A 72,089-nucleotide genomic window follows, 5' to 3' on the forward strand; every position below is an offset into this window, starting at 1 on the left:
TCAACAATTGTGCCTACAACACATGGCTGACATGAGACACTAAGGTTTTTTTGTTTGTTTTGTTGGATTTTTGTTGTTTTGGTTTGGTGGGGTTTGTTTGTTTGGCTTTTTTGTGTGTAGTATAACCTCACCTATGCAGAAAAGCTGGAAACACTTAAAATGACAATTTCTACCCGACTGACACTGTTTCATACCAGATTTTTAAAGCCTATGCACCAAATAGCTCCTAATCTACAGAACCAACCCTGCAAACCCTAAGTAATGGGCACAAATATCTTCAAACAGCAGGAACCCAGTAAGGACTGGTCATCAGAATTAGATTTTGTAACAAGCCAGAGTGTCCTAAAAGGAAGTTGATAAAAATGGATCAGAGGAAAAACATATTCTAAATATGCCTAGAGTTAGAATAGCCTTAACTGGTCATTCGTCATATGTTTGACTTAAAACAGAAAAAAAAAAAAAAAAAAAGTGTTGCAAATTAAAAACAAGACCACCTCTCTGCAAGAGGAACAATTTCTTCCTTCAGATTCTTACAGAACTGATGGTGAATGAAAATATTACCATTCAGTTTACAATGGCCAAGAAATCCACAGTGGTCTTTGATGTCATCCTAATAAAAATAAATTTTAGGAATCATACATTTTTAGGAATATGGACTGTCAGCGTTTCATAGAGGAATCTCTGGCATGCGGTAATTTCCTGACGGAGATAGAATTACACAGATTTGGTGACATCAAAGTGTAAAAGAGCTCACACAAATTGGTTGAGAGGGAGTTCGTTTTTTATTTCTAGAGAGTTCATTATTTCTATTTAAAAATCCAAACAAACAGTGTATGAACAGCCAATTAATAAACATTTTCAGTATAGTAATTTCCGGGAAATGATTCCATGGACAATAATAATCTCAAAATGATACACAATTCCAGCCGAATCTAACAAGTGATCTCACAGCTTTCTGGCGACTAGCACACCAGAAAGCGCATAGAGCACTCAGACACCACCCCCCCCCCCCCTCTAGAGATATGGTTTTGCAGATGAATCTACAATAGAATTTTCTGCATTTTTATTGTAATCATTTGGCAAATATGCAATTTACTGATTATAATGAAAAATCCAGAATTAATAAACTGGAATTTAGAAAGCCATGAAGGAGAAGTTAATCACTACTCAAGAAATACATTTTTTTCAATTCAGCTGAAAATGAGGTAGAACACACTGGCAAAAAAGGAAAACAGCACAAACCCATGTATAATATTATTCCTTGACTTATTTAAAAGCTTGAGTCTTACTTCTAAAATTTTTTATAAATACAATTCTTCAAATATTGTTCAAGAAAATAATACATATGTAAAAGAAATACTGTGCATTGGCTGCATAGCAATATATTTGTCTAATAGATTGAATGATGTTTAAAAGCATTTTAAGATAGTTGTAGCCACATGTTCAAGACAGAACATGCAGAATGACTTACAAATAGCTTATTTTATATACTTTTTTAAAAATTTTAAAGCAAGATTGAGTTACAGGTAAGCTGGGGGGAACAAAAGCTGCCATTTCTGCCTGAAGTATAGAATTTGACTCTTTTTACTCTTATAGTCATGTTTGAGATACTGTATTTAGTTTCTGATTGTGTGGTGCTGTTAATATATCATCAATAGGGCACAACTGAAAAAAAAAAAAGTTTGCAAAAGACCACAGAATACAGTAGCAGAGATTAAAGACACAGTAAAGAAAAGGAGGGGGGAGGGAATAAGCTAGGACTTACACCTGGGCTTGCACCTAGCTGTGCATTTGTGACCAATATTACAGCTTAGGGAAGCCAAAAATTGCAAAATGGACGAAGGTTCCCTGAGTACCTGAAGTAGTAATTTACCTAATGTCTAAAACTGCCAGGAAACAGATTCCCTTTCTGCCTTAGAAGAGCCCATTTATCCATTTCACAGGGGATTTACGCAGTGTAAAGCTCCAGAAAGCCCATGGGCTGACAGAGGGAAATGGCATCCAGCAGCACAGGGCAACCCAGGCAGCCCATCAAGAGCAAAGCCACAAAACAGAGCCAGAGGCAGCTCCAAGGCTGCCAACACAACTGCCTACAAAAGCTGCCAACGAGCCAGAAACTGCTTGTGGGAAAACATCACTTACCCTTAGCATCTGGGTCCCGTGATTACTGTCCAAAGAAACACAGACTGGTAAGATAATGGCAGGATAAATAGCACTTTATTTCTCCCCCTTTGCTCCCACAGATTTTTGATACACACCCCCCCCCCCCCTTGTGTACAATTTTTAAAGAATGTGTGGGTTTCATCTTTGTTTTACTCATGTAGTAAAATAAGTCTTCCTGCTTCATCTCTAAAAATAGCTTTCACACACTTCCCCTGGCTCTCGATGTATGAGACATAGTGGGGCTATTTGTTACTGTTATTAACACGTTTGTGGTGAACTGCAAGCGTGTTTACAGTAGAAATGAAGTCCCTGCTCTCCTGGAGGTAATCCTGGGGTGTCTAAAAGACTCGCGGGAGTCCTTGACATGGATTCTCTAAAACGAATTTCTGTTCCCATATAAATAAATTATCTTGGGGCCAAATATTTATATTTTCCTTCTATTTCAGGAAGGCAGCAGATGCAAAAGTTCCTGATGGTTCTAGCAATAATGCCCTGTGCAAGATCTCTGCTACTAAGGATGAGGAAGAATGGTAGAAAAAAAGGGAACGGAAGGGCTTTGCGCTTACTACTTGCAGTGTAATAGAATGAGAAAAGGGGCTTTTGCGACAAGTAAATAGGGCAAAGTGAGAATTAGTTCCCTCAGGTGATGGGTGCCAAAAATGCTAGAGAACCTAAAGGCCAGAGATGCCTCATGGCTAGTGAATTGGCCCCAAATTATGCCAAAGGTTGCCCAGAAAATTTTACAGTCATTAGCTTCTGGTTGGAATTGATAGATTTCCATTTTCATGCAGTATCTATTTACTGAGGGGGGGAAAATGGTTTCTATTAAAAACATACAGCATTATAATTTTAACAGCATAGCCTGCTTTTTCCTGCAGAAATTCATTAAAGAAGTATACTTAAAGAAGTAAACCAGCATTACAGTTTGTACATTTGCACCATACTGAAACAGACCCAGAGAGCTGCTCATTAAAACTGTCCAGTTATGTATAACATACATGGGATTTTGCAACATGCCAGGTGCTAAGCAAAACATGAGGTGGCATCATTCTGTAGACTGTGCTATAGAAAATACAATCTCCTGGTGGTTTACAGGAAAAAAACCAACACTTTTTGGTGCACTGTATACAAAATGATGGAAGAGTACAAGTTGTTATTCTCTCTGTATTTTGAAATTGGGAAATCTGTGTCTCTGCATGACAAATTCATGTTTATAAGCAGAAGGTCTGCACTAAAGCTTTCATTAAAAATATTCTTTCTAGCAAGGAGTAAGGAGCTTAGTGTAAAATAAACAAAATTTATAGGAATATCTGTGGGCTGCAGATGTATTTAAGTGTATAACAAGCAAGAAAATATCCAAGGGAGGCTAACCAATGACATAGGAGGAAACTGTAAACCAGAGGGCCTGTATAATAAACAGAGCAATATGGATTCAATGCCACAATCTGGTTTTGTTTTTTTTTAAATTCTAACACACAGAAAGGTGTTTGATTCCACCAATGGACTCTTCTGATTGATGGATTATTTGATCGAATGTTGCTGAGAGATTATTATTTCTATTCCTATGTAAACTAGCAAATGCCAAAACTCATTCAGATTTATAGTACTGTTAATACCTTCATTAAACAAATGGCAAACATTATTGCTGAACAGTTCTGGCTCCTCCTTATTCATTGGATGAGGTCTATATTCAAAACCAAATGTATCTCCAGTGTGAGGCTGAGCTATTAGGGGAAGGTACTGTACATATAATTAGCATTAGCAGCCTTGTACTTGGAAACAAGAGGAAAAGTATATGCGAAAATGAATTGCTTTCAGTGAAGAAAAGTACAGAAAACTAACCAAGGTACCTGTGATGTGCTGCGTGATCCTCATTGTCAATACTGGGGGTAGATGAGTACAGTAAACTGCGTTTGATAGCTCTAAGTATGGTCAGAAGAAAGCGTACCTTGGACAACATCACTTGTATGCCAAGAGATGCTAGGCTAACTCTGTTTTACATTAAGCAGAAAAGTTAATAGTTGTATAAAGACATATTAAAAGGTTATAGCTGAAGTCAGACTTTATATACAGGCTTTCTGTGCATTATCTTGCAATATCATAATGCTGTTTTTAAAAAGATTAAAAAAAGTTAAGGAGGCTATTTGTTCCTTTTAATAGGAAGTCGGCACACAGAACATTTTGCTTGCTTTTTCTGTCCACATTCAGTTTGTTTATCGCTTTTTTTCCCCAGCTATCTTAGTGTCTTGAATATTTAGTGGCATACAGATCTTGCTTACATTCAACATTTTCATATTTCATTGTATTTTAATTACTACAAAACCTTACGTGCAAGCTGCATCATAATATTATTTGCTTCCACTCCCCTGAAAATCATGTACGTTTTCTTAAACATGGAAATATTTTTAATTTTTAATATGGAATTGTTTGAGAAGGATCGCAGTTTGAGCAGTTAGGCCCAACGTTCCAAATAAAACATGTCACCTACGTTTCAGGACAAAAAGAGGCATTGTAGTTTACTTATTTTAAAAGAATGCCAGTGACACTTCATCCTTCACAATCTTACAGTTCCTACATTCCCAACAGAAAAATGTTGAAACTGTCACTAGGTAAGGACATTATCACTAGTATTCATCTATGAAAAAACCCCAAACCCAAACCAAAACAACTCTTCTTCCTAAAATACATGGGGTTTTTTCTATGTAAAGACACTTACGCTTTTATAGAGGCAGGAATTTCTTTCAAGACATCAGTTGAAATTACAGAGAACTAGTTAGCTGCACACACACACTCCGTGTTCATCCTGTATTCTTTGGAATAACTGTCCAAATTTTATTAGGGTTTTCTTATAATGATGTTATATGATGTCCTTGTTGTGATACCTGCACATGTAGAGATCTTAATATTGATTTACTGTGTCTTTTGCCCATCCTTGAGCAGTGTAGATAGCAATTACAGCTGTTGGTGGTATCTATTTTGTCTTTTCATAATTGTCATTTCTGGTTCTACTTAAGATTAAAATATGAAAATTGCATCACGTGCACATGAACAGGGCATCAGCTAAGTTATCAGCAATATCATGGCAGAGTCATCATTTTAACCACCATCCTCTCCATCTTGTTTACAAAAACTGCATACTGTGACATAAACTTTTAGAAGGAATGTATCATCACACGAGCTGCCCTGACAAGAAGCCCTCATTTCAGATCATTAATATCTTCCCCCAAAAAATCATCAGGGAGAGAGAAACACCTGTACAGCTGCACCAGATGTTTCTGAATAGTTTTGCTTGGGTTGCTGTCTGAGACTGATCAGTTCAGTGCTGCCTTAGTAGATCTAAAATCACTTACAAGCTCCTTATTGTCAGGGTTTTGCTCAGCTGAAGCTGCAAAGGTGCAATGCACAAGCACTGTCTTAATTGCACAATGGATTTTTACAAAGCAGTTAAAGTAAATACTAGGATGACTAGTAAATGACTGTTCACGCACCCCAGCAACCAAAATAAAACATATTCCAACTGTATACTTGGAAAAGAAGTAGGTAATTTATGCAAAGAAACAGAAAATATTTTAGAACTGCCCAAGTTTCTATTTTTAGAGCAGTGATTTTCTTTAGCACTAGAAAAAGAAATCCTTGTGCAGGGTTGACTTGGTGTTGGTTTCTTTATAATCTGTTCATGTACAACACACAGCTGAGATAATGGAGAGCAAACATTACATGCAACATCCTTGCAAGCATCAACGTTATCTCCCAGTCCTCCCAAGCAGGGTATTCTCTCACTTGTCAATGAACTGAATTGTCTATTAAAAATGAAGTTGAACAAAGGAAAACAATATGAGGAGGTGTTTGGTTTTGGTTTTTGGTTTTGTGCCCTTTTTTTTTTTTAAACATACTCTGGCTGGTATTTTAAAAGATTTTTTGCACACATTTGGATACAGATAAGAACAATTAAATACCCTCTAATAATTAATGTATATGCAATCTATAGCATGCATTCTCCTCTTATTAGAGGCTGTGGGGTTTTTGTTGCAATCTAGCTAATAAAGGCTTTCTTTTCCACAAGAGAATTTTGACAGGGTTGACTCCAGACGGCTTTCCAGCTGAGGTCTGGGGCCTTGCTGAACCTTCAAAATTTTCCCATTTGAGCTGCATCAAAGTGAAGGAAATTCAAGGATCACTAACGTCTCAGATGGTAGCACTTGCCCTAACAACCAAGGTTCAGGAATTCTTTGGAGCAGGCTGAGGTCATTTTTCTCCCCTTTTCTCCTAATGCTTTTCTCTATTAATCAGAGCTCACAGCTCAGATTGGTCTTCAACTTCCTCCCAATCCTTGCTAAGCCTGTCATTTCTAGCTATTATTTACTTTAATGGACTTTGGCTGATCCCTTATGAAGCTTTGGATCTGAGAATAATAAGGCTGGAGAGTAACGGGCACAGACATGGGTGTGGGTTTGCCTGCAGATTAACCGTGGCAGATGGGCTTTATTGCGGTTTCCTGTGTGCCGAGTGTTGATTGAGAGGGTATAATGAGAGAGGTGGTGTCTGCACAATGGCTGCAGCCACTTCATTGCACCTCGCGTCTAAACAACCCCATTTTTCTAAATCTTTGGGTTGTGAAATTTTAGGAAGTCAGAGCACAAGAACAAGTACAAAAACAACTGTAAATAACCATGAATGTTAATCCAACCCTAATTGGTCCCTTCTTTCATTATGGGTACATTTTGCTGAGTTCTCCCCCCACACCCCCCCTGCCCGCCCCTTTTCTTTTAACAAATGAATGATATGGACAGCTATGCATACATTTGACTTTTATAACAGTTTAACACAAATATTCCTTCATATCAACTTATATGATTATTAATATTAATGTCTCATTAGTTTTTGCATTATTAACATCAGCAGCAAAAGCTTACCTTGCAATCATCCTGTTATGCTTTAGGTTTTTGTCATCTCGGGGAAATTTGTTTGAATTAAATTATCTATTGTCTAGAGAATATCAAAAATAACAGCAGGAAAAATGCTTAGTATCTGGCAAAATGTGTCAAAAATATGCTTTTCTAAGTCCAAATGCCATTAACTTTCAACAGCAATCAGATGATAAATTATTTTCAGCTATAGGTACTATCAAAAGATCTTTTACAAATTCCCCATTTTAAGGATTTTACTTAATTCCTCCCTTTCACTGATGGATTAAATCACAACTATTGATTCTTTTCTTCCTTTGGGGCTTTACCCATCTGTCCTAATGCTTTCATCCCAGCACCCCTTGAGCTGAGAGAAGTGTTCTACAAATGAACCAGTGAAAACCTGGAGAAGATTCCAGGTCAAGTTTGTGTACAAGAGTTTAAATTTTTAGTGACAGTCTTCCCTTACCGCAGACGAAAGTTTCCACACAGAGCCGCACAAGCTAGCCCCACCAATTATCCTCCTCCTTTGCAAACCATTATCAACTTTTTCAAACCTTCTTTCATTTCACTGTTGTCACTCGATGAAAAGGAAACTAACCACCATGTCAAGACAACTCAGCTGCCTGGCAACCAAGGGCCACATTTTAATTCTGACTTGCTTCTGGTCTTGACTAATGGAAAGTGACTATGTTAAGCCAGTCAGAAGAGTTGTTTGTCACTTCTGAAATGCAAACAAAACTATATTGTTTCGAAAGTCCTGGGTGTGATTGATGTAAAGATTTACAGTAACATCATTCATTTGCCCTTGTGTTTTAGTGGGATTGATGTCATATCTTTTCATGCTTTATTAAATGCTTTTGGAGAACTCAAATACATGATGCTTTTTGTCCTAAAGAATCTAAAGAGATTTTTCTTATGCAAGAAAACTGGACTTCAACTTGTGAGATTTAATGATTCAACTCAACATGTGTCTGTAATTTAATAAGAAACATCAGCCGAGAAATGTGAATATATATCAAACTGACAAAAAAGAAATAAAAATGCCAATATAGAAAAAAAAAATCAACAGTTTGGGGGAGGGGAAGGAAGGATACAGTGCTAACTTGCTGGCAATAAAGCTTGTTTGGACAAACTTTCCCACAGCTGAGTTAATTTTTTTCACCTCTAACACCAAAAAAAGAAGTTCAAATTCCACTCTCCATCTCTTTAACTGTAAATATATGCTGTCACAAATATAAAACATGTGTCCATTTCTCTAAATTGTAACTGAAAACATTAAAAGCAATATCAACATCAATTATCCTTACTAACTATGACAGATTCAAATAGGTTTAAACAGTTTGTTTCCAAAGTAATCTAAAAAATCCCCTCTAAAAACAATTACATTGCAAATTATTTTTGTAAAGGCCAGGTCGACTTTTCTATTAAATTAAAAACCAGGAGAGGATGAATGAATCTTCAGACAGCTTTCTTCTCTGGAGCAGGGAGACAGACTCACACACTCTCCATGCATAGATATAATTTTTTGTCATTACATATGCAAAATGTGTGTGTGTGTGTGTGTGTATATATATATATATAAACAGAAAGGAAAACATAGCTGTTGTGATAGTTTCTGTTCTATTTCAATAATATAAACCACTCTTCAAATGCCTATTGTTCACTGAGGCAATAATTTAATGAATATTCAGGGTAGTAGGCTTAGGCTTTTGCAAGTATACTTGCAAAAAACAGCTGGAGCTGTTTTCCAAAATCAATACATTTCCTTTTTGCTGCTCTGGCAATACCTGTTAATAAGCAGAACCTTGTCAGTAATTTTTTTTTTTTTTTCAAATAGATATTAAAATTTAAGCACAGCAATAACATACGCTGTAATTACAGTTCCCATCTGGGATTCTTAGGGATGGTCCACAAGGCATCTACCACATCAGTACTGTGGGTAGAAATTTAGAAGTTTTGATGAATGGAAGCTATAGGTGGAGGAAAAGAGAAGCAATTCAGCCTGCTTTGAGTCCTGGTCCTTCTTGGTCCATGGTGGATGGTGATCCTATTTCAAGCCTTCCTACAAATCAAGCTGCCCTATACTCAGCCTGCGCAATACAAGACCCCTGCCAACCATCCTGAGCTAACAAGATGTGGGACATTACCCGCCTTTGTTACCCAACTTTACCAACCAAATGGTCCAAAATACGATGGGTCGGCTCAGCACCAGCAGGGTAAGAGGATAACAGGTATCGATTGCCGGGAGCTGCAAGGAGCTATCGTGTGGATCCCATCCCCAGAGTATGACCGCATCGGTGTCAGTGGTGCAAGCAGCTGCTGAAGCCATGTAAGCCGGCTTTCAGCCAGGGCCCTTGCTGCAAGGCGCCAGGGCACCCAGCAGAGGACAGGCATGGTAGCTTGGTGCCAGCAGTGCTGTTGCTCCTTATGTGTAGCCGGGCCCAGCAGAGGAGGGTGCAGGAGCCATGTTACTGGCACTGGACGTGTCGGCTTGTTGATACAAGGCCATGCCTGAACCCCGCTTCTACAGTGGGAAGCCACCCGCCTCTGAGCTCCTCTGGAACAGGGTAAATCCCATCTTGGAGGCCACGAAGCCACAGCGTTTCCTCATTTGAGTCCAGGCCTCAGCAGGCTTTACCACAGAACTTTGAAGGAATCCTGAATAATTGCACTACATCAAAGCAGCAAGGCCTTGGTGCTTTGCTAACCATGTGAATATCCCTTTGTGCTGATAGTACGAAAAAAAGGTAAATTAGATGTTTAGATTCTTTATATAAAAGAGCTCTGCCGGACAGATAAAGCAGAGAAATAAGGATGAGGGCCTGTCCACCTTCCAGAAAATAATGAAGATCTCTGCCAAGACCTGTTACTTCAGGATCTCTCAATGCACGATTAAGTTGAAGCATTATGACCTCAAGGAAGGAAAAGGAGGAGGAGGATGAGGAAGGGAAGCAGCTGCCCCATCTTTCCACTGAGTGGAAGTCAGGACTGGCTCAGACACAATAACTCCATTGACTCAGGAAAATAAATATGCATTCATTCAGAAGATTATCTAATCAGTCTAGGTCTAGATATTAGGTCAGTGAATTACCTCAGCCTACCACCAGTCTCAGCAAGCCCTGCATCTCCAAGAAGAAACAGTTTAAGAACGTGCACATTCCAGGATCACAGCATTTTTACAGTCCTCATCATAGCCAAAGAGCAAAAGCTGGGTGTAAAACTGTCTCTGTAGCCAAATTACACACAAACCATGTTGTAAATCAGCTTCACCCCAGGGAAGGCAAGCTGTAAACTACCTATCATTTTACCCAGCTACGTATAACCATCATGGCGGAGGAAGCCTGAAAAGGTCAAGAGATTTTTCTATACTAGCTACATCTCCGGAGTAGCTCAAGAAGCCACATAATCTAAAGTCCTCAGAATCTCTATTTGCTGTTTTTTTCCTTATGGAAACAAACATGTAGCTTTCTAACTGCCTTCAGCTTCTGCTGAATTAAACACATTCCAGCGTCTCTAGAGCAGCACTTAGGCAGTTGCACTCCCCCTTGCACTCTCCTGGGTAATTCTTCTGGGGGAAAGAACACATAACGAAGCCCTCAGCTGACAATCTGGGAGGCCTGCCACTGGTTATTGCCATCAGTTATTTTTCAATGGATTCAAAGATAATACAAGAGCTCAAAGCTTGTAGCTACTTCGAGAAAACGGAGTCCAAACAGTTCCACTTAATTCTGGGGATTACCCAAGAGTTTCTAGTAACCTACTTAGACCAACTCAAAATTAAGAAAAAGATTTCTTTTTTGCAGTATTTGAAGGCCCATGTTCCTTCCAAAAAATAAATATGCAAATGAAATTGCAATGCAACTGACTGAAACTTTATACAATTGTTCCAGGTTCATAAACATTTCATGAACTCAGATTAAATTTCAATTACAATACAAGTACTTCCACAAGCGGCAGAATGAAAGACGCCTGTTCTCCCCTGGCTTTGTGCTCATAGTTAAGATTCCCTGGGACCTCAGGAGGTGTAAAGCTCCAGCGGATAGTGCTGCCCCAGGTGGGACATTCTCTGTCCTGCAAGGACTCCTGATACCTAAAGAAGCCTTTCCTGCAGTTGGAATAATAGCACATCCTCCCTTGCTACTAATTTCCACAACACTTATAGGAACTGGCCAGCAGATACACTACCTATAGGGCACAGCCTGGCACAGACATAAAAGATAACGCAGAGATGTGTGATCATATAAAACATATTTACAAACAGGATAAAAACTAGATTCTCTTGGGTCTAGAAAAAATCAATAATAGGGAAAGGCCAAGGCTACATAAGCAAGGATTAATATAAGACTCCATGGTGAAATATTAGTGTCCCTGTCTCTTTGTCACAGAACAGACTTTTTCCTCCAGCTCCTGGCTGAACTGCCCCTCTATAGCACTTGCCTGCCTTTCCATCTGGTTTAGCCAGAACTCTTTCATCTTTTACCTTGTATACTGCTGCTTTCTCTCTTTCAGCCCTGCCTTTCAGCTGCTGCTGAGCTCACCTTCTCCCCACGCTGCAGACACATAGCCCGTTCTGATCCTCTTGCTAATTCTTATCAGCGACTGCATGCACAGCCCATGCCATCACTCCCGGGAGGGTAGGCAGACCCTCCCCAGCCTCTGATTTAAATTCTCGAGGTTGTTCGCAAGCCCTTCTCCTTGCCCCTGGCAGAGTAGGGCTCTTTGGCTGTGCTGACACTGCCCCCTGTCCCAGGACAGGTCTCTTGCCCTTCCAGCTTTCTAAAATCCTTCTCTCTGGGAAGTGGATCCTGACTTCTTGTTACTCCAGATGATGCACCAGTGCCTCACATTGTGCTTGTTTGTCATCTTTTTGTTGTAGGTTCCTTTCAGCAGTGAGTACAGCTTATTTGTGTTGCACACAGTGCCATGCAAATTTAGGGCACTATTTTAATGCATGATAAATAATTACTATAATTAACAGAAAAACAAAATGCCTCCTGGCAATTTGTCAGGACTAGACACCTCTTTCCCTGCCAGATATTTTCATATGTATGACATGTACATATAAGATCCCTCTTGCCTCTGTGCAGGGACATGCATCTCCCATTAGCTGTAATGGGAATTATGTGTGTTCACTGAGGGGAAACTGTATTCTGCCCTGGCTGGTGTGCTATGTTAGTTGTGCTTTATTGGATCATATGGAGCATGCCAAATAAAAAGAGAAAAAACACCTTTCCATCTTCATTGTTCAGAGAGAAATATATAGGAAGCCCCTGTACACAATCATGCTTTTAATTAAGTGCTATTTGCAGGTGCTATTTCTCTCCAATTTCCTATAGCCATTTCCGAAAGAGCAATAACAAAAATTATCTGCAAAATAAAGTGATTAGGGATAAAAATTAGCTAGAGTTACTAGACTGATGAGAAACTTAAAAAAATGAGCAATTTTAATAAACTACATTTTGAAACTATAAACATCCTTGTATTGGTAGATGCTGCACTAGAAAATACTAAACTTCATTTCACTATCAATTTTCTGATTCATCTGAAGAAGTTCATTATCTGTTAAATTGAAGGCAAGCCTCCCACAGAGGAATGCTATCTAAAGATGGATGTGTTTGTGTGTGAAAAGATAGCCTTTCTTAGCTGTTTATCAAAAAAGACATTAATGGACTAGTCACTATACTTCACTACTTTGTAAATATAAAGTACAATACATACATACAATTGTATGACAGTGGTTCATTTTTGTCATCTGGTTGTGACACATTAATACAAATTTAGTCCAAACATCCAAAGTTATGCTGCTAGGAATGTTGCCATCTGGTTTTAATGAATATCTGGGGTCCATTTTTCAGTCAAGCTTTTCTTACTGTGTTTGTGTGTTGCTTTTTCCAAGCTATCTGCATAATTGCTTAAAGATTTTACTGCAAAATTAATATCCTCACTGTGAATGAGGGAGAAGGGCAAAAACCAGGATGACAAAGGCTGAAATGAGGTGAAAGGCAAATTCAATTTTTCCTTGCACCATAGAAACCTCGTCAGGACTAGCTTTATCTGGTAATCCACATTTAAACTTTAACCTGTAGGGGGGCTCTTTGTGTTAGTTAATGTAAGCATAAAAAGAGTCTGAACCACTAATCAGATTAATCATATTTTGTGAGACTCAAAAGCTTCATTAAAAGGACCTCGTTTCCAAGCTACACATTTCAGAAAGGGAAAAAAAGTTGGCTATGAAAAGGAAAGAGTAACACTGAAATTCAAAAAGGCACAGACTGTGTGTCTCCTGGAATTAAACCAAACAGAGTTAAGAACTGGAACAACATCCACCTTCATAAAATACACCTTGACGATGCCAAAATAATTAGGACATTTTACTATTGAAATTACACATTCCCTACATTTACAAAGCTTTATCTTACGCACGAGAGAGAACTATTTATTAGATAAATACAATAAATGTCTTCCCGTTCCTCACATTTATGGAAGTCTCCCTCTCCACTGAAGCAATCATACTTCCTAAGTACTTCAGGTGACCCCTCAGAGACAAGAAAATGTGAACTTCAGAAGAATAAGGACTGGAATCTGTCATCTGTAGTCAGGTTATTTACATTCGCACAAGAAACACCCCAGTTCCCTAAAGAGCATGAAAGTGAAAGAGCAAGCTACTCTCCCAAGCTGGAGCAGCATTGTGCTCTCTTTCAAAAACAACAGAATAACTGTTTTCAACAGACAAATGTCTTGCCACAAATGACGTTTCAGTCAGCTTTTGTTCATGCCTGTGGAGCAAAACATGGTTTATGATCAGAATCTCAACCTCAAGGTTTTAGTCATTAAGTTCAACAGGAACTGTTTTCACTTAGGACAGTGTGAAACCCATTGCAGATCTCAGCTTACCCCTGTATTGTTCTGGATTTAGCAGGCCTCTGAAATCAGGAGATGCTTTGAGGAAAGAATGATGCAAATGAACAACAAAACTGAAAGGCTTATATTTGGAAGATTATTCAATACTGAGCAAATGAAACTCTTTAAAGAAGTTACAATCTCCCTGAAAGGTCTTGTATTTAAGAGGTGGGGAGAGAAATCCAGACATGACATCACTGGGATGATCGTGAAATACAAACTCATCCATTTTCCAACCATGGGACTGGGGACGGGGAGTTAGCCTCACCTGTGTTTTCCAGGTGAGAAGGAGCATCCTCATAATGCATCACAGCCAGACTGTTTGCTCATATTTCATCATTATGTTTCCATTTTTCTTTCTTCATAACTTGCCAAGACCTCTTGCTCCTGCAAGCTGCATGACCCTCTGTGTGACCTGTATTCAGCAGGTAAGTTGACTCCTGGACCATTCAGGTAACCTAAAATACATTTTTCTGCACACATTGAACTCTCCGTTGTATGTGAGGTTATACACAATATCTTTCTAAAGGTCTTTTTACAAGTTTTGTCCGTAATTGTACGGAGACTGTAATTGCTTGGCATGGTTATACCTAAAGGCACTGCTCGTACCCTGGGTAAGGTGACAGACAGCAAGTGAGGAATCTTCTGCAGTAAATGACAAGTCACCAAGGAATTGTCACACTGCAAAGCTCAGAAGGGAAGGACAGATCTTGAGTGGGCTAATTCCCTCTCCCACCTTCAGTCTTTCATAGAGCTTATGTTGTCCAGTTGCTGCATGTGTTACAGAAAACATAATGGCCAAGCTTTCTACACTTCACAGACCTTACACTTCACACAAAGTTCTACCACAAGCTTTCATTGTATGGTTGCATTTCTGAGCATGTGCCATTGTGTGCCATCCTGTGCTCTCAGGTCTTCACTGTTTCTTCATCAAACCAAGCAGCTGTCAAAATGGGCCTTGGCTTCATCCAGCTCACATTCCCCAGCTTTCCTTTCCAAAGAAAAGGAGGGGAGAAAGGCCGGTGAATGCCAAGTTCTTGCTCCAGTGAGGAGCTGGGATATGGCCAAGGACAGGCTCCCAGGTTCCTAGTGTAGATGTAGTCTATGATACCATTGAATTTTTCAGAAAATATTGCACAAAACTAAGTTATTTACGAGCTGACTTCAACACGTTTGCACCAGTGTAAATCTGGAGTAACTGCACCAGCTTCGGCAGAATCCTTCTAAGTCTAAGCCAATGCAATTTAAAGTAGAATCTGGCCCTTTTGTTCAAATAATAAGCAAGAAATACTGCCCTAAAAATACAGACACAAAGAACTTTGCCAGAAAACAAAGAGAACCGTTAATAGGTCTGACCCAAAGCTACGAATTTAAACAATCCAAATTTAACTCCAAATAATGAGGTCTCTGAATTAGGAAAACTAAGGAAATCACTAGGATGCATTAGTACTATTCACCACCATTTTGTATTGGGTCAAGTATCCTCAGCCTTCCTCTTACTGCCTCACCTTGTCTGATGACAAATTCCAGTGGCATCCATCCAAACACTCCCAGAGTGTATTTCCATGCAGCACAAACAGCTATAGTAAAAAATATCCCCTATCAGCCTGTCATCTGAGCTGTGGTACTTCCCAGTCCATAGCACGGCAGAGTCAAAGGGATTAGCTTTCGGCACTGCTGTCAGTCTGCTAAAACTGCTGGAGCTGGTTTCAGCCAGCCTGCTTGCCTTTGCCCTGAGCTGAATTGGGGCTGTTCCCATGCCAGATACACGTTTTAGCTGAGGTTAAAGAATAGCTGAGAGAAAGCAAATTATTGCAGCTGTTCTGGATATGCTCTGGGTACTTTCTTATTTTATAGATTGGGAAACTGAGTCTCAGAGACATAAAAATCACACACCTGTGCCCACAGAGGTTTGTGGTGGTGACCTTCACAGAACCAGAGCCTTTGACCTACGTGTCTGGTGTCCTTCCTCCTGCCTGTATATTGTTTGCACTCCAGCCGTGGTGGTGCAGAGCAGGGGGTGCCAGTTGTCCCTCCAAGCAGTGCTGCTGGGGTGGCAGCATGCTAGGCTCGCTCACTGATTGCCCAGCATGCGGGTGACTCAAGAGGACACGTTCATTTCCTGAGAGATGGAACTACAGCAGCATAGCCACAAACATGTTCAGCAATGGAGTTCAAAGGCTTGAAGGATTCAAATTATACTCAGCAGCTCACATAATATATATTCCATATCCACACACACACCCCCTCCGCATTTTAATTCTAGGCTCAGGTAATGGGATCTCTACTGAAACCACATAAAAAATCAGCCAACTCCGTACAAGCTAAAACATCAGCATTTGTTCAGCCAGAATGATGACAAGTGTCTAGTGAATGCACATTTCATGATAAGTCTTTCAGAAAGACCTTGAGAACCTCTGTGAAAATATGATGATAATCATTTATGAATGTCTGACACTGCCTTGCTTTACATTTGTGGGTCTGTCAAAACCTAAGCAACTGTTGAGATGGTTGTCTAAGTTGGATGACGTCCACATTCCCTGAGCTGCATAATATCGCTTGTCTCTGCTCATTCCAGAATAGGCTGCTTGTTCCAGAATAGATTTTTCCTTTTCTTTAAAAAAACCTACAAAATAACCACCAAAAAAAAAAAAAAATCACCAAACAACCCCCTCCCCCCCTTCCCATGTTTTATTTCTGTAATTGATAGAGAAATTATTTTAAAAAGTAGTACAGACCTTATAAATTCCAAAGAAAAGCAACATTGGAATGCCCACCAGTGATGCCCACAGGAAAGCAGCAGATCCAGAGCTTTTACCACTTCAAATAAAAATTTCTGTTCTGCAAAGAGAAAATCCCCTCTCTTCTGCAGTTCCAGTCTCTACAGATCATTAGGCAGGTAAAGCAAACTTCTGATCTTTTGATCATTCACAGCTCTTTGGAAAGAAGTTTCCCACAAGGCTCATGATGCTCTAAGTCACTTTTGTTTCTGTTCTGCAGCCTCCTTCTCTCCAAGTTAAAACTCATGCAGAACAAAACAGCACTGCTGAGCTCAGCAGCATTGCGAAGGAGGAATCTGTGGCACCCTAAGGCCTGATTGTATAAAAATGTGTAATGCTACCAAGGAAGTGGAGTGGGAAAACATTCCCATGACTGCTTGGTAGGGCTTCACGCCTATGAGGCATGTGTGAAGATACCTTCACACCTATGAATATCGCACAGTCTGACCCTCATCTCTTCTCTGAGATCTTAAATAATGTTCCAGCTGGGGACCCAACTATAAACATTTTTGCACTTAGAGAGCAATAAAAAGAGAACACATGGGATAGGAAACACTTGGTTAAATTTGCAGCTTTTCTCTATGCTATAAATAATGAGGATGCATTTTCCCCTTCCTCCTCCTGTCAGCCACCTTCTGTTCCCTTGTCCCTGCTGCACTACCATCCAAACACTCCTATCTCCCATCTTTTAAGTACCTAGATTAAGTTATAACATCTAGTATACTTTGGAACACAGAATGCCATATGGAAAACTTCTACAGGGGAAGAGTAATATTAGCTTCCTTTTTCGTCTGGGCTGCCCCAAACACAGTGAGGATCCCATCCTTTAGAATTCCTGATATGTGTGACTCTGCACAGGGAACTGCAAAATTCTCCACATCACTCAGTGAGGTTCTACAGAGAAAATCTAAACCTACACACTTGCCTAGATTGGGTTTCACTGCTTGTAATGGACAAAAACATAGGTAGTAATTGTTCCTTGAGCATCAGAAAAGATTTGGAAGGAAAGAGAGAATACAAAAGATCAGAAGAGGTCCCTAAATTGTCTGGCTGCAATACGAGCCAGCCTCCAGTTATTTGGATTTCTGTTCACCCTTGCAAATCAGAGGCGGCATTTCACCACAGAATCTCTTGGTTTGCTATATTTCAGAATGTTATTTCAGCTGGACAAACTATGAGCAGTTTTACAGCTGCAAGCCTGTATGGTGTCTTAAGTTTTTAGTGACAAGGTGGCATTGTATCCTTGAGACATCATATTGCTATGGTATAGAGCTTTATTCAGATGATCAGAGTAATAAAAGAATAGTTTTCTCTTGACTGAATTGCTGTTGAACCAAACAGCTCATTTCTCTATCGCTAAATGAAGAGAAACAAGGTATTTTTCCAGTGTTTGGCACCAACAGAGTATTTTTAGAATGTTTCCAGTTATGGATCCATCTGCATCCTGTTCCACTGTTACTGCACAAAGAGAAGAGAAGTAGAACTGCGCAATAACAGAGGAGGGACAAAGAAATTACTCCTAGTATTTCCCCATCTCTTAACATGAAAACAGATATCTAAATATTATCACCTACCATCTCATTTGAGAGGCTGCACTTCACCAGTGATGAGAGAATTTGCTCTATTGAAATCATAGTATGGGCACATTGCTAACTCATGTTTGCGAGCTAGCATCACCTAAATTACAGTTTTATGACACAGTATTAGAAAAAGAAGGTTATGCACCGTGAAACCTGATTTTAACTGGGAATGTAGTAGTCAATTTAATAGGGAAATTTAGTCACTGAGGGAAAGGTGCTTTTAAAAGCCATATTGTCTACAGGAACAGATACAGCACTGTTTTTCAGACTGTCTTCTCATGGGCCTTAATAATAGTACTTTACAAACAGCTTTTTGTAATGAAATAAGTATTAACCCATGTACATATATTGCATGCAGGCCTCAGCTGCTATAGCACAATCCCACTTTGCTTCTCACTCATGTCAAGTTGCAACTTCCCTGCTTTTAAGTGGTTAAACTTCCCCATAAAAGATTTGCTTGTAGATATCTTAAACACTTTATAATGCCATGCTTCACCTATAGGTTGTATCTTCCACCCACTGCATGTGTGCAGAACTGAGGCCCCAGAAGGCTGAATGAGTTGCCTGTTTATATGGTAAGTTAGCGTGATAACTGAAAAATGAGTTTTATTCCTTTCACTTCTACACTTAGGCTGCAGTTTCTACAATAACATAAACAGAAACTACGCAGAGCTTAGACAATCTGCTGTGTTTGCCTAGCAATTCTTTTTTAAATGGACAGCGATTATTTGCATCTCCTTTCCTAAGGGCACAGTCTGAGATCACCTTAAGAAGGCTCAAACTAGGTGCATAAGATCAGTGACATTTTTAAAAACTTTCCCTAAATCTGTCCTCATGTTCAGTTGGAAGGTAAATACTGGCTTCACTCTGCACCTGGTAAGGCCAAGGCACTGCAATCCCTGATGTTACAGGTGAGCCCCCTCTCCTCCATGTACCACCAGTGCATTTCTCTACCCTTCGGCGAGAGAACCAGTGAAAGCTGTGCTCTGGCCTTCACTCCAGCAGAGGAAGAACTCTTTCTTGTTGGAAAACGTGCCCTTCCAAACTTAACAGGACCCACACAGAGTAAGCCAAAGACATTAGCATCCATACTAGATGGTTATGTGACCTGGGTGAAAACGTGTTTAGTTTAGAACTAAAGATACAAAGTGCTGCCTGAATATCGAATGTTAATTTAATATAAGGGAGAAATACAATGTAGGATGTAATGGATCCTTCTCTTACCCTTCCACCAGTAACTCCTTCAGTTCTGCACATGGATGGATCGTCTGTCTTCTTGAAACAATAATCACGTGGGTGAATTTTCCAGTAGCTTTTCAAGTGATTGCAAAACTACTTTGCAAAGTGATCCTGGGGAAAATGTATAAATGGTGTTCCATGCAGCATAACCTTTAACACCTAGCAGAAGAGAAAATACATTCCAGTGAAAATTAACAATTTTACAGTCAGACAAGAGCATTGATTTGTTTAGCTGGCTGGTGGTGGATCACCCACAAAAGAGTTTGGAGGGTCTCTGTAAGAACGGTGAAGTTAGGATTAGAAATGTGTCTGACTTAAGAGGGAGTTTTAAGCAATTAACTCTGCAAGCACACAAAAGTGAAGCACAAAGAAACACTAATGGGAAGAGATCATTAATGCAATCCATCTACATTCTCCATCTATACGCTCATTACCTGCTGACAACACCAATAGGATTTGCCTATATGAGGAAATGGACCAAAATAGCTATTGCAGAATAAACCATTCTTCAATAGCTTTCTGTTTGTCCCTGTGTGGACACTGTAGGAATAATTAGTGCACTTATTCTGTTCTGGAATAATCAGTGCACTAATTATTCCAGACTAAAGTATCTTTTATTCCAAAACACTTTGTCCACAAGGGGAGCTATTGTGAAATAGCTTGTGCTCCTCTGCTCAATTTCCATGTGTAAAAAGGACGTAATCCGTGCTGCTGGGATAGTTGTACCCCTGGACTCCAAGAACAAATCAAATTATAGACAAGTTCTGATTCTCCCATCATTCAAGCTGGTTTGTTAAAGTAAGTGAATACACAGAGTTGTGAAAACAGCATTCAGCTGTATGGCAATGAATAAGCTCTTCTTTTAGGAGCTTTTTCTTTGCAAAATTATTTTAGTCACATTTGCATCCAAGCTTATTACTGAATTTAATGGTTGTAGTGTACGGAGGCTGACACGGTAGATGAGACTTTACCCACTCTTTTGCAAAGTGTGAAATGCTGAAATTGGATGAGCATAAGTGTAATTAGCTGATTTGATGGGGTAGCTTTATCCAGTCTATGTGTTTAGAAACAGCAGGTTTTTTTGATGCAATGCAGTTAAGCTGGAGACCAATATGCCTAGACAGTGACCCCACAACACTACTGAAAAGTTTTCAAAATGAAGGATGGAAATGGTAGTGTCAGATCTTACTAAACTGGGAGAAGAGTTCCAATACTCTACCTACTTCTCTCCTTTCAGCAGCCCAGCATATCAACTTTGCAGAGTAAATTTCAGAGGCAGGCTCAAATCTTTATTTCTGTTGGCTTAGTTTGTTGTGTTTTTTTTAAAAAATCTTTCCATTTCATCAAGGGAAGTATAATCATACCTGAAGAACCAGCCTCTCCTTTCTACTCAGGGAATGGCAGAATAACACACTGGAACAAGGGAATAAAACCCGTTTTCTCTTGCACCATATGTGATTTGGCCCAATATTTGAGAACTATAGTGCTCAGATAACAAGGCTGTGTAATACCCTACTTTGTGAAACTGGATACAAGATATTTACATGCAATAAATAATACTCTTCCAGTTCAATGTTTCATACAGGTTACACTGTCTCACCATCCACCCTCTGCCTTTGTCTCACGAGGGAAATCAAATGCAATTTGGGATGTATTTCAAAATAAGTGGCATCACTGCTTAGCATGTGTTTTCAATAGCATTTGTAGTGATCACGGGATATAATTTGCTAAGGTTTTATCAGTCTCTCCTGTGTCTGGCTAGAATTTAGGAAGTATGATGTTTCTCAAAAGACATTGTCTTGAAGCATTCAGCCCCTTCTCACAGTATTATTTTTCTATCAATTCCTCAGCCTTTGATATTGAAGTTTATTTAACCCAAGGTATACTCTTAACCAATAAGTGGTCTAAATTTACTAATGAAATTTTCTGCAATATGTTGAAAAAGGACTAAATTACATTAATTTTTATTGTATCATAACCCCATAGCTCTTTACCAAAAGAAAATACTGATATATACAACACATCCGTAGCTCCAAAAAGCTCTGCTGAGGGATTTATTTTCACCTTACCAAATGAATAGAACAAATCTGATTTGTGAAAAATCACATTTGTCTGTTTAAGGCTCATAAGACAGCTTTTTGTGGCTAGTGATTCCCATAGTAAGTTTTTCCTCAGTTAAAGTTTCTGTTCATTTACAAGATGGATGCAATTAGAAATACAAGATGTTCAGTATTCTCAGCTCAGACTCTGTTATTATCTTGCGTTTCTGATGTGCTGCTGTAGCGGTTTTACCCTGAATTGAACTAGATTATGATTACTAGCTAAGAACTGAAAACACTACCACTTCTACTTCTTTCTGTGAGTTACTTTATAAATAAATACTTTAAATTACAAAATTGTTCCCAAAGAAATAGGAATTATGTTGAAAGTACCCCAGTGCTGCTGTAACAGTTTCAGATTTATTGAATCCTTCTCACTGTATTACAATAGCTCCTGCTGTTTTACCTGGACTGCAGCAATGCCAGACTCTGGTCTTGTATTTTGTAATGTTTCAAACCATCTAGGACCAAAAAAACACCCCCAACATTCTTCTATCTTCAAGCTTTTGATTAGAATCACAACGGAAAACTAAGAAGAAATTTTTAAATGTCCCTTTCTCATTTCCAATAGGTTGGGTAAGAGCCACGCAGCTGCATTTCAGTTTTACAGTTATCTCAGATTTTACAGGCAAGGGTCTAATTTTATTTTATTTGAATTTATTAAGGCCAACTCAAGCATAGTGGCACAGGCAATACAGCTGAGTGAGGCAGACGAGAGAAGAAACATGTTTAGCATTAAAACAACGCTGAACTTGGAGAGACACACTTCCCCATCTGCAGCTATCCTACTGCCAGTGCTGTGCTCCTAAAGTCATCCTTATGAGGAAGTTTCATATCAAATTTCTTGATCTTATTGTTATAATCATTGAAGTGAAAATACAGGCTCCAGATACAGGCTTTACCACTATATGAAGGCATGCTGAAAATTCAAATGTTTGGATAATTTCACCATCCTGTTGCTTTAGTACGGGATCATTCTTACTTCTTTTTCAACACAACAGTAATTTCAAAATGAAAGCTATGTGATGATACTGTTCCTTCCTTATATCCATACAGACCTTTGTACTCAAACTTTGTCTCACTGTTTTAGATTGCTTCTTCTTTCCTTTCTGTATACATTGATGTACATTCACCCATTTTAAGTGTACATCAGAACACTCAGATCATAGAAATTACAAGCTATACCTGTTTTACTGACCATTACATCACAAACAGCAAAGACAAAAATACAGATTAGTATAAGTCCCAGAGTGAAGAAAAGCATTGACTTTGGTTTTACACTGTAAATAACTCCAGTGTTCACTTCCAGTGCCCCAGGAGTAAGACACAATATTTTTTAGTTTTACTATTTAATTTTTTTGTTGTTGTTAAGCAGTCCATGTACGTGTGCATGGAAGAGAGGGAAAATCTGCTACTGCTTAGTTCTTACCCATTCCAGCACCTAGTAAACCTAAAGCCAAATACTACCCACCCATTTGAATTGTCTCACTGAGGTCAAAGGATTATTTACTTGTCTAAACTGGTTCTAAATAATAAGAGAACTAAATGATACTTTGAGATTGTTCCAAAACAATATAAACAAAACCAGATCGGCTGTCTCGCCAGTTGCTCACATGGAGATTCCAGAAAAGCTATCCATAACACATCAAATTCTTTCTTTTAATTTTCATTCTTGACAAACTATTCTTTCATGAACACAAGAGCAGGAAAAATCAACTGCCAGATGGTGAGCTAGGGTATCAGCTATTGGATCCAATGGTAGACTGAAAGCAGCCAATATTCTCAAGGAAAGACATTTAATGGAATCTGAAAGAAAAAGCCGTCAGTTTCTGGGGAGAAGTAAAACAGAATCAGCAAAATGGACAACTGCAAAGTGTATTCACAAAGAGGATCACTGTATCAGCTGAGAACAGAAGAAAGTGATCTGGGAGAGCTATTTACACAGTGACTTTTGTTAATAATTACATATACAGAGCAAATCCTGCAAATAACTAGCTTTTGATGTCAGGAGGACGGAGTGTGTGCATATAAAATTTGTGTTTAATTTGTCAAAAGTAGATGACTTCTTTGGCTTTTCTGACATTCTTGTCCCCGTTCTTCACTGGTATTCCCTTCCCAAAATATTACGGAGTGCTTTCTGTGTTCTATCCCTTGCCACCTTTGCAGATGCATTCAGAGTGTTACACATTACTGAAATTAGCCCTCCATGAGATCCTGGCAGTTTAGAACAGCCTCAAGCAGAGAAAGAGATAAACACATATTTGTATAACTATGAAATGCCTCAGTTGAAGGTAAGCAAAGAAATTAGACTTGGAGAGTTCATAAGGGGAATGCAGATCATAAAATCAACAGACTCCCTGAGATAAAAATAATGGCCAAGCACTTTAAGCCTGTAACACACTGAAGATCATACAAAATGAGCTTGGCAAAGCACAATACACAGAACAGTCATTTGCAAACACCATACCATGCTCAGATCAGGGAACCATTCCATATAACCTCACTGATTTCAGGATTTGTTTTATGATAGGCTACATAGTGAATTTCCACATGCACTTTCAAGTCAGGTCCTAATGTAATCTCAATTTACAAGCTGGACTCTTTTCCTTTATGTTTCATACTAAAACCCAGCTCTCTGCCTAAGACTGAAAAGGGCTTTAGATTTCTCTGTTGCAATTAGGGGCTTTTTAATACTTTTTTTCCCCCGCCACTCAAGACTAAGCAGTGCCTTTAGGCACCAGTTTTCCTCCATACCATCACCGTCCAACAAGAGTAACAAGGGACTGCACCAGTGTGACTCCAGACATTCACTAGTTTAACCAAGACAAACATGGGGCCTTTAGAAAATTGGGTGGTTCAAGTCACTCTCTCACTAGCTATTTTGAAATGTTTGTTGAATGTGACAGATGCAACTTGAAGATACTTCTAGTCTGTGACTATAAGAGTACTGAGAAAGATAAAGACTTCATACAGAAATCCCACCTCTGTCTCCTCAGTGTTAGAGAAAAGCATTTTCCGAGGACAGATTATCCTGTAACTATCAGTGGTAGTTATTTTACTTTCTTCTGAAGCATGTGCTTCTGGATCCTCCCAGTGATTGGACTAAATGGGCCACATGTGAAAGAAAAAGGAAATAAAAAGAATGCTTGTATGCACTTCCATTTTCATGTATAGACCTAACAAGAAAATGACCTTGTAAAATTACATTCTTCCAACTGACTTCTAATGCTTTTCACTATTCTTTGCACAGTCCAAATTGAAGACCAGCTGATGTCTAGATGTCCCACAGATTTATTACCATCAGAGAATAGGGAGGCAACAAGGTGCATTGTTACGCCCTTCTACTACTGCACAGAAATGCAGAAGGACAAAAGAGGTGAAGCAGAAGCAGCACCATAGCTGAAATTCACCCAATGTTTTGGCTACTAAAACTAGCTGACTATACTAACAGAAAGATTTTTCATCCCCTGAAGTAGAGCAGCAAAGTGACTTCTTTGGGCTGCCAGGACACCTAGTAGGGTTTCTGCATTTTGAGACATGATTCCTTGAGGCAATATGACTAAGGGGATGTGGCTCCCTCCAGTGCAGAGTTCTGCTTAAATGCAACACTGAGCCCTGGAAAAAGATATTAACTCATTCCTCATTTGAGCTGCCAAACGTACCAGGAATACCTGGCAGCAGCTCCCTGCCATGCTGCCAACCATTCTAGGTACACAGCTGGCTATTTCAGTGATTTCAGAAGAACTCAGAGGATTTGCAGCACAGCAGCAACAGCAGCAGAGGAACAAAACCAACATTCAATTTCTTTGCACAAATGTCTATCCCAGGCTGGAGTTAAATCCATTCAGGCACAAACCTCCAGAATTAACTAATGTTCCGCATGGCCCAAACCCAGGCTCAACTCCGTCTCTAGAAATCAGACAATTAAACAGCCGATACCAAGCAATTGCCTCTCCTCAGAATATTTTATGTTCACGTCATAAGCAATCCTACAAAGCCTTGATAGGTATATTCATTATTTATAGTCTGCCGTAATTATATTGGGTACTTATAGTTTAGCCTGCAGGAGGCAGTGTCACGTGTGGAAAGCAGAACTTATCAATGCTAATGAACATTTGCAGGGAATTTTGAAAAACTATGATTTTGCTTAAAACCAAGAAATGCAAAATGGCAAGTTTAGTAAGAACATCTGGTCTAGGGTAAAACTGAGGAAGGGTGCCATCAGTTCTGAAACACAAGTTTTTACCCTCAACATTTTTCCCTCCACGTAAGAACTGCAGCCCTTCTTTTAGCTTCTGCTTATATAGTGTCCGTGCTCTCAGTTCTTTGCACAAGTGTGTACAGATTACACTGGTATTTCTTAATAGCAAGATATTTAAGTAGAAGCAAGTGCTCACCTTCAGGCTGGAGCTAGCTACCACCTACTGGTAGCATATAAACAGCCTGCTTTTTAATGCTAAAAAAAACCCTGGATGGATATCTCTTTGCATTTTTACTAATGCAATTTTCAGTGAGTAAAAATCAGGAAAGTGGCTGGTATTCATCCAAACAGCATTGTTCCTACTGGCGTATATAGGCCCAGTGACATCTCTAGGATTATACAAAGTAAAGAATGTTAAGGTCCAGCATAGTAAGGAAGCAAGAGGGCTTCAGACAACATGGTACCCTATGGCTATGGTAGAAATGGTGCACATCAAGAAACTGGCTGTACCAGTAAGGTTTCAAATATAAACACTCAGCTTCGAGCTGAATTAGTGAAGAGAGAGATGATAAAACAGACACTTAGCAAAGGCTCTTCACAGAATGCCAAAGTTTCAGCTTTTTTTTTTCTTTTTTTTCAGGTCTGCTAATTTGTGTTTATCAGCACAATGAAAGGTTGGGCATGGAAAGATACTCAGAACTTAAAAGCTAAAACCGGACTGTCTACATTTCATTCTCTTTTTATTAACCATCAGCAAGTATTCTGCACAGACACAACCCATGAAAGTAATAATAGAGAGAAATTAATTAGATGACTGTATTTCAATCATGGGGTTTTCTTGACATTTTATACCAAAGGAATGCAGCTCAAGCAGTTTGTACCTGACAGCAATGCCATGAAATTGCACTACAGCCTTGATAATTATCATCTTCATTATTTTTATAATATATAAAGAGATAAAGTACAACATTCCCCTTTCATTTTATAATAGTATGCAGTATAATGGAAGCAGCTGAAGGAGGATGTTTGTCTTACAGTGCTACAGTTTAAATCTACTGACAAGGGAAGAAGTATCACATTAATGACACACAGAGGAGAGGACTACAAGCAGCCATCCTTTATATAATTATTCTATGCAAACTGTAAACATATAGGATAAATAATATACCCCAAACTTCATTCCTGCCTCTCTTTCCTTAATATTCAAGTAATGCCAATGAAAACTCACTAGAAGGAAAAAACTTATTAATCTCATTGACATAAATTTCCTTCTTTTTTAAAAGCTAGCGTCATCAAAGCTTGTAAAAAGACTGATGACACAGAATGGGTTGGTCATTGCTTTTATACAGCAGTACCAAGCACTTTGTGCTATACAAGCCCAGAAAATTAATAGAAGTGTGAAGAACCCTTTTGGCTCCAATGGAGACACTAAATGAGTAAACTTATCAAGTTGTATTGGGTCTGGCTGAGCCCCATAGCAGCCCCCGTAGTGCTGTGCTTGTGTCGGTAGCTGGGACGGTGGTGGTGACACACCAGGGTCTGGCTGCTGCTGAGCAGCGCTCACACAGCATCAGGGCTGCTCACCAGTAGGCTGGGGGTGGGCAAGGTCTTGGGAGGGGACACAGCCAGGGCAGCTGGCCCAAATTGACCAAGGGGATGTCCCATAGCATATGATCTCTGCTCAGATATAAAAGCTAAGAGAAAGGAGGAGGAAGGGCAGGCATTTGTTATTAATGATGCGACCGCTACCCATATTGAAGCCCTGTTTCCTGGGAAGTGGCTGAACATCACCTGCTGATGAGGAGTAGAGAATAACATCTTCTGTTTTCCTTCACTTCCATGTGTGCAACTTTTGCTATTCCTTCATTAAACTGCCTGTATCTTGACTCACAAGGGGTTTTTTCTGTCTTATTTTCTCCCTCCCTGTTCTGCTGAGGAGAGAAGTGGTAGAGCAGCTTGGTGGGCACCCAGCATCCAGCCAAGGTCAACCCACCACACAAGTATTATGGATAATTTTAATTAGGGAGAGCAGCAGTAAAGCAGTAACAATTCCATAATTTGGCAAACTATTTTAGATATTCACAAAATGTACGTAGGGAATTCTCAGATGGAACATGACAAACGTGTACAAGGAGACGAGAAGTTACCATTTCTCTGTCTACTACAGTGTCAGCTCAACTTGGTATATGAACAACAGAAGTCAGCTCCAGATGGCTACAGAAGAAATCAGTCTGTTGCCTTAGTAAAGCAGAGTCTGAAATCAGGATAACTTCAGGAACAGTGACTTTGCAGGTAGTTTCAGCAGAAGCTGCTAAATTAAGCCTGTAGAGATATGAAGCACTTAAAGCAGCTGTGGAGAGCAGTAATCCACCGTCTCTGAGCATGAAATCAGTGTATTCTTTTGGTGTGACCCCTATAAAAAGTAAAATTTATTTAGTCTAGACAACATCAGCTTCTTAATCTGAATTAACATTCTAATAACATCATGATACAAGCTTCCTTCTATAGACTGCCTGACTCCAGCAGAAGAGCTGGATTTTTAATTTGCCAACATACCTTTAGAATTTCTTTCTTCAGTCATTGTAAGTAACACCCAAAAAGGAAGACGGTTTGTGCATAAACTGAAAGTCCATCAGTAACTTTATCATTTTTTTGTATCACAAGAAGAATGTGGCACAAGAGGAATGTGAAACTCTGATATTGTGAATCTAAATAGGAGTGTTGCAGCCACAGCATGCTGACTTGGATTGTATTTGCTGCAGTATAAGGGCATAAACTTCTGAGTGTCTGACTGAGGCTCATTTTTTATTATCATCATGGCATGCATGTATGTGGGTACTCCATGCCACTTATCATATTAGTCAGTTTCCTGGAGGTTTTGCTGTACTCAAGCTTTAAATAGATTTGTTAAAACTTTGTGGGAAAAAAAACCAGCAGCCAGAAATATCTGGCTGTTTGCCTAGGTATTGTATGAATGATAAAACATACCTTTCTGCATTTTCAAAGCCATGTATTCCTTTATATATACCTAACAGCTTTTAGCAAAACATACGCTTTTGCAATGAGTTTTGGGTGAATCTACAGCTTCAGCCATTCACCCATCAGTTTCTGTGTCACACAGCCCAGCTGACCCTGTAGTTTCCTGGAAACATGGACTTTTTGGGCAATGCCTGCTCTGCATTGCTTGCCTCTACAATACAGGAATATAGAACACAGGGGAAGGCAGGATGACCCTGCAAAACATATACCATACCTCTCATCTGTGCAACCACAGCACTGCCAGAGCACTCTCTGCATATTCCCCACAATCGCAACAGAGCTGATACTTCCTCATTACAAAAGATTCACTGTGTATGTGATGTAGGGCCAGTCCACGTGTGCTGTGAGTACAGAACTCTCAGATCTCTTGTGCACACAGAGATCAGCTCCATCTTAACAGCGCGTCTCTGAGACACGATGAACCACTGCAATCTCTCCCAGACAGTGAAAGACAGCCTTTAAATGTATCTAAAGTCAACTAGGGGAAAATACTTTTCTAAAATACACTATGGTTATTCAAGAATGCTCTATTCTGTCACGTGTATACCCCAGGCACTTATTTTCATTGTTTTTCAATGGATCAGAGCAGACTATGATGTTTTAGGGCATACAAACAATAAGGCCATACTAGCTTTTGATCCTGAAGAAAAAAAGGCCTGCATTAACCTATGTGCAAAGACAGGAGAGCAGACAAAATTGGGGCGGGGTGGGGAGAGGGAGAGAATCTGTCAGATCTTTGAAGTAATCCAAGGTCAAAAGTTTCCTCTTAAGAATATATGAGCAATATGAACTTACCCTACCCAGGAAGCCACCTCACAAGGTAAACATTTTCAGAAGACAAGTCATTGAAACTCTTCATAGTGTCAAAGGTTGAAATGAGCAAAGTGGCAGCTGGTTTAAGGCATCTGTGCTTTGAAATATCCAAACTTCCTTAATTTTCAGAGGCGTTTCGCAGATAACACCAACAAAACCCCCTTGGTACATACGAAAAGAGCCTGCACTCTTGGGATAAATAAAGGGATTCAATTCAAGCCTCAAGGAAGAGAAAAACCAACATAACCCACACCCCCCACCTCAAAAAAAAGACAGATACTTCTAAAAAATTAATGTGACCTGAGTATCCAAAAATGTGAGCTATCAAAATTGCCCATTAGAAAAGAATCAGAGAATGCTTTAGAAATAGCTGAAGCATTGAAGACCTTCCCACCCATCAGGTGTTCATTAATTGCCTCAGCTGAATTGCCAGGGCAGCTTCCATGAACTCGCTGGTGCTAAGCCAGCTCACATCACTCTCCAGTTTACACCGAGAGGCTAAGTTTGCACTGAAGCTGACAGTGTGTGCTCACACAAACCCTTTCAGCAATTTAGCAAAGAGTTAATGACAGTTACCTTAAAGTATCCAAGACATCCTCCGGTTTAAAATTGTAGAATTTTGTTGCCTTTATATACAAACTTAAGAAAATTCAGACTTGTGGGAACAACAGTGTAACAATGCTTCCAAATAGATGTCACTTCAATATGCATACATTGTTTTCAATTGGTCAAAACAAAGCTATTATTTTCACTTTTTCCTTGCTAATTAAATAGGATATTAAGCACATGAAAAGCTTTAGGTACACAGAAAGGACCATTAAATTAGGCCTAGTCACATAGGCAATACAGCTTCACACTGACTTAAGTACCTAAAATAGTAGCTACAATTAGGAAAGAAACAGAGACAAAGTTTTTGAAAATGAGAGCTTGAAGGGGCATAAAGCATACAGAAGATACACTCTATACAGAGGCTATGCTGCAAGTGGTGTTTCTTCAAAGAGGTAGCCCCTCAACAACATAAAAATATACAGATTTTCAAACACAGTGAAATATTTTCTAATATGAACATCCTAAAAAGGGGAAATCAATAAATGGCATGAAAAACTTCAAAGACGGACCTCCTGTCAATGACAGAGGTTCTTCAGCAATGTAAAGTCTTTGAAGAAGGACTCCCAGTGCTGGGAAACCTTTGAAGTGACAGAAAGCAGACATTTATAATTACAGAAAGGTGCGGTGTCCAGCAGAGATAGTAAAAAGATATAACTGGGGTATGTGTGGGGGAGGTTGAGCAGTGGCTTGGGCCCTGAGTGACCCTGTTCACTTGAAGCCTAAAAGCCTGCAAGGTCAACTCTATATCCATATGAAAGAGACAATTTGTGAAACAGAGATGTGGGTAGGGCTTAGAAACCAAATTACTGCAGCTTTCACACTTCTAGCATATGTTTATTAAACAAGGCACCTCTCTTTTCTCACTACCCCGGATTCCAGCACACACAACCACACAGCCCGCTTTCACTTTGCAGCCTATAGTTCCCCCGAGGGGATAGCAAGGCTTGTTATGTCCATTGGCTTGGAAGCTGGCTTGTACTATGAAGTGGGCTAGTCCATCTTTACAGATATTTATCTATATGTTTTTCAGGAGTATATGACTCCTTCCTGAAATTCTTGCTTCCCTTTTCTCCCCTGCTTCCTGGGTATTTTTTGATAAAGTGACACAGAAGTCCAGAGAAGTGAAAAATTAGATTCTGGAAGAAAACTGAACTGTCTGGATTCTGGAGTTCTTGAATTCTTGGCTACTTGAAAGGAAAAATGTGAAATTTTAATTTACAGGAATAGATTTTTGGTTTCCTTTCAGACTACGAAGTGAGTCTTTACTGCATTTTTGGAGCAGAGCAGGGTCTGCCCATGCTCTGAGCAGTCTGAAAGCAGAAGTCATTTTAGCATGGTATTGAGCTCACACTAGTGTGCCCAGCTGAGAGACAGGACTTAACAGCTCATACTTGTACCTTTCATATTTCCACAGTTCCTGGTTGTGCTAAAGCGTGGGCCCAGGTGTCTTGCTTCTGCCCCAAAAATCACATAGCTACATCCAAAATACTAATTTTTAGCTTCTTCCCTGTCTGTGACATGCTAGAAATAGAACATTTATAGAAAAACATAAGCATCTGATGCCAGCCAAGATTTTCTGGGAAGCTGAAATGAAAGACAAGCAAGCAAATCAGCAGATGCTGCCACCTCGTTTGAGCTCACTTGGTCTTTCTTGCATAGCTGGACCAGGATCTGGAAACAGGACTGCTCACAGTGGGCTGAAAGGGGTCCTCCAGCCAAGAGGACTGTATTCTTGTGCTTTGTTCTGGGAAAGACACTAGAGCATCCTGTTCCTCAATGGCCTATAGATCCACCTGTGACCTCAAATCCATAGAGTCCCTAGGCAGGAAGAAAATGAACTACCAAGAAGCAAAAACCAGTCCCCTTTTTCTTGTGCTTCGCTGCATGCTTCATAACTAAGTACTTCCAAGCAAAGGCTGGTAGAAGACTGCATTCTTTTAACATTGAAATAAACACGATGATGCTTGGTAACTTTTACACAGCACATGGCACCCACAGATCTCAAATTCAACGACTAAACTAGTTTATGAATAGGAAAACTGAGGCCCTGGACAGAAATTCAGGCTGGCTGTGTAGAAAACCTTAAAGTCTTAGCACAAACATTACAACATTTATTACTGCAGAAAACGCCGAGTAGACAGCATTGAGTATATTTTTATCTTTAGATAACCTTCTGTCCCAGGTTAAGGTCAGAACTAGAGAAAATAATACCAAAGTCCAGTGCAGTCTTTAGAGAATTGCTGAAGCTTATTTTGTCAAACTCTTCTTTTGCTGGCCAGACAGCAACCATGTAATTTGGATAACTATGCAATAGTGTTTTTAACGGAGTGCTATAGAGAACAACTCAAACTACAGTACATATAAAAGCACTGTATTTGTTTTCTCATGCATCAACAATTTAGTTTTTCTTCTGTTCAGGAGGCTGGCCTGAAGGGAACAAGGGAAAAGAAATCACAAAGATTATTACCTTTTTATAACTATCTTTCTAAAAGTTATGGCATCGGCTACATGAGGTGTGTAGTAAAAAGGAAAAAAAAAACCCCAACTAAATACCAATGGAGAGACCGTATGGAAACTCAGAAGCAATTAACATGCAGACAAAATTTTTAAGGGTAGTGATGAAATTAAGTATTGTTGCCAGAAGATGTTTACTACTTAAAATATCTTTCAGGTCTTTCAAAATATTGCTTGGAGGATTTGGCATGACAAAGAAAGCAGATGTCAGATAACACATAAGACATCAAGAAAACAATAATATATTCTGAGCTTAAGAGTCCTGCTGGCGATATGGGACAAAAGTATGCCTGGGCAATCTGAAATAGCTTTTAAATAAAGCAAAACTCAAACAAATTTAGATGTTATTTTTGAAGTGCCTACACATCATGTAAATTTTGTGCTACAAAAAGTTAGGCAACAGATAGGTTGAACTCAGCAAAAACTGAGATTACCCTAAATGCAACAGATCAGTGGAAATTGTTTTCTGATGTGTAGGATTCACTAGCTGCATAATATGCACTGGTAAGATTCAGAACATATGAAGTATGGTACATGGTGCTGTTTATACCACAGCTGTTTAATGCCAACACTTTCATAAAATAAGCACCCTAAATCCACAGCTGAACATCATTACAAAAAGGAGGTGCAGATATAAAGACCTCTCCAAACTGAGAAGCAAGAATACCTTTCTCATGGCTGCTGCATGATAACCATTTTCCATGCTTAGTAATAGCACGTTCAGTGTGTTCCGGCATGTGATGTGACATGTAAAGATCTGCACCTGATGAGATACCTGCCTTGTCTCCTATTCATCATTGTTACTGGGATCCCTCAGGAGTCACATACCAGTTGTTCCTCACCCTCATGTCTTGGATTCTAGGCTATTTCTGTAGTCAGTTCAGCAGAGCACAGACTACTAAGAGCAGTGGCTTTCCCCCTGGGTAGAAGGAGGACATGGTCTCTGCTGATGATTGGAATTGCAGCAGCAGTACACCTCGGACAACAGCACAAGACCAGAGGTCATTGTACCATCACAGCCATTTGGGTAATGCCTCACTTACAAATGAGACCAGAGGAAAACAAGATTTTGTTTAGTGCACAAATTACACCACAGGGACCATCCTCGTGACATAGTAAGAAAGGGATCTAAGTGATCATCCACAGAAAAACCAGTAGTGAGGCATTAAAACTTAAGACCAAAACACCATTAATTTAATGACATAAAATAAGCCATGAGCATATGATACTATGATTCAGAAAAGTGAGTTTGGAATACCACCAGTACAATATTTCTGGTAATTGGAAAGGCTTTAGGGCTCATTTCAGGGGCAGACTGCTATCATTTGTCTTACAGGTAACAGGATTTGAACAACAGGCTCACTTGGCAGATAGGATGGGTTACTGTATTCATGCATTGAAAACAAACACACACATTTGCCCATCGTCTAAGGATCAAGAGAAAGAGCAGTATAGAATGACCCCAAATTATATGCCTGGTTGATATTCCAGGTTTTTACTGTATATGATAATAAGTTGTGAGTTTGCCAAGATGTCATCTTTGTCATATTCCTTTTTGCTGTTCTTTCCTTATATTTTGCCAGAGAACACAAGAATCAGATTTATGAAAAATGTATGCTGTTGTCAAGTACATACAAGTAATTTCTGTGAAGTGTTAACTAAGAAGGACTTATCTGCCAAAATTTAAGTATATGTTTGTTTTTAAGCACTTTTTATTTTCATTCTTCTGTGGGAATCATCAAAATATGATAATGTATTGTTTAAATTCTAAACTTCAAATATAATAAACTAACCTGAGACAGGACTAATGCTGAGAACCCAGCAATTCTTCTTATACCTATTGGATTTCAGGCACCTCTCAAGCTCCCAAATGTCTTTCAGATCCTAGAGATGTCTCACAAAAAAAACCCCAAACAACCAAAACAAAAAACTCAGACTTTCAATTTTTTTCAAATATCAATCAGAATACATTGCTTACTTCATTAAATAGCCTCTCCTAAGCATACAGGAGCTGCACACATAAAGAAAACTTGAAATTCTGTATGAGCAGCTGACAACATAAATCTATAAAGCCCAGACATTATAAAACTTCTCCAAAACAGATTTAACCACTGTATTCAGTTCTATCGGGTAACAGCTACATACAGTCTCCATAATGTAGTCTTTTTTTTTTTTTTAATATTGTTAAAAAAGAAGGGCATAGATGAGACCTCTAGTATTTATGCAGCAAACCACAAACAAGAAATAATCCCTTGCACTGATGAGTGCATTATATTACAGCCTTATCCTGCAAATGGTGATACATGTGTGAAATGAAAAGTCACAAATTGTGAAACTAATTTCACCAATATTGATAGGATTAAATCTACTTTTGAATATTAAATACTTAGCAAGGTTGACCCGATACATGAAATATAACAGAAAGGAAAGGAGAGGATAAAAGCCACCAAGGAACAGAAAATATTAATCAGTGGCATCTTTCTTAGGACTTCTGCTGTTTCTGGCTACAGTCTGTGTATCCTTTGTGAAAGGTAACTGAGTGTTTGAAATGAAAAGCAGTGGACAAAAGTAAGACTTCAAAGATCACGGCATCAAGATTTCTAGGGCTTTCTAGGCATCAAGTATGAAATGGATATTCAGCTATTTAGCAGTGAAAAGGCAGCAAAATAAAAGCCTCAGGCCTGCACAAGAAACTCTGGGCAAGGAGCAAAATACAAGTTGATTAGCGGTTGGGATATGGATCCAGTTAGGCTTTAGAGAAAGTATGTCTGAGGCTTGTCTTCAGCATGTGGATTTTTACACATACCTTCAGCAGGTTGCTTAGGGCTCAGGTCTACTGCCTAAACATCACTCTCTCCAACACATGGATCTGGCAGATACGATATAGGACATGCAGATACCAGAACTTTCTGGAATAGCAGCTTGAGGCCAGCAGAGCATAGTAAGGCTTCTTAAATGGCACTAGACGCCTATACGGAGGCAACCTAATGTTCCTGGCACCCCATGATATGGGGGGACCCAGCTCTGAAGTGCAACCCAGAAAACTCCTCCCAGTCCCTGTAAGCACTGATGCATTTTGTTTGCAAGTTTCCTAGGCACACCTTAAAACTTGCCCCTCAACCCTAGGCAGGTCAGTGCTTTGACTTGGGATCCACAGATTACAAGGTGTGCTGCAGGACCAGTCCAACACGCAACTGTAATAAGTAAATCTCAACAAACACAGCGGCAGCTAAAAGTTTCCTCAGAAACTTGGGGAATGAAGTTCACTGTCAGTCTGGCTTCTTTAAGATAGCAGATCAGCAGCCACTGTGGTTGTGCAGGGGCTGGAGGATAGCAGCCTTGCCTTTTGCAGTAACGCCCAGTGAAGCACCCTAGCCACTGGGATTGTTTAGAATTAAGTGATTATCCACCTACAGATGTCTAAGTCCTCTTATGTGCTGTTATGGAAAGCACAGGGGCCGGGGACATCCATCTGTGGTGATCCCTGACCTCCAGGTCACCTAATGCGGCGCTGCTCCCTGAGCTTCCAGTCCACTGATCAGCAAGACTCACTCCACCCTGGCTGCAGGGTCACCCTTCCCTCCAAACCCAGAGTGTAGCCACCGCATGACAAAAGCCTGAATCCCACAACACAGAGTCAGATCACAGCCTGGGTGTGCACTTATGTCCCACAGTTCAGAAAACTTCTTACGGTCACACCGTGTGTCAGCGATGGAGACGACTGCCCTTCCTCAGGCGTGTTGGGGTGGGTACAGACCCTAACAATTAGGAGGTTTTAGCTACGGTGATGAGAAGGGCTGTCTATGACCCAAGGCAAAATGAATTCAATCCCCACAGCTGCTAAATGACAAAGACTTCAGAGATACCACTCCTTCACTTTGAAGGATAGCAGGATACAGAACAGGAGGGGAAGAGGTGAGCCTCATCCTAAAGAAAGGATGGCTACTTAGAATCTTCCCTCCGCTATGTTTTTTTTTTTTCTAAAGGGAAACCACGTGGTCCAAAAAGCCGCAGGGAAAAAGGAAAGCAACAAGGGAGCAGAAGATTGTTCTTACTTCTGTATGCTCTAGATTCCTTGCAAATAACAGGGATTTGTTACGTTGCAGGAAAACTGAGCATCCAGCTGTAGCCCTCCTGCAGAAATGAAGGCCTGAAGTGTGTAGGTCTTTGACCTTACCTGATTTTCAAGGGCATTTTTCTTAACTCTTCTGCAAACTGTGTTTCTCAAGTTCAGTGACAATATCGGTCTAAAATCCAAAGCACAAAATTCAGACATCTCCTAGATTGTTCACTTTATTTTGTATTTTTCTATCAATATTATGATACAATATAGACAGACTAACTTTTAGAGGGTTTGGAATTAATCTGTTCAAATTGTTATTGTTTGGAGAACATGCATTTTTCTGAGAATTACCTACCTCTCGTATCCATAAACTATGCACAGTATGGTGGGTTGGATAACATCAAAGGAAGCAGATCTTTTTCAGTAATATATCTTATTCCGTAAATCAGCTTGAAAGGTATTTTTCAGCTCATTTCGATTTTTATGCTTTCTTTTTCCTGCTGCTTGATGTAAAACTGACAAAGTAAAACTGACAATAAGCTGCAGAGAGATGCAAGCTTCCTAGTACAGAAGAGTAAACATTTCTCTTAACAGATGGAGTAATTTTCACTTTTATCATCATTAAACATCAAAACTCTATGCAAGTGGAGGAGCCAACAAGCTAGCAGTGTACTCCTGGATGTTGCTTTACTGCTTTATTTTTACAGATACTTGTATATTATCTTTAGAAGATCATGTAAGTTAAGACAGTATCAGCTACACATAACGGCATCCTGGAGTCCTGGTTTCCAACGCTTGGAGCAGGACCACAGACACTGGACTGTGAAGGATAAGACAGACTACTCTCGCTGAGTCACTAAGTGTTCATTCAAAAGACAGTATTTTTGACTCCACAACACCGGACTGCAGTTACAGTCTGCTTTTTTTGCAGCTGCACTGTCTATGTAGAACACAGGTGGCATTAAGAAAGCAAATATAAAGGTTGGAAATGGGGCAGTAATGAAAATAAGGCCGCTGCTAAAGTGGAGTGAGGAGATGTTTAGGGGACCAATTCCTTGGGGGAGATCTGATGCCCAAGTTAGCAAAGCTGTGCAGCTAGACTTTATCTGCAATGAAGGACAAGCCCCAAAATGTCCACAGGATCAATTCTTCTTTGTCCCAGTCTTTATGAATCTTCCCCACGTAAACCATCCCTGTCCTTTTCACAGCATAGACAAAGAGAAGATTGTTATTCTCAGCCCACAATCTATTGCTAGCAATGCATGTGTTACTGAAAGCAGCACCACACACTGATGAAATAATTCTTTCAATTATGAAAATTTCTGTAAATATTTTTTTGGCTGTCCAATCTTTTTCTGTCTACAATATGCTTTTTCTTTCCTACTCTGTAAAGCCATCTAGCATTTTGAAATTTAGATAAAAAAGCTCCTTGTACAATTTTTCCTTTAAGTTTTCTCTCTAGTATTTTATACGCTCAAGTAGCTGGTGGTAAATTGTAAATGCTAATGTAAAATGGCTAAAACCTGCAGAGATCCTTTTATAAAGAGTTTAAAAAGCTATTTAAGATTTAAGCCACTGGATTATTAATTTAATTCAGCGTTTGCAAGCTGTAAAACTGTAGCTATAGCTTTTTGTTTTCATGTGTAGCTTGTAGACTTTACTCATCACAAAAATGATATTTTTTTTTTCACAATAACTTTTTGCTCTACATCTCTTTCAGCTACAGACTAATTTGTAAGAGCATTTTGTTTGGCTGAAACAGGCAGCAATTTAATTTTCTTTTTGCTTCTTTAATGTATCAGCAGAATCAGTTAGATGCTGCAAATGAGTAAGGAATAATAATAACCAGAGAAAATTACAGAAATAAAGAGTAAATAACTCATTGTTAAAGAAGAATTAATATAATGGGATCACTCAGAAACTATCAGGATCATTAATGAAATTAAAGCATAATCCATACTAATGTAAAAATTCAGTTAAAGGCTACATTTAAAATTACTAAATGTCAGGGGAAAATATTTAAATTATTAAAATAATTATTATAAAGCTCTGGCTGGAAAGTACCCATTTACATGAGCCTGAAGTCACCCATTGACTTTATATGTATTGATATTCACACTGTATTATTGAGGAGAAAATTACTAAGGGAAATGGCTTCGTTCCATTTACTTTTAAATATAGGTGTGATACAAATAAAGCTACAAATACACTTTTACTGTATTTCTTGTATTAGCTCCATCTGACTATTATGATAATTACTTTTAAATTAGTTCGATTTTCTGAAATATATACACTTGTACATGTACTTAAGGGAAACATTTACTGACATGTAGACTGGTGAGGGGGTGGTAGCAGCATATCAGGGATGAGGCTGAATTGCTGCTGGGTTCTTTGAGTTTCTGTCCATCATACATCACGCACTTACATCCAGTTCTCCCCCTGCCCCAGATATATATACAGACACACACCCACAAAGCATGTGCAAACACAATTGACCAAGTTTTCTGTGCAAATACCAGCAAAATTTTTGAACATAGTGTTTAACAACTAACAAAGAATTTTGTGATTGTACTTTCAAAGGAGGTTGGCAAATAGTTAAACTCTGAGAAGAAGGCCTGGAAACTATGCTACCAGTGAGAGACTAAAGCAGCTGAAGAGATGATTAACGTATGTCAGGATCATAAGATGACATTTCAAACCCATAGATGTCTTGACTGATCTTCAGTGGAGAGGAAACGGGTTTTTACCCACAGTTTATAGGAGTTCAGGAAGAAAAGTTTGTAAAAAGAAGTAGCAGAAGTTATTTGACATGAGTCACTGAATAGCCAAAGCTACAAAAGCTTTAATTACCTAATAACTGGAGGATTTTCTATCCACTTGAAGTCTATCCATCAAGTTTGGGTGTCTTCATTAAGATCATGCAGTTCAGCCAAACCCAGTGTATCTAATGGAGAAAACAGGCCAAATTCTAGGTCATGGTTATACAGAAAGTCTGAGCAAATCTTTTCAATCCTTTTTTTTAGATACAGAATCCAATTCTGATAATTAATTCATATTGTAGGCATCTATTGTATTTCACTTACATAGCACTGGCAAATTTCAAATCCTGTTAATGGTAGGTCTACTTTATTCCCCTCTGGCCCCATGTCTTCCCTATTTATGTTTATGTTATTGCTCTATGTATTTCCTATTTGCCCCTGTTTGTCCTGAGCACAGCAAGTGTGAGAGAACTGAAGCTGGCTGAAAAGTAGTGGAAAATACAACACCTTTCAGGGTTTTTCACAAATTCAGTCCGACGTGGACAATAAGGTAAATAACCCGTTCGTGCACTGTACGCCAATTACAGACAGTATTTGCTGTCAATTACAACCTTCTGGCCATCTCCAGGGTCCTTCCACAATAACAACAAATTGCTAAGACACCAAAAACTAGATGGTAAAGTCAGTAAACATGTAAAATTTGAAGTAGCTTGTTGGCCTCAATGGAGTTATTCCAAAGTTAGAACAGCAAAACTACATCTAGAATCCAGATACACATGACAAATTATTGTAAATAATGCCTTTCAGATGTCTGGATAGGTTCTCTAAAGCATCTTCAAATACAATTAAATGAATACTCCTGGTCAATCACAGCACTATTCAAACACACAATCAGAATGGTCATGGTATCTCAAATAAAATTGATTTTGTCCATTTTGTGAAAAAACAAAAACAAACCCAAAAAAATAACAAAACAACAAACCAAAACAAAATATTTTGTGAGAGAAGCAAAAGTTGAGAGGAATATTTTTGGGGGGTTTTGGGTTTTTTTGGTTGTTGTTTCAGGTGAACTTAATATTTATTTCCAAATCTGGAACAGTCTGTTCTTTTCATTTAAAAACAAACTGGAAAAAAATGTGGCTTTAAAAACAAAAACAAATCTTCAGAAAGACTTTGCCGAGTGTATTTCTCCTTCATTCTATTTGAAATGATCAAACAGTAGGTTTTCTTTTAAAGTATTTATCGGCACTCTTATAGCCACTACATTCAATTAGATTTAACGTACTTTAAAGCTACATTAAAAATGTGGAACAGAGGAAAGAAAGGAAGAGAAAGGGCATTACCCCATTACAGGTCCTCTGGTCAAAAAATATTTTGCTGTCCAGGGAAGTTTACAACTTCAATACTTTGATGGCACTTTAAAAAAAAATAAATGTAGTTATTAACACAAATAAACACCTCCATATATATATATAAAAATAAGATGAATCATGTATATATATCTTATATATGTATGAGATGAGTCATTAATTTCCCCTAGTAATGTAGTGATATTAATTACTGAGTTATTTTGTCTACCTTTTTTTGTCAGGATGTGATTCTAGCCGAGTTCCTTTAAAGTTTTACAGATGAACCTTCCATTTAGAAACAGTGGAGGGACAGAGAGAGACAGAAGGGGAAACAATAATGTGTTTTCTTTGCAATATGCAAACTTAGCTAGAAAAAAACAGCAGAACACCTCACTTGAAGCCAGTTTTTCTAAATGTAACTGTGCAAAACACCAAATGCAAACCCAAGATTGTTAGGTAAATCACCTCCAGTCCCTGACACAATCAGAGAGCAAGCAGAGCAGGAATCAAACAGCAAGCAGCTTCTTTGTTCACAGATCCAAGCTCTTCCTCGCCACCACTCAGCTCACATAATTGTCGCTTTCTCCCTTACTGTCTTTGCTCCATCCCAGAACAACACTAGCAATGTTTCTGCAGGTAACACTTTGGTATTTCATCCTGGTCTCTCACTGCCTGTGGCCCAGCTACTGACAGGCATGTTCCTGCCAAACTGCCCAGCAAAGCCCTTACATACATATAACTAACCTTCTCACTGACCTGCCATATAGCTTATTTTTCACATTGTCAGTTACCAAACAATTCAGTTTTTTACTTTAAATATGAATTTTCCTATAACTTCTATTCACCCTTCACTGTCAGGTAGTCATCAGAGGCTGCTTGTTTTGAAATGTCTGTCCTAACAATGATGCATGAGAAGGATATAACCCCTGGCAGGTGTATTTAGTAACAGACCGAAAGCAGACCTTAGAACAGAAAAGTATGTAAAGGGACAGAATTTATGAAACCTAATATCAAAACAGATATTGCATTTTAAAACATTTTAAGTCATATGGATGTCAGAAAAAAATCAAGAGCTAATATTTTCAAATAGGTTAATTTTTAAAATACTATTGGAAGCATATATGATTTTGGCCTCGTTAACTGGAAAGGCAGGAAGCATGGTTTAACTTGTTTAAAAGGCAGCAGTGGCAACAGTGGCTGCATTGCACTGAACTGTTCTTTTAGCCAATATCTAGGAAGGACCGTGTCTTAATTCCTGAACTTTTCTTGAGCTTTCTGATTACTTCATTAATTCCTACCTGAGTCCATTGGTGGACAAAAAGAGGGAAGCATGTGGCTTTGTGTTGGACTTCACATAATTCCTTGACTTCACAAAGCTTCCACTGGATTTAAGGGTTTGCAAAGATCAAGGCAGCATTTTATCCAAAAGAGTTGGCCTATAAGTACTTGACAGGCATAAATACCTGATGGGAAGTTTTATAATTTCAGAATGAGTAGGGGATAAAATAAGTCAGAATAACAGGACTAAATGAAGAGTAACAAAATTCAATCAAAAGATCACAGGTGAACAAGGTGACCATTTAGTGCAGGTTCACTTCAAACCAAAACCAAATGAATCAGCAGACAAGTCATCTGAAAGAAAAAATGCCTGAATAAAAAGAAAAGAAGCAAAATATAAAATAACAGCTGCAAAATTTACTAAAATGTGGGTTCCTTCATGAAAATCAACACTAACATAATGCTAATAGATATATAACACACAGGAACAATTTGTGCATTTGCAGTAGAGTAACACAGAAAAGAACTCTCTTCTTCCTGCTTTAGCATTATAATAATTCTGTTTACGGACCTTAATGCATGTACAGTATACCAAATATTGCTCTGTCTTATCATGAAACTGTCTACCTTCTTCCTTGCCTGTTCTCATCCAGCCCAGACTTTCTTCTCTGCCCCAGCCCACAACTACTGCTGCTTTACTACCAGCAAGACTCCAGCACATCCTGACCCCAGGATTTTACTATGGAAATTTTTCTCATTCCTATACATCTGGCCTTTTCTTGTCTCTTTGAGCTCATCTTTATCATAGTCCCACTGTGACAGTCTCCTATCTACAGGAAGTCCTGTTTCTTCAACTATACTAACTTGTTAGTGATTACTGCCCTGAACCTACACTAGATCTGCCATTTGTGAAGTTTCCCTCAATGTCTCCGTTCTGTCAGCAGCCATTTCCTTCACTGATTTCACTGTTCATTTGGCTTTCTGTGCCGCTGTCCTCATGCAAGGAACTCCTTGACATCTTACAAAAAGAGGCTTTTTTCCACACCACCATAACTTGCAGACTCTCCTACTGCCTCGTTCCTCTAGGGACTTCCAAACATAGCAAGCATCTGACTTCCCTAATTGCCCTGTCATAGAAAAAGTAAGCACCTTTCAAACTGCTTGTAACATTACCATCCAAGGGAAGCAGTCAAGTTCCTGTTGCCTGAATTGTTTAAAACCAGGCGGTACAAAGCATCACACAGTACACATGGGGAAAACCCAATACTAACAAGGGACTAAACTTGGCAACATGAAAGGCGTTTTCTGTCTCCACATTTTGTGATATCCCAAAGTGCTTTCCTGCACTAAGGTAGAAATTGGCACTTGGAAGTAAACCTTTCTTCCAATGTAAATAATGGTTCTAGGTTACATCATGTGACTTTACTTCCTTACCTCAGGTATTCATCTGTAAGTGTCAGTTCAGTTATTCTCAGTGGTTTTATTAGTTATTCCTCTAGTAACCTGGGAAGGATCTACTTTGGTTTCCTGCTCAGTGTACTGGAGCGATTCAACGGAGGTCATGGGAGCAAAACCACAGCTCCGAAGCCACCTTTAAGAATCTGGTCTCTCCAAACTATACGCTGACTGCCACAGTACTGGTCACCTCAAATTCTGTTCTTCCTTCTTTGCCAAATGCAGATGAATTGGCATACTTCCATGAGTGGAGAGAGGAGAGCACTTCTGGGGAAGGCATGGGGAGCATGCACATTTGTGTACCACATGGGAATGCAGTTGCCTAGGGAAGCACAGAGGAGGAGCATGAGTGGAGAAGTCAGGATCTGTAATCAAGCAGTACCTTTTTCCCCCATGGAGAACGAGTGCAGGAAAAATGCCTCCAGGGTCTCTTGGCTCCACAGTCTCTCTGTGATCAGAAGGGAGCTTTCTTTACACATGTAGACCTTCAGCATTTAGTTGAAATACTCACCCTGTGACCAGAAATGGGTTAGCCTTGAACCCTAACACCTACAACTAGTCCTCAAAACCTTCATTTTATTGTTTTAAACCCTAATATTTACATTAATAAATATCAGACTCAACCACTTTCCAGGCCCCTCTGTCCATTTGTGCACCAGGTTTAATTTTTTTCTCAGGTAGTTGAAGAGTTTCAGCTGCTGAAAAAAACAAACCAACCAAAAAGCCAGTGAACATGCCAAGGGGAAAGCAGGGCTCATATCCTGTAGCCTTTATACATCTTCTGAGGCTCTGTGTAAATTGTAAGGCCTCTTGTTTTACTGCATACTGTCGGTATAGTTGCAGCAGGAGTCTTGTAATGTCAGCTGAGAGGACCCACACACAGTCACCAAAGCCCCAGGAAGAAAAAGAATTAACAGCCTTCAAAAGTGGAAAAGTTTTAAAAAGAGATATTTAAAAGGTTTGACTTGCAGCCAAGTGTTAAACAGTAAATACAAGTTTTAAGTGTCTTAACGATTGAGATGAAGTATCATAATTCAGCAGCATGGAATGGGACCTCTTACTGGGAGAAGCTAAAGAAGAAAAATGAACCAGTACAAAAGGAACCCCCTCTAGGGAAGATCTCACATTTGGGCCTGGAGTCTAGTTAGAGTAGGCCAAAACCTGATACTTTTATCTCCAACCTTTGACCCTGACATCTGGAAACTTAGTTTGAGTCAAACAGAAGGAAGTTTTCTTTTCTATTTCAAATACTTTATAGAAGAAAAACTTCAAGTATCTACAGTCAAGTCTGTTAGTACAAACTACTTCTATTTGTGCACTTGTAGTGAACTCTAAAATATGGAACATTTGTGCAGGAAATGCATGCGTCAGAACTTTTGGGAAAAGAGAGTAACTTGGTGAGACTGGCACATTGTTCGATGCTTGTATGGGATCCAGATAACAGCCCAGATAAACATCTCCAAGGGGGTGCTGAAGAGTATAAAAGGTCCAGTTCCTTTGATGTTCTTAGATGTTCTCATTTAATAGCTATCAGCCCTGGTGCCAGAAATAACAACATGTTTAAACATTCTGTATCAAAACACAAATTAAATTCATTTAGCGTAACCTGTGTTTCCAAAGTTCATTTTCATCTTTAGCTGGAACACTTAGTGTGATGTAACTCATGTTCTTCTTCCTGGCAGTTATTTTCATTATTATGTTTATTACTCATTTAAGAGCCCTTTTTTTTTTTTTTTTTTTTTTTTTTTTTTTTGAACAGAGGGATTAATGAATTTAGACTGCACATTATAACATCAAAAGCTCTGGTTTCAAATAAGCCCATCTGAGCTACAGGAGATTTTCTCCCCGTATATGAAGCTAAACAGCAACTTCAAAAAAATATCTCAGTTATAGTATTATTTTCTAGTTGACTGAAGTCATGGGTTTTATGTCAACCTGTTATATTTGCATATAATAAATGACTACTTATTTGTATTGTCCGAGCGACTCCTTTAACCCACAATCTGTTTAAAAGTCAGATGCTTTCCACAGATACCAGCTCTCCCCTCAGAAGGATTTCTGATCATGTGAAAGAACCAAAATAATAAAGGGACCTCTTGTTCAGGATTCAAACAATTGTTTGAGATCAGTTCATCAGTAGGGTGGGAAGGCACAGGCAAACATTTTAATATCACGTTCAGGCCATTATTAAAACATTATAGCAATCAATAAGAATAAAATAGGCATCAAAGATTACAATACATAGCATTTATAAAAAATATTTTGAACCTGATACGTTCCTTTTGATCACTAAGCCTTCTGTTTAGAAGTGATTTTTTTTTTCACCCAGTATTAATTATGGCAAATGTGCAAATTTTCATTGGAGGTGCATACAGAGGTCTAAGAAATCAGCCCGACTTTATAACTGAAAGCAGAAATCTGCAGAATTTTCTGTTTAATGGAGCTCTTTAGGATATCTGAAATCCCTCATGAGTTAGTTTACTACAAATAATAGAATATTGTTAAGCATGCTGGCCAAAATACCAAAATACTCCAGGCAAGATATTTACTTGTTATTTTCAGTGAGTCTAGACAACTCTACAGCACTACTTTTAAGAGAATATTATGTCTGAGATAAATGAGTAAATGCCTCTGCATTTTGCCATGCAGACAGAACACATCAGTGGAAGATAGGCCTCACCTAAGAAAATTATTTCAAAAGCTTCACCTTTTATTGTTCTGAGAATTTTACTGTATTTGAAGGAATTCAGTCATTAGACAGCATCTACACACATCTGCAGTCAAGACCAGTCCCATCTCTGAAACTGTTAAAAATTCACCTATATAGATTGAAATTGCTGTGGGTAAACACTATGAAAGGCCAATTTTTTTTTAGAAAAGTTCAACAAATTCCTCTGTGTAAGTAGGTACCTACATAATTGTCTCTGGTCTAGAAAACAGGCACCCTTGCAGGAGACATAAGCATATAAGACATAATGGAAAATTGCTCTATCATTTTGAACCACAAGAACTGGAAGAATTCTGCTCCATATTGTTTTACACAAGACTGTATATAAAACACATTTGCAGTAGCTGAGATTTTCATCCTGCCTCTCAAAACCAGTTCAGCAATTCCTAACTCACCTCCCGTACTAGAACAACAAAGAGCCCTGTAGGAAACACTCCTCATGCCTGCCTTCCTGGTCTCCAAACCCTCCCACGATATCTCCCTTCACACGCAGTTTGGAGTTGTCTACTAGCCTCTTACAGCTCTATTTTTCATAAAGGTAGCCTAACAGAAAATAGCACGTCACCACTAAAAATGGTATCCCCAGCACTCTGGCAACGCAACCAGGTCACCCCAGTTAATACTTACATTACTGTAGAGAAAAAAAGTCTTATCTTTGGGCCACTTCACCTTAGGCAACAGACTGCTTCTCCCTCCACCTTACCTTCTGGTCCTCACGAAAGGCCACCCAGTTGAGGATGCCGTCCACGTCGATGCAGTTGACTGCTCTACAGCTGGTAAGACTGGCTCCGTAGATCTGGCTGACGTGGCACCGGGCCCTTTATTCTTAGTTAACTCAGGCTCTAAGAGGAAGGACATGCTATTCACCTTAAAGGTTTTGCTTTAATAAGACAGCATTCACATTTGCTTTCCTGAAACCCAGAGCTGTGGCATATGGTCATTTCCAAGTTTATAGCTAGGCTGTAGATATTGATGCACATACTCATAGTACCTAGACCTATCACAAATCTTTATGATTATTTCTATTTAAGTTTTATATTCACATGCTCCAAGCACCACAGTGCACTAGAAGATAAAAGGTCAGGTGGCCTTATGGTCAGTGATCCATCCCTCAACTCTGTTATACGAGCAATGTAAACAACTCAGTTGGAGAAGTATTGACCTGCTTTATTTTACATAGAAGTGTTGGTCAGGGGAAAAAGGAAAAGCTGATACAGAAATTAAGGCACTCAAGGAAAAAAACCACAGAAATAATTTGACATACTCATCTGTGTTTTGGTATTCCGAAAAACTAGGTAAAATGATATGGATGGAAGACATCTAATTCTTTCTTTTCTTTACAGCTCGAAAATCAAATAAATAACAGGAGTGCTGAACCAGATGGGTTTTTCCATTTCCTAAATTTTCTTATGTCTTAACTCTACAGTGCAGTAAGGGGCATATTCTCCTTTTGAAGCCCAGACCTAGCATTAACATTTATGGGAATTATGCACACATCAAAAGAAAAACCTACTTTAAGCAATTTATAAATCTGAATATTTTTTCTCTGACCAGTGCAATTGCAGAATTATCTATAGGAAAGCGCCAAAATTTCTCATGTTATTTCTGCTGCTGAAAACCTGTGGAGAGGGAAAAAAAGGGGAGATAGCCAGAATAAGAAAGAGAGAAAGATGGGGATAGAAGGGGGAAAGGAAGAGGGAGAAACACCTCCCCTCCCCCTCCCCAGATGTGAAAAGTTTCTATTCTTGGTATGTTTTCCTCAGCATTTTGGGGACCAAAAGCGCATTTGTTTATATTTAGAACTATTTGTAGAAGTGTTTCCCTTCCTGACAAGACCTTTTCATTGCTTTTTGTCCACTTAAGGAATGTGTACATGCCACAAGTTCAAGATGTCTAAATCCTCTGTACACAATGCCATGAAGTCCTTTGTACTCCCTTCCATTTTTTCAGTGCCTTCTGATCCTACAAATTAATGTATGTTCCCATCATTATTTTGTGATTAAAACCACTCGATCTTTCATACATGCAAAAAAGGATTCCTTGGTCATACATTCCCATTAGAGAGATATCTGATTAAAGGGACTCCCTTATTCAGTTCTATTCTATTCCTTTCCATTTAATTTCTTGGAGAAATAACTCCACATCCTTTTCTTGGCTTCTTCCCTTGACTATTTTTAATAGGTTTTACCCATACATATTCTCTTTTATCTGATGTGTAAATTTAAATTCAGCAAAAAAAGTAAAATAAAGCTGTTCCTTTAGAGAAGTAAGCTGATTTTGTGACCATTTACCAACTTTCAGTATAAAGTCATTGTAAATTTTCTCTTGGCCATTGGGCGAAAAACTCCTGCTGAGAATCTCTTGGATCCAACCTTGGATTCAGTGGAGGGTCAGTGAATCAGAGACGTTTCCGAAAAAAATATTCCGGACTCCACAAATAGACACTTTCCAATGATACCATATTTCTTTGGCAAATGCACTGTCCTCACTGCTATTCAAGACAAATCCCACAAATCTGACATCATGATTACATGGAAGTTGTCAGCTTATACTGCAAAGGACCTTGGTCATCTTCTGGGTCTGTAAACTGCACATCTCGACAGCCCGCACTCATCAGAGATGCTACTGCCAGCTGGTTTCAGATTTTATATATCTGCAGTACTAAACCCCACAATTCCCCACTCCATTTCTCATTATATTGTTTAGTCCCTCTAGAGTGCTTTATTTCATGAGCTGTAGAGTAAATTAACCCCAGCAAAGCACTGGGCTTGCTGTGGCTGGATTGACCTGGTCCCTTATTTACAGCTGTCTTGGGTACTTCTACATTCTCCCGGCATCGACAACATGGACCCTAATTTAGGCCACTGACTAAGGCAAGAGATCTTTCCTGTGACATGTTATCTGTCACCACCTGTTTTCAGAGAAAAGAGACCTGATGCGTGGTATGGAGATGTTTTCTATGCCTGTTTCTGTTTGCAAAATATTATTCTTCCACCAAGCAGAAAATTAAGGCTGGCCAACTAAATTTTCCAAAGTACAGCAAATGTGGTGTTTCCTCAAAATACGACTGATGTTCATGTGAGATTTGCTGTTTTTTTATGAAATAGTGGCAAAATATTAATCAGGCTGTCAGAGAGTAAGGTACAGGGATACATTTGCATTACAAAACCATCATGCAAAAATATAAAGATCTTCTTGTCAAAACTTTGCAAAGCCAAGATAAGAAGTTAGTATATACAAGGCAATTAATAAAACAAAATGACAAAAGTAGTAGTTGGCATATTAGTTGCTATATGGGTGCTAGTGATCAGATCCTATGAAATAAAAAAGAATTTTAGATGTAAGCTAAAACATTTATTACAGGTGCTTAATCATGAAATCTGCTTAATCGGGACATTTCCCAGGGAACCAAATTAAGCCTAATGATACTTAATGGCAAGGACTGCTGCTTAATTGGGGTGGTAATTCCAGTTAATTGGGATTCCTGCAGGTGAGTAAATGGTACTCAAATAGAGATACTGTATCTGGCCTTCATGATGTTCTGATATTGGTGGTGCTTTTCTTCCCTAAAACAGCCTCTCCTGCTACTGGACCAGCAAAGCAAAATTACTTCTGTGCTCCCATTTTGGCCCTTTCAAACATTGCTTAAAGTTACAATCACTCTCCCTGTGCTGGCAGTACAAGATGACTTCTTTGAAGTCTAGTGGATCTAGATTTATGGCTTTATTTGCATTTCGCCAGGATTTTAGAAAGATCACACTCAATCTCTTGCCTGACCAAGAAGAAGCTTCTGAATAAGCCTTTGGACTTCATGGAGATGCCACAAAGATGTCTGAAAATTATTGGTAGGAATTTCAACTGCAAAATAGCATGTCCTAATTAGAAAGGTTTCTGTACTGGCTTTTGAGAACAAATATTTTACTACCAAACCCCACCCACTATGAACCCTTTTTTCAATACTAAGACTTACACTCTCATGGCACACTTACTGTTGCTTGAGGGTTTATTTCACACACACACACAGATGCACACTAAAATACTTGGCTTCTTTTTTAAACCATTAATAAAATATGTTTAAATATTATTCAGGATTTTGCATAGCACCAGAGACCCTGAAAATGAAAACTGCTAATGGCAGTCGGCTTATTAGAAAGATATGTTTTCATCATTGCTTCTTGAGGTCCTTGCTGTTCTCAGGAGGATACGGTACAGAGCACTTTGCATGCTGCACCATCTCTTGCTTAGCTGGAAGACAGGCAAATTGCCAGTTTTTTGGGAGAGAGAGCTGTAACTGCAGCGCCTGCAGCTACCTGGGGAGAGCCGCTGCTCTCTGTAGGTTTCTAAAAGCACAGCAGAGTGGCTTCGCTCTGGAGCTATTGCCTCTCACAAATCCAAGATATGCCCCTCAACTGCTGGGTGCTCTTGGGAATATTTGGGAGAGAGGGAATATTGGTTGCTGCAGCCCCTGCAAAACTTAGACTGGTGTTGAGCCCTTATTCCACAGCACACAGGCTGGGCTGGCGGCTCACTCCTGCACAGCCCAGGGCTACTGGCTGGAAGGAGAAGATCCCACCAGACATCTGAGAGAGGTGGCTGCAAGATTCAGGCTGCTGGACAACACCATCTACAGGTGAGTTCAGACCTAACTGGAGCCAGGATATCCCCAGACAATAGACCTTACCTTCCAGAGTGGCACATCCAGCCATCCCTTTGTGAGTTCTAAGGGGGCTTCTGCAATCCAAGCAGTACCAACATGCAAGAAGACAAGCTATTACCATGAGCTCGGACCCCCACAGACCGCATTTCTCACCAAAATCAGGATGGTGCCTCTGCCAGAAGCAGCTGCTCCCGACTTCTGGCTCCTGCTGAGATCAAAACCATACCTGATTTCTCCTCCTCCCACCTCAAGCAGTGGTTCATTGTCTCAAAATGTTTCACAACAGAAATGTTCTGAACAAAAAAGGAAACATTCTGAAAATACTAAGGGGGGCTGATTTTGCTATATCGCAGCATACCTGGCCGTAAGGAGTAGCGCTTTTCACTGCTCTAGCAGGCAGATGCCAGCAGTAGCTCCAGTTTGTACAGCTAGAGTCCAGTGCCTCCGCACACACTACTCTGAGCCTCTATCGGTGTATCCTTTTAGTCCTGAAGCCACGTGCAATACATGATTTTGATTGAGCTTTACAGTGGAGAGCTTCAGGGTGAGAAATGAGACTCAGAGAATGAAATATTAGCCGATAAAAGCACCAAAGCCAGATTTTAGGCATGCGGGGGTTTGTGTTCTCAGGCATTTATAAGCTGCAGCTACATTTGAAGTTTCAACCATCAGCACTTGCAAAAAGAAAATGAGAACAATAACTCTGGAATTAAACCAGTTTGATCCTTGTTGTGGAGCTGTTTAATATAAGTGCTATAGCAATGAAATTCTCAGGTGAAGTATTACATAACATTTCACTTCCATTTTTCTCCCTCACACCACTTTCATTTTATTAGAGATAAACTAAAATAAATGACAATTAAAAGATTAGGCCAAAATTATCAAGAACGTCTGTCGATCTACTGCTAATTAGTCTTTCTTCAGTATGTTACATGAAATCTGTACTGTAATGATTAACCCAGTTTTTCATTTATAACTGACCATGTGTATTACATCAGATGAGTAAGGGTGTAGCTACAACATACTCAGTGTATATACTCAGATAAACCTAAGTGGAAGCCATTTTTCATGCTGATCTTACACTTGAAGTTACAGATTCTTCACAAAGCTTATCATAAAATATTCACAGAACCAGAAGAATATCAGTGTCACTAAATTATTCAGTCAAATGTTAACTTGAAGTAGCAGCTTTTTCTCTTCTTCAGAGCACCCATTACAGAAAATCACTCGCCGTGTAAAGCAAAAATCCATCCTACATGTGGGACTACCTTTGGCGCAGCATTTGACCAACAATATCACCTTACCTTTCCCCTTAACTGGCGCAAATCAGAGGTTTGCAGTCAAGTACGTCCGTGGAGAAAAAATAGCAGCAGTAGAGAAAACCTCATTAAATGACTAAAACGGTGGAAAAAAGAGCTATTTTTCTGTTTGAAATTCCAGTTCAAATTTTTTAACTGTTTTCCACTGGTTCACATGTGCTTCCAGTCCCAAAATAAAGAAAGTTGTTCAGGAAGGGTCCTCAAGAAATGCTGCTTTAGCAACTAGAACTCACACAGGCTGCCAGAACCCACCAGGAATTAGCTGAGGGATGTTAATGGACTCTACAGCAATTTTCACTGTGTAAGGGGAAGAAATGGAATGAATTTAAATAAGTAAAGTGTAAATTAATAATCATCATCTTCATGGAAAAAGTGGAAATGTCAGAAAAAAATTTTGGTCAGAGAAGATTAATAAGGACACCAAAAGAAAAAGGAGAAAAAAGAAAGTAAAGAAAGATTAGAAAAGTCAAGATTGTTAGTGTTAGAAATTAGTTATTGCAATGAAATACAAGGGCTCAAAAATGATTGTCAGCAGGTGATCAAAACCATAAATGAATATTAAAGTAATGAAGGACAATAAGTCAAGGTGAACTAACTGAAAATCAAGCTAGAATGAGTTTAAGGAATTAGTAATGAACAAAAAGGGACAGCTCCTCAGCAGGTATAAATCCACCAGAGCCATGTTGATTTAGACCAGCTAAAGAGGTGTTTATGTGCAGTCAGTAAATACAGAAAAAAACCAAACCTTTCACTCCTGCATCCTCACTGGAAGAAAAAAAAGGTGGCAGCCACCAAGACGAATTTCTGCCAAGAATACAGTGTGCTAAAACTTTTCAGAAAAATAATTTATTCATTCAGAAATGCAGTCAGAGGGCTGGCATAACTATCTGCAAACTTGGACCTATTCACCAAGCAGCACTGGTGAAAAAAATTAAACCCAGAACACGCACGGTTCTGAAACATTTTGTTTCAATATTTTTGAAAGCATTACTAGAGTTTTTCATACAAAGTATTTTAAACTGACAAAAATTAATAACTGAAAAGATGTTAAAAATCCATTTCATGTTGGAAAAATGTTTCACTTGACCTAAAATAATTTGGGGTGATTCATTTTGTTCAGAAAATTGAAAATCCATTCTTTTCACAGCTCTGTAGCTCAGACCATTTATGGAGACTCTGATATTCACTCTAATCTCAGAAGCATCTAAAATACAATCAAAACCTACATATTTCCAGTGTGTACAAATGACTACCCTTTAAACAATGCAATATTCATAAACAGAAAACCCTACTCCAAATTCATCTGAGAACAAACAGATCTGTATTTATGTTTAGGGACATAAGTTCTTAAATGAATGAAAGATTCTATGACACAAACCATGAATAATCTTAATATGAGAGACCGCTACATATGTAGATGGAGATACTTGGCAATGCAGGCAAAATATTTCCTGAAGAATATTTTGCAAAATAAAAAGCACAAAATTGACACCATATTAGTTATAAATGGCCCTTTTTGAATGTATTACTCACACCACAGCATATAATAATTCATTTAAGGAATATCTTCTCTAATTGGCAACACTAGCAGAGCGGCACACAATTTCATTTAAAGGCTTCACACAGGAAAGTAAGGGAATGAAAGCTGGCCATGACTTTCCATACATGCTTACCTAAACACTTTGACCAGCCTCTCCAAAACACAGGGATAAAGGAATTATCTGATACAGGGCAAGCATAAGATCCTAAACCATTGTTCCCTTAGAATCCCATGCATAAAACTGAGCAAAAGACACATCTGGCCACAGAAAGGACCTTTAAACAGTACAGAAATGGTGTGAGAAGGAAAATATGGACTCAAGCTGTCCTGGGAGGGAAAGGGCTAGTACCTGAAGGACCTCTGTGCTCAGCACAGAGACCTGTGTATCTTGTGATACACTTGTGTATCGCAAATGTGAGACAAGTGTATCTTCTGTATTATACACACGCACACAAGAAACCACCGTGTTTCTTCTCATACCTCCTGGTATATGTCATGAGCAATGCCTCTGAAACTAATAGCTGGAGATTCATATGAAACCTGGTGTGACTCAATAAAGAATTTGCCTCCAGCCCCTGACAACAAGAACTGAAGTCTTCTGTCACTCACGTTAACGAAGTTCTCAGCTATCACCTGATACATCCATACTTATCTTTGCTATCTCCTCGGTAAGTGTGCCGGGTTGTTTTAACAGATACTGCAGCTTCTACTGATCAGACTTTGCCTTGACTCTGCCACAGCCCAAAGGAACATGCATCCCAACAGAGAAGCTGAAGAGGGGAATCAGAGAACCTAGACTCTCTTCTCACCGCTGACTTTACTGTGTGTTCCTGTACTTGAAATACTGATATATCATGTTTTGTTTTACAAAAGAAAACTCATTAAATGCTTGTAAAGAATTCTGGGTTTCTCAGAGGGAAATCGTTACCAACATTCAATATTATTAGAAATAGCATGTGGAATAAGCTAAAGCAATCTATCTCAATTTAAGTCAATATAAACATTTTTGTATCTTCTCCCCAGCATAATCTTCCTGCTAACTGCTGGTAAATGGCTGCTTTCTAAGGCTGGTTTAAAAAATTGTTTGTACAATCAAAACTGCATCATGTGCATTTTAAACAAGAGTAGAGCCAGAAGCTAACTCTAATTCCACCCTCCTCACCCAGTGAAGTCCATAGTAATGTACATTTTCAATTACTCTCCATTCAAAATTCAACAATTCAACAAACCGTCATATTAGCAACAATTGTGGCTCGTTGGCAAAACCTAACACTACTATTACACAGAAGCTGTCAGCACAAAACCAGTGTCATTTCTCATTGAAAGAAATGTTCTTGTAGAGCTCCATCCGGCAGCAATGGATGGCACAATTTAGGCTATATGATTTCTAAGCAGAGTAGTGTCATTTAAATATCATTTTCAAGCAATCACTAGCTCTGCCTCAGAAAATATAGTAGCATCCAATATCTAATTATTATCCTGAAACAGTCTACATACTGTATCTAGGATCAACATGAAAACAAACTTCTATTTGTCTCTTCAAACACTGAATAGTTTAATGTTACAATAAATCAGACTGAATTAGAATTAATAACTATCAGGTGCAGAATATTAGTATAATAATTCATAAAAGCACAATTCACATTTTCTGGTATGACGAATTATCTTGCTAATGAGGGCTGAAATATAATAGAGCAGCTAATAGACAGGCACTTTTAACTCATGTAATAGAAGTTACTTCATACTCAGTTACTTAGTTTAATCAGATAAAGTATTACCGCATTACATTTTTAAGCTCCTTGGGGAGATGGCACCTCTTTTGATGGAAAGGAGGGTTGCTTGGGAATAACAGGTCATCTTAATCAACTGAGGATGTCACCTAAATTATCTCACAATTTCTACAGGTTTGGGAACATAGTGGGCAATTAATAATTGCCAGCTCATGGGTGGTAACTTGCAGCCTTACGACCTACACAGTCACTGCACCTAGTTCCACAGCATATAGAATGTAATTTGAGATAATTGATTTGCTAAAAAGAAAAGGGGTAAGTTATGTCAGATATACTCTGTCCCTACAGGCAGTAACCACAGAAGGGCTGATCCCCCATTTCTTGCTTATGTGGCCATACTGTGGGTCCCCACATTATATTTAAAATGGGAACAATACAGGGAAAAGATTGGACAGACTCTCATAATGGTGTATTCCCTCTCTTAAGCTTCAGGAAAGGCAAAACCACTGTTCTGGGAATTGGAAAAAATACCACGTGAGTTATATAGTGTCACATATGATCAAAACAAGAAGTACTGCTTCAGAATTGTGTGAAATGCTTGCAACAGAACATGATGAAACTATTCAATATATGATTGACTTCATGTGATGTTATAAATTTGCACATGGAAGGAATACTAGTATTAACGAAACTCAATTGAACAATAGCCAGGGTGCAGGTTTGTATATGTCATAGAACAGCTCAGTTCCTAAATCTGAGAGGCTTGATAATATTTATTGATTATCTTGAAGCCTGAGCTCAAAGCGATACTGCTGTCCAGTGAAAGACACTTAGGGAAACGTTTGCAACAACCCTAACAAATGAAAACCACAGTGCTCTGCGCAGCTCTTTTCTGCTAATGCAGTCCCGGTCACATCTGGTGCTCCTTTTATCCTAAAACAAAGATAAATTCATATGCAAGAACAAAGAGATATGCATGTCATTTGGTGTTATTTTACAAAAGAGGGGAGGAAAAAAAAACCAACCAACTTTCTGGTTTTCCCATGTCAGCAATCAGAGCTTTAAATCCATGAAAGGAGATTTGCATTCATTATTTAACCACAAGGCAAGACAACATTTTTAGAAAGCATCCAAGATTGACTAAACTTCCCCTTGGGTCTCCTTTCAGACATATCTTCTGCAACCCCTCACACTACAAACATTCCAACTAGAAAAATGCGTCTGCCAGGTTTTAAGATCTCTGCAATGCACCTTATTAGCATATTATTTTCCTAGCCCACCCCCAATCAATAATACTTACCTTTCTGTTACAGCATTTGATAGTTCTTAATCCATCCTACAGTATCTCACTCAGCCTGCAGCTCTGGATGTGTCCTGACTTTAGAGCTTGTCATCCCCGAACATACCTCAGATAATTGTTTGATTCTCTTGCTAAATCCATCAGCAATTTTGGAAACTTGCATTATAAATAAATTTATGAATTTCTTTAGCTTCAAAACTGCTGTTATTAATTATTACCATGGAAAATGTTATTTACTGACTTAGGGCCTGATCCTGTTCCCACTGAACGCAACTGCAGGACTCCCGTTGCCTTCAGAGAAAGTAGGATCAGCTTTTAACTTCCAAAGGCTTAAATAGTAGAGTTTGAATGGACTTTACAACACGATTTTGCTTAACTTGGACATCCTGTAAGACATCAGCACGTTAAAATGCTGAACTCTGATGCTAAGAAACTGATCATTGGGTGAAAGCTGGAGGTTATTTTACTTCTGCATTCTGTGGTGCATGTCAGTGAGTGCAATGCTGCAGCGAGTGCTAGAAATAAAAGTGCTGTAGGTGTCCCCTGGTGCACAGCCTGGTGCTGGGCAGAATTTCTCATAAACACAGCAGGACAACCTGAGTAATCTCTGAATGCAGTATGAAATGGGATGGTGGACTAGGTATTTTTGGCATTATGTGGGTCAGGAGCAAGACTCTAAATCCTTTCTTAAAACTTTTGCTTGTTCTGCAGAAACCACTGTAAGCAAGCCCTTATAATAAAAATGGTATTATTCCCCGACCAAATTAAGAGGAAAAAGCCTCATAAGCAGACATTCAGGGCATGTTATAATTGACCTTTGCAGCATGCAGATTTAAGTCCTGTTCTGGGAAATGATTACTCACATGCTTGATCAACTGTGCACACCACTGTGTCCCACTGACTTCAACTGGAATGGCTTCACATGTGAAGTTAGGTATATGTATAATTATGTTCAGGATTATCACTTCAACTGTAAGCTCCCTGGGCCAGGCTATGTCTACATCATTACCCATTACTAAGCAGAGTTCGTAGTAGCAAGAAAAACTGTGGTAATTGTATGCCAAATTATACAGCTCTCAATAACCAAAACAGAGCACTCCAATTCTGTTCACATATTGCTGTTGTGATTATTTTTAAACTATAGGCGCTTCCCACACCAAGTGATGCAACTGCTCAAATTCAACTCTGGGTGAAACATGTGTGACTATTTACTTTACAGATCTGTTTCATATGGTTTGAATTATGCCTGGTGGCTGCACATTTAGACTCCAATTTGGCAGAGCCACACGTGTTGACATGTACATTCACACAGACTTAAGCCAGAATCTGCTTTTTTGACAGAACCTAACATCTGATCCCCTTTCTCAGAAACATCAATACAAGTAAAACCCTGTTGACTTCAGTGGCAACTACCTAAACCTTATACCACTTAGAGATAGCTACCAGCATTACAGAATGTCAGAGGGTATGTCTATATCAGCATTTTATTCCAAATCCAGAATTCATTTTGCTTCCTCGTCATCCCCATTCCCCGCATTTTGCTTCCCATTGCAGGGCGTTCTCAGGCTGCACAAACTGGAATCCTCTTGGATGAAACTAGACTGGAAGATGCACTCTGCATCTACTGTGTATGAGCCACTACTGGGCATTCAGTCCACAGGACCAGAAGAGAGTTAATCAAAGAGAAATCCCCCGTAATGAATGTTGGGTCCTCAGCTCTGTGTCATCCTGCAGATCAGAATCTACTTTCAGAACTCACCAGAACACTCAGGCATTCATATTTGGCTGCCTATTACATTAATTCTGTTTATATTCCTCTATACCAGGACTTTGGTAAACATGTTTCATCTAAATATGAAGACTGATCAGAGGGTTCTCTTGTATACAAGGACAAGCCTAAACGTCGAATTACATGTGTCTTATTTCTTTCATACTTCAATTTCAAACTCCACTGCAAAGACATAACTAAAAGCTGGTGGAAAAGTTCACAAGTGTTACCGTAAACTTATCTGCTGAATTTTGTTACTATATGTTTAGCACCAACTGTTAATACAAGTACCATCGCAGCCTTTCTACTAGCACTGTAAATATTTGGTTGATGATTTCCCTTAAATCAGCATACCAGGATACCTATGACGAAATCGGTATCTGAATCAGAACATCCTTTTCACTCACTACTCCCAATCTTTATGGCAATTTGCAAAGCCCAATTTGTCCTTTTGCTCAGCTTCACTAATCCAAGATGAAGATCTTAAGATTTCCCAAGAGGCCTTTAATTAATGACTGACATGAATACACAAACACTCTCACTCATACTGACACTGGAAGTTAACAAATACATCTTCAGTCCCTCAGGATTTATTGACAGTCTTTTCTTAAACTACGGCTTGCAGTGTTGTTGCTTGTTTGCCTTCTAAACAGCTTAGTTAAAAAATGGTCAGAATGCCACTGCCCTCTTCAAATGGTGATATAACTTCATGAAGGAAAACGATTAAGTTTCAGTTCACCTTTCTCTGTTCTACTTGGTAAAGAAACACGTCAAGTACACCCACAGTAAGGATGTGTACTCTGGAATGTTTAGATCTCAAGCTTCAGCTTCTGAAGCACTTTCTTAGGAAAACCTTCCTTTCCGCAGTTCTTCTCTTTTCTAAGGATATATCACCACAGGTACGGGAAGACAGGCCGATGCCTCATATAAAAATGGAAAGACAATTTGTATATTTCCCACTGCATCATAGATGTTAATTCACTGTGTGTACAGGCACTCTGCCACACCGCTACACATGCACGTGATGCCTTCCTTGACACCTGCATTAGTTGTGTTAACAGAGATGTCAGCGAGACGTACTCTTTTAGAGTGCTACTGACAGGATCAGAATGCTGTTGCATTTTCTAACACCACTTCCTCCTTCCCACGGTTCAGCAAGGCTGTTTTTGTTTGTGATGAAAATATAATCTGTTTATAAGATATCTCTAATCCCCCTTTCTATACAGAGCCTCACACCAGTAACCAAGGTAATGAATATTTTAATAGGCTACTGGAAGTTTGCTGTAGTTGGTGTTTGGAGCATGCTGCTTATTTACAGAGATCTCGCTCACAGCATGATGGGATCATCACTGCAAATGACAACCTTCTCTCTCCGGTAGGCTCACCCCAGAACTGCTCTGTGGACAGAAAGGGACCAAGCCACCTAATAGTCATGTCACTGCTGCCACAATTTAGTGGATGTAAAATACAGAAGTGGCTATATAGAGCAGTAGCAAGATCCCACCGAATAAACCTTTATCAGCTATTCAGCAAGACCTGGAAAAGTAAAGGGGTATTCAGTAAAGTAAGAATGTCTAAAGCAGGGTGGGATCTGCCATGAAACATAAGCCAAACACTGTTGCAACAAGTGAGGTATCAACTAAGCTGGGCAAGTGATGTAAAGAAAGGCTCCAAGACACTGAATCCTGTGCCTCTCATTCAGTGGGATATTCAGCATGGCACTTTTCCATAGGCTTCATAGGTACCACATAAACCTGGGCTTGTTCAGCTCAGCAGTGGTAAAGGAATTTCACAGAAAAGAATGTTTCATTTCACAGAAGTTGTATGTTGGGAAAAGATCATTTGCAAGTTTGCCTGAAAGCTGGGAAAAAGCGTGGGTGTTCTTTTAAGACAATAAAAGTGAAAAACCTGTAATTACTTCATAGCAGTTAGTGTAAGTAACAATACTGAACAAATTGCAATGATTACAAAATCCTCTATAAATATGGGTAGCACTATTCTTGACAATAATTAGTGTACAGCATCTTCTCAATAGTATCATGATTAATATTTATTCTGATGTCGTTTTTGTTCTGGGAGATGGAAGGGGACAAAAGAGAAGGGAGATAACATTCTGAGAGCGCTGAGCATGTTTAAGAAGCAGAACCAAAAGCACAGGAAAATCTGCTTTATTTTTCTGCTTACTGTCATTCCCCCTCCCCTCAAAATGGCAGTGCAAATGGTGCTTTACTGGTTTTAAAAGTAAAGCCAGAAATTATGTGGAGTTGGGACCGCTGAATTATTCATGAGATCTGATTGAATGGGATCATTATCTCTGGCCTTACAAGCTAATAAATACTGTCTAATGCCTGGGTACTGTTTTGATCTAATAGTGTCAGAGAAAAAAAAAAAAAAAGTGGTGGGGGGAAGAGACTTCTTTGCAAGCTAGAGCCTAAATTAGGGAGGAGCTCCCTGATGAGTTCATTGCAGGAAAACCATGGGGTTTTTTTCCCTTCCATTGACTACAAGGTTCACTTTGCAGTTCTTAGTCTCTCAATCTCATTTGCTGCAAAGGCATTTTAACTTGGGCATGAGGTTAAGATGTTGCTCAGTGGTATCTATACAATGATTTATAATTTCTAATCCCCCCCCCCCCTCCCCCGGCTTTCTAATCTCTTGCACCTCTCAGTACAAAATACCCAAACCAGAGTACTTTCAGAGGCAGAGCACAGGAAATGATATTGTTATCTAATCATCTGCCTGTTAGCAGTCAAATAATCCTAAATTGCATTGTTCTGTGATTTATTTCAGGATTGCTTGTGGTGAGTCTATACTCACTTGATCTAATATCACTATAAAATAAATATCTTGTATGGAATCTGAATCAAGGCTCTGCTCAGAGAGCTACTGAAGGATGGAAATTTGTTAGAGGTGCAATGTCAAACAATGTTTGTTGATAACATTTGAAATGGCAACAACAAAAAAAATGGTTCAAACTCCACATAAATTAAAACTAAAGCCAAGATATTTCATTGGATAGTTTTTCATATGCTTTGCTTTCTTGAGGATTACTTTTAGAACAGGACTTGTTTCAATAAGAGGAAATAATTAGGATATTATTACAAGTTAAAACCCCCCTCATAATTAGATAGGGATTAGTAACTTCGTTTTCATATGATTAACACAATAAAACCCATTTTTCCCCAAAGTAATCGGAGGCCTATTAAGCTACATGAGCTCATATATCAAGGGGCCTTTTAGTAATTCAGCAGTTTGTAACATTTACACAGACTGAAAGTCCTCCACAAAACAGCTGGCTTCATTCTATCAAGAAAAAACAGTTCTTGGTGCATTTATTTCAAGGTCTAACACAGTCCTTGAAATCATACCATTTGATTAAGGATTTTTTTAACACAAGTTAGAAGTGTGTGAACAGCTAGGGGAAAAGTGTGAACAGTTTCTCAAATAGCGTATCAGTAATGGAGCTCTCTGCTCTTCTCAATTTAGCACGGGAGGACCCACCTGGTACATCTGGATTTTAAGGAGTAAGTATCTCCTAATAATTGGCACACTTCAATCTTAAAAATGCCTAGTTTTATGGTATTTTGTTAGTAAAGTCGTGTTAAATGCTTAGCTCCATTATGGTAACTAGGCTAAATATGAAGCGAATTATTGACACGTTTGCTCTTTGTTCACACAGCTCATAAACAATAAGTAATAAAGAACAGATGCAACATAAATTTAGCTTCGTGATTCTGTTCAGTGGAATAATTCTCCAAACATTACCTTTTTCATCTCCCTTTTTAGTGCTTTTAACTGCAGTGAAAATACAAAATCGTTCCTTTTGTTGTTATTAAGGAGGGACATGATCACCCATTCTGGCTTTTTCACATTTTCTGCATATGATGCCAGTCATTGCAGCCAATGAGACCTTCAGACAGTAGCCATTATCTGTCACACTCCTGGACCAAAATAACAAATAATATGCCTGGAGGTGCTGCATTTTGTGACTGCTAGTTTCCTCGCATGGCATATGCCTAGATAGACTCAGATGAGAGGTGATTGCACAAAACTGTGATTGTGAGATGACTTAGCAGAACCCGTGATGATGTCCTAATGGCCTCCTGCAGAGGGGAACAGGGGTAATTGTTTGTCAGGGGAAGGAACACATCTGTAAGGAGGCATCCTCTGCAAACCAAGCAGCCATGTGGAAAAAAGAAAGGGAGAATCACAGTGCAGCAAGGCTGCATTTAAGGCTAATAAAACAAATAACAAAAAGAGGTGAAAAATGAAACAAGGTATTAAATGACCGGGTTAAAAAGCCTGTTACTGCCGGACTCTGAATTAAAAAGAAAACAAGTTGTCTCCAGGCAGCATGGTTCTTTTAAAACGATTAGGTAAAATTCTGTGGCTCCCAGCAAGGAAAGTTAAAGCAACAAACCCAGGAAATGTAAATGCATTCCCCCACAGCAAAAATGGGCACAGAGCAACCAGTCTTGCTGTATATGTTCTCACTTGTAACAAGGTGGCTTGACAGGCACTGACTCTGCAAAGTGCTGCAAATTTTTCTTCTTCCAGCTTCTTAATCTTCAGTTTAAAATATTTACTTTCCTCGTGATCACTGCATAGAAAACTGACATCATCCCAACATCCTTTCTAGAGCAAAGCTATTGGAATTGAGAAATGAGAAACCATCAATGTCAAGCCAAGCAATTAGGGCATCAGTCACATCAGTGGGAACTTGCCTTTAATGTCAACTGGGGCAGAAACAGGCCCTTAGAGTATATTAAGGACCTTATTTTATACTCTTCCAGCATCTTCTATTTGATCAGAAATAAACTGGAGCAAACAAGATAATTAATCATATACAGAACGAATTCCTCAGTCTTTTCAGCCTACATCTTGATTATTTATTTTCTAACTACAGAATAACAAACATACTAATCTCAACAGAAGTAATATTTACTAGTAATAAACTGACTATAGCTTCACTGACCTATAGGCTGTAGGAATGAGCCAAAATTCGTTAAGTTGCATAAACTCATTTGTACTCATTATTCCATTCATTATGTCTTACCAATGGGCATCTGGCAAAGCGCCACACAAGAGTTAGGAGGGGTATTCCTTAGAGTTCCTATATTCATTTATCCACACTAACATAGAAAAAGCTGTGGGGTTTTTTTTTTGTTGTTGTTGTTGTTAAATGATGCCTTCTAAACTCTCTATAAAATAGGCAGAGCATTAAAAAAATACCTTCGTGTCATATCTACCTGCAATCAAAAAAGCATCTACTGCAAGTGATTAAATAAAATTTGCCAACCGGATTGGACAAATAATAGTTCTTTTTGTTTTGATGGGTAACTTGGGCCAAATAGAGCTATAGAAATATTTCAAGAAACAAACATTACAGAAATCAAAATAGCAATTACTCTGCACCAACCTAGAGTGAATTACTTAATTTCATTTTCAAATAACTTATTTTAAAACCTTTTTCCCCAAACGGAGGTTGATTTTTAAACAGGAAATGAGTCTCTGAAAAGTTAGTTTCATTAAAAAATGTAAAAAAAAAAATAAAAATCAGTGTTGTCATCTTTTTCTTTCATTTTTTGCTACAAAAATTGCCCAGTGCAGTTAATCTAACTATTCAAATCTAATCTCTTAAAATATGCTTCTTGCGGGGAGCTTACTTCAATAGAAAAAATATTATTCAGTCCTACTCACAAATGTTTGGGATACAGTTTTGAGTTTAAGAATCTCTCTTCAAAACTATGTCAAAAATATGCTAAAAGTAAAGTATGAACTCTAAGACTTACACAGGGCACGCCACTCTGCAAATGAATACAGTTTTGAGCACTGTACCATGCAATAAATTCAACGCTATGGGTAGTTGCAAGGCACACGGGCATACATTTTTCTACAAAATACAGCAGTCAAGAACATGGGAGCATCAGTTAAGCAACCAGTGAAAGTTCTGACCTGTTTGACCATCAGCTGAGAAGAGGATAACCCTGTAAAGGCTCTTCCACCTGCATTAGAGTGTTCCTTCTTGAAGAGAAAAAAAGGATCCCTGTTGTTTTAGTAACTACAATTACTCAAGAGTCTTGTTAGAGAAAAATACACAGGTTTTAACATGGTGGCAATATGAGGGCTCATCACAAATTTATCTTAACACTGTTTTAACGGGAAATAGGGCTTCCAACTAAAACAAATGGTCTTGCGTTAAGTATTTATTTAACAGGAAAAAATAGAAATTTAATTGAAATAACCCTAGAATATTTTTTTCTGAAAAATGGTGGAGTTTTGTCTGGCCTTTTATATTCACAAAGGTGAGTTTCCTATAGGCAAACTGGTCATGGGCAACAAGACACTATGTGTTGCTGAAGAAAGAGGGATTTGTTTTCTTGATGACCTGCTCACATTTCCCACTAGCTGACCAGAACTCCCGAGGTGTACCTTCCGTCTCAGAGCAGACTGTGCAGCAGCAGTAGCATAATTGAGAGTAAACATGGGTTGCCTGAACAAACAGAAACCAAGTCTGATGAATATCTTCCTAAAAAAGGGACAAATCTATCACTCCAGATGTAATAAACATTAAAGTACAGACAAAGCGGCATGAGGAAAGACAAAAGATGATTTTCAGGTTCTACCTGTGGGTTCTGTGCTCCTTTTCAACAAACAAGTCAGTGTAGCCTTGTGGTGCCTGAGGCGGCTGTTTTAAGGCTCACTTACCCTTCTGCTAAATTCAGAGTACATGGAAATCTGTAAACTTTCTATTATTTTCCCTTCTATTCTATCAAAATATTATATTCTAAACAACTCCTTGAGTTAGCAGAAATCTTTTCTAGTTATATTATATTGTGTGAACAATTACATCATACATTTTTCATGAGATTGGAAAATTATATGAAAACTTTTAAAAAATACTAAAGTAACAAAAGATAAAAATCACCATCTCTCTCCTAAAGTTTTTACCATGGATCTTACTAATATGATTTAAAACCATTTCATTACACTACTTAAGGGCTTTTATAGTTTTTTAATTATTAAAACTGTAGTTCTGAGTGAGTTTCCTTCTGTTGTAACACAGAAGAAAATTTGCATCTAATTGCTAGGATACCAGCATGTGCTTTAAAATTTAAGAACGTTTAAATATTTTAAATAGTGCTTTTATCCTATTAGTTTTGAAAATTATAAAGGTCAACCCAAAAAGTAAACTGGCAACAAAGTGGCACTTCAGCAGCAGTTCTCAGGCAGCACACATTGTCTTCTTTTCACCATACAGAAGGTATCAAAATACTCCCAAAGCTACCCTCATCCTGGAGGCAGAACTGAGAGTATGCGTTTGTGTCTTCACACTCACCAGCTTTTGGTGAGCTTTTTCTACTCAAAAAAACATGAAGAGCAATTGCTCAAGTCTCCCTCACCTTCTTCATAACAGCTTTTTCAACTATATTGAACACTTTCTACTAACTCTTTGAAATTTGGATGGAATAAAATAAAACTTGCCACAGACTAATAATAAGGAAAAGATTCTTCTACCCCATTGTGTCTACTGCACCATGCTGATCTGTTAAATATCACTCATATATATGAAGAAGGCTAATGAAATAGAAAGAAGCAAAATATGGCCTGCAAAATCTGTAAGAATTTTTGTGAGGAGACAGAAAAAAACTTATTTTGGCATCAGCTAGCAAAAAAAATCAATAATGTGTGGCTTTTCAAATCTTGAAATTGTGTAGAATTACTGCATGTAGACTCAGATTAAACAAAGTGCAGTGGAAGCAAAGTCAGAAAATTTTCTATTAAGATGATACAATTTCAATGATTTTGCAATGATATTAAGGGCATAGAAAGAACATTTAACCTAGAATTAAGTGAATGAATCTTACAAAAGTCAGGAAACTTTCTGAAAGGAACAGAATATCTCAATGTGTTTGAAAATGAACACTACATATTTTATATTTAATAAAGAAAGCAAAATGCTATTGCAAATAATGGATGAAATTGCTAGATAATTAAATATTGTAAATTCTTATGGATGATAAAACCAGGCTGAGTGGATGTCATGATTTCTTTTCTGTATAAAGTAGGCTTACAGTATCTTGAAAAGAACAAAACGTTATAAAATATGATATTAAAGAAAAATACATTATAAAATGTGGTGGAGGTACCAGCCAGTTTGTATGATCATACATGAAGAAACTTCAAACTGCAGAGAAGAAGTAGGAAGACTCTTTATAGGAATTCATGCCCTAGGAAAGTAATGCCAGTTTCCTTTTTACAAGGAGACAAGGCAGGATTTCACTGCTAGCTCAAAACTGGATTTTTGAACATAAGAAATCAAATAAAGAATAATTTGAAAAAGAAATGCTGTGCTAAATGAAGTCTAATTTCTCTCCTACATGCTTTACTTCGGTGGGAGTATTAAAATACTGAGTACTAAGCATATGAATAATCATTTGTTGAACTATGTTCAAATTGGTTGCTTGCCTGAACCAAGCCAGATGAAGTAGATGTGGGCAGCTGAAACTCAGGAACAGCTATTTTCCCATTTTCTTTCCTTTATTTCAGACATCACACCTTGTTCAGTTTACACCTCTGGCAGTCTACTAAATCATTCTTCTTCAGAACAAAAATAGCATAAACAGCCTAAATTCCACTTTACACAGAAGTGAGAACAGAAAGTATGCAGTTTAGCAGGCACTCCAAATGAAGTATTTCCCCTCCTACCAGGCATTACCTATCTGTTCAAGCTATATTTTTCTATCTTATTGTATAGTCCTCTGCTAGAACCTTGTTGCTTTGCTAAGACAACGTACAATGAAATTAGCACACTGGCAAACAATGAATCACAGCTGGTAGCGATGGTAGGCAGCAATAAAGGTGTCTCCACTGCTTGTCCATACAAGAGATAGGACGTGAGGAAATGGCCTCAAGCTGCACCAGGGGAGGTTTAGACTGGATATCAGGAAAAACTTCTTCACTGAAAGAGTTATCAAGCACTGTAAGCCCAGGGCAGCAGTTAAGTCACCATCCCTAGAGATATTTAAGACATGTAGATGTGGTGCTTAGGGACGTGGTTTGAGTGGTAGACTTGTCAGTGTTAGGTTAATGGTTGGACTCAACGATGTTAAATGTCTTTTCCAATCTAAAGGATTCTATGATTCTATGAAAAGTCATTGTTTTATGCTATTTTATACACATAGGTATATTGTTGTAACATTTCACTAATGTGTGCGCATCTAAATAAGCATGTTATCTTTAATAAGCTTTCCTAATTTAGCACTGATCTCAAGTAGAATTTTTGCACAATAACATATGTTGTGTCTTGCTGCTGTATTTACTTTGCATTGTCATCTTAAAGTGAATGTTAATCAATAAATGTGTATTGCATTTATGATGGATCATAAGATGTTGCTGTTCAAGAAGATACCTGCTCCTGTGTTGCGATGTAGCTACGCCAAAATAAGTTCATAAAATGTGAACATTTTTTCTGTTCTCACAGAATATGAGAGAGATTTTTTCTTGGAAAACAAGACTAAAAGGTATCAGTATCTGATTACACTAATAGAACACTCTTCTGTGCTAACGCTTGCCTATAAAAGTTTCAATTAGAGCTACTCTTCTTCCGTTGGAACACACATCAAGTGGTCAAGAGCCCGAAATAATCCCTGACACCACCGAAAGCTGAAGGGATTGGGAACTTCATAGGTGGTTCTCAACGGGCTGGGACAACAGCACCCTAAGGCAAACCGTTGCTTTCTGTAGAATTGGCCAGGGCTCACCGTGTTGACTGTCGGCCTTTAGGGACCCTTCAAGCTCAGTCCTCTTGCAAATCCCTGAGGGCAGCACAACTCAAGAGAGCATACGATATAGCTGTAGCCCAGGAATCATGATTACACTGTCCAAGAGGCAGACGCTGGCCGTGTGCCTGTCTCTCTGAGCCAACAGATAAGTCATAGAGAATGGAATTTTGTATTGAGAAATCTCTGTGCAACTTCCAAGCCACTCACCTGAAGGTTCCTACTTTGACCAAGGTAGGGCAGGGATTTGAGGTTTCCAGGTAAGCATCTCAGAGTAGGTGTTTCCTGATGTGCTGTTTTTACCCTTCATCTGAGGAAGTATCAACAAAACTGGTACATTCTTGAAAAAAAGTCTTTCTGTTAATCAGATTTTTCTGGAAAAACAAATTAAGCATTTTCTAGTTCTTTCCACTATGACCTAGTCTTACTTTCTGTCTGGCAGATATCTCTGAGAAATGGCATATGAAACAGAAAAATTTTGATTTGCCATGCTCTATCTCAGTCTGATTTAGCATAACACTGCACTATTTCTCTGTGTCTTTTACATCCCAAATCACTTGATTATGGAGTTGCATCATTGCTGAAACCTGGCCCATAAAAAACAAGGAAACACAATGACAGTCAGCTAAGACAACACAAACAGCTGTTTGTCTAGACGTATTAGTAGTGTCCTGAAACCCTGGCAGCCTGGTGACATAATCTAAAAAAATTTGCACCACTATTCTTGAAATGTTTTATTGTGATTATGTAAATCTACTCATTTATTTTCACTGGAAAACATAAAAATGCAGGCAAAAGGAATAATGAATCATTTTCCCTTTGGTTTCGAACTAACAGTATGATTCAAAGGGAGGTATCTGCAAGCTTTTTTCTAATGAAAGACTCCTAAGAATAGCATATTCTATAACATGAAGGGACAAATTAATAACAGTGTTACAATATAATTATTTTCTTTCTGTTATGTGTGCTTATTTTGCTGTGGCAATTATTTGTTTATAAGCCATTAAGTTATTTGCAAAGCCAATTTGATGTTCCACCTCAGATTTAATTAGTAGAAGACAGTCTCTTTGCAGTAAACAAATAAGTTTAACTTTTTTTTTTAAATTCCCTGTTGAATTTATAATTTCATTTCTTTGTTTTTTTACATCTACTTTAATTATAAATATATGGCTTCATTCAATTAAAATGCGTACATAAACTCCACAAAATATGTAACAAGTCACTGCTAATGACACAAGATATCAATAGCCCCAACACAATCATTCTGTACTCAAAGTTTCTGGTTCCTCAAATTCTGAAGAAAAATAAATATGTTTTACAAAGGACAGCAGATAATCGGCTCTAACTTGCCTTAGCCATAAAAGATGTTGACATCTGTAGTCAAAACAAGGAAGAAGTTCTAGAGTCACGAGCCAGAACTTTGGGTGCTTCACTTCCCCTGCCCTTGTTTGTGTGGTTTTTCAGTTCCATCAAGTTCTCAACGATCCAGCCTGCAACTTTTCCTGATTTCAACTTGATTGCACCTTTGACAAGCTGAGCACCTTTGAAAACAGGGCACCTTTGAAGACTAAGCCCTTCACCATACATCTCCAAGTTTCAACACCTTTTAATGGCTAGAGATATTTTGACTTTCTTGGCTGCTCAGAAAGGGCTTAGAGGTAGACAAGATGAATAAGGGGATCAGAATTTGACCCCTGTTTTTGTCACTTTAATATTTGGCATTTCTGTGGCCTAAAAAGACTAGGGAAATCATTTAAGAACTAATGAAGGAGCTATTTACCTCCTAAATCTTCTTCCCTTGAGTAATGAAATAATTACCCTCCCATAATCATGGAAATATTCAACTTGAATCTTAAATTGAGCTGTTGTCAAAAGTGGTAGTGATGTTACATAGGTGATCACCATGGCAACGTTTGGAAACTGCACTGTCGTCAAGCCAAGAATATAGTTTTGCTTTTCCCATAAGAACAGTATAAGAGACTGGGACTGAACTCTTCCAAGATCCCATAATGATAAGTGAAAACGAACGTTTATCTGTCTTGCCCACTGGGACAAAGGCTTTAAAAACCCAAACCAAAACAAAAACCAGCAAAAAAAAAAATCTTAAAAACTCACAACCCAACCACCAGCACAACGTCCATAAACTGAATTACTTTGTAATGTGATATTACTGCTCGTTAGTTTTGTTTTGTTTACTCTCTGTACATTAACTCAAGGCTGATCCCAAAGGAACAACGTGGTAGGACTACAAGGAGAAATCAAAAGATTTTATTTGCATAACTTAGATAATTAGACATCCTGCAAACTATTAGAGCAGTTACCTTTTAAACTGTGGCTCTTTTACGAATGAGTCCTCCTCTTCTGCTTGATTCTTTGATGTTTTATGCAATATGGTTTTCTAAACTAGCAGTGGTCACTGCATCTGAGCCCTGTTCACTTCAGACTTCCAAGTGCCCCGAGCATAGATCTTGCTCACTGTTCCAGGGACAGATCAAGGAATGAGCAATACTAAGAACACTGTTTTCATCAACAGTGTCCTGAGATAAAATGAAAGACCATGCTTTGAATACTCACCCTTTACAGAACTGGTCTGAGATTCAAAGTTCTCACATTATGTAAAACATACAGGACAGGACAGAAGAGTTGTGCAATTTTTGCTACTTTTTTGCAGAAGCCAGGGGATGAACTAATGTTCACCAAAAAAGTGTGACTGGAGGCTCTGTATCAAGGCCAAAGGAGCTAAACTTCTCCCAGATCAAAGATGCCATCATTTTCACTTTGACAGTTGCTTATATGCCTAAATGCCATGTGGTATGAAAACATAACCTTTCAAAGGGGAGATTAAGTATCTGGGATACTAATTTTACATTAAGCAGGATAGAGACACTGAACTGTCAATGATGTTACAGCATGCAATGCTGTGGAGGTGGTAGACAAGATGCCCAAACTGCATCCACCATTTACAGCTGAGATAAGGATGGTGAGTTTTTCCCCCGAAATGTACAGTTCATTAAAGATACAGATCATAACATAGAAGATTTTCAGAAAGGATGCATACTTCTAGAAAGTTTCCAGGAAGGCGGAGGATTACATTCTCCTGTGGAGGGCATTCTTTCTACTGAAGAATTAATATACTTGAGGAACATTCACATTTGTTCTTCAGGCAGTGTAAGGAAAGCTTCCTGCCAGGATGCTGCAATAAAATAGCAAGCAACAGGTGAGGTGAGAACTTTAATAAAGGCAACTTATTACTGGCTCTGAAAAGATTCTCATTTCCCTTGAACTAACAAGTGATCTACGGAGTGCATAGTGGATTTCTAAAGGTCTAACCTTCACCTAGTGGTTACTGAATTAAACTATTCTCTAATAATGATGGGATTCATGTCTCCTAACTTTAGCTATCTAAAACTTAGGCATCTAGTGTAAACTGTCTTTCTTTGTAGCCAGTGGCAAATGATGAGTGGATATACAAAATCTTAAACACCTCCTAACATCCAGAAGACAGTTGTCCTATCCT

Source organism: Falco cherrug, chromosome 11 (genome assembly GCF_023634085.1).
Source record: "Falco cherrug isolate bFalChe1 chromosome 11, bFalChe1.pri, whole genome shotgun sequence".
NCBI classification, from domain to species: Eukaryota; Metazoa; Chordata; class Aves; order Falconiformes; family Falconidae; genus Falco; species Falco cherrug.